The following is a 72,089-nucleotide window of genomic DNA, read 5'->3' on the forward strand; positions in this document are numbered from 1 at the left end:
AGGAATGCAAAATGCTAGAAGCTACCTTTCAGCTCTGGAAACAGAAGTAATTAAAGTGGTCAGTATCATTTATCAAATTATTAATCCCTCATCAAATACAATAATTTACTTACCTCTATATGAGTACTTAGCAGTGAGCATTTTTATCGATTCCGCACTGTGGTCCAGATCAAATGACCCAGTGTGAGAACATGGTGCAATTTAAAGAAGATCTTGCAAACCTCATCGCTGTGGCTTTTGAAAAAGTAAATGAACAACATTTGTCTACTTTTTTAAAAGAAAGTGCATTTGCAATTTTTGAATTGCTTGCTCTGATCTCTGTAGATTGACATATTTAATCATTATTTGTTATATTGGGATTTCCTTCTCAGAGGATTCATTAACCACAGTTTCCTGTGTTGCATTATTACTTAAGTACACATACTAGAAACGTTTTTAGTGGACTATTACATTATGTTAAATGTGTTTTTTGTGTTGGGAAGGAATCCCCATTTTACATAAGTCTGTTCAGTACACTAAGGTATTCGTCATTTGAGGATATACTCTAGCTCTTCAGCATATCCATGAGGGATGGACTGTAGTGATTGACTGATTGAATTATTTATTTATTGATTTTCATTTGTGGCATGCACTACGGTGACCAGCCCATAAGGGCTTATAAGATGCTATTATCCAGGAGTATATTCATTAGGACTTCCACTATTACTAGTACTCACTGGTAGCATGTTAACTTTTTAACTTTTTCTCACTGTTAAACCCTGAGTATTTGGTGAGCTGTCAGTGGAGTTGTGGAGGATTGGACTGCACTTGCTGTAAATGTTCTTGGCAGTCCTCAATCCAAAAAGAAAACTATGTGGACTAGCTACTGCCGTTTGAGTAATTTAACTCTTAATTAAATCATTTCATTATCTGGCTTAAACATTTACATGCTAGCCAGCTGGCCAGGTTTCAGTCGCAGAACATATTAACTATAATACTGTCAATGCACTGCCACTTTGCAGACTGCCACAGAATTGTGGAAGTAACAAGTGGCCATTTAATTTTGGCCAGCAGAAGCTTCTTCTGATGGACATCTTTTCCTGCACTTGCATTTGATCTGTGGTTTCCCTAGTGGTGTTCTGAGCATTGCTGCCTCTTTATCTGAGTGTTTGAAGAAAAATGATGCTCATTTTAATTTGCAGGATCGTCATCTATATCCTTTCTGACTGGTGTTACATAATAGCTACACCTGTTGTTTTATCGGACTTTATCTGTGGTATAACATCTGTCCAAGCTTCCCAAGGACGGACGTGGAAGAGATGGTCTCATATTGCCTTGTGCCAAACCAAACAGGAAGCGAGTCAGATTGATATCCCAATCCCCTGTCTTAAACTCATTCAATGCGACAGGGCCAAGGTGGTGGGAAACCAGACAGCGCTGTGACTACTTCAAAAGGAGCTGGTCTTTTATGCATGCAATCATAACATGCCTGTCCCCTGTCTGAGGCACATACATCTTTCTGGAAATTTCATACCACGTGCTATAACATCAGAATCCTTCATTGCTCTGTTCCAATGGCCAAGCACCAGAGAGGGAGATGAAACAATACATGGAGATGCAGTTGTGAAGTTGTAGTGGAACAATGCGAAGACAAGCTCATAAGAGGTCGACTGCATTTTGTGCAGTGGGGTGTGCTGATTGTGGGAGTCATGTCAGGTGCAAATAATAGTGCAGCTCTAGGTCTCTGGTCCCAGGCCTGGGCTACAGAGTGAGCATTTTCACCTGTTTCCCTATGAAAGCTAACCTGTTAGTTTACAATTTGACATTTAGGTGTGGCCAAAAAATAGGTGTGAGAAATTGGTTTGGTTTCACATTTGTGTTGAATGCTATCCATTTGCCACCCTTGAGACATGTCATATCATTTCTGCATCAAACTACTGACACAACAGGAGCAGGGGAGGTGGGAACGCATTCCACAGCCTCATCTTTTTTCTGATTGACTGATTCTCTAATGTAGCCTAACTCTCCCTACCCCGAGGAGTGTGGACTACAGTACTTCCTGCCTAGAATGCATTTGCAGCGAAATTCACTTGCCTAGCCACTGCTCTGGGAGAGGGCTACAATTTGAATGCCTCCAATTTGCTCTAATTCCACATCAGCCCCGGCATTCGCATTCTGAAAGTACACTCTCACGCTTAGAGGAGAGTCTCCTTTTCTGTTCCCTCTCCAAAATATCCGTTTTAATGTGTGTTTCAAGTAATTAACTACTTTTCTTTGATGTTGATGATGTTCTTGTGATGATGTGCTTTTTTGGATTTTGCTGATGTCTGATGACTGAATTCTGTTGAAGGTAACTTTAGTAATTTTCTTATGGCCCCTGAAACCATTGAAAAACAGCTAATGAAACCTATTGTTTGTGTACATTTTGTTTGATGGAAAATCTTTCATTTGGAAGTTATTCAAGTTTTATGTTAGTTTTTGTACTGTTGCACTTCATAATGTAAGCAGGCAATAATAAGAAAACGAATAATAAACTTCCCTGTGCAATGAATTCATTCCTTCCTGTTAGCAGTCTAATTTTACCATGAAATGGTCTGTAACTGTATGAAAAATCACAAAGGAAAATCTTCTTAAACATGCCCGATCGTGGCTTTTTCAGTTCATGAAAGATATATTTGTCAGGGAACACTGCACATGAGAGAACATGATTCTGCCATGTCACATAAATGCTTAATGTCAGTAAAACCAGAAGCAAGGATACAGGCATTTGCACTCTGGTAATAAATTGCAGTAATCCTCTTGTTATGGTTTGGCAGAGAGTTACAGCGCATCTTTGGTTCAAATGCAGTCGCACCATGCAAAGGTAAAGGTTGTTCTCCTCATTTGCATTTTTTTTTCTTTTTGCTCCTTTATACAGCCCTGGTTTTTGAAATCTTAAAATTTCTCACTGTGACAACCTCTGTAGGACTGCGGAAGCAGGATGAATTCAGTATTCTGAGACACTTGCACCCCCCCCCCCCCCCCAATTTCGCTAGGTGCATTAAGGGATCACAAAGGGAACCCTATGTACAATATGCCCCCCACCCCCAAGTTAGATAACCTTTTCGATTCATTAAAAGGAATGTGTTTATGGTATGATCAAGCTATTAATCTTTCTTAATTTGTTATAATCACTGCAGAACATATCACGAGAGATCATGATTATATCATGTATTTTGTTAGTAAAACCGGAATGACTGGTGATGTAGACTTTTTTTAACAATACTAATAACAAAAACTTACATCTTGGACGGTCGTTTAAGAATAACTACATAAAATGTATTTAAAAGTTCATATAGCCTAGAGACCGGCAAAATTATTTTACTGTATGTCACACACTTGCCATGGGTATGGCTGCGAGTTACGGGACACTATTGGTTCAAATGCTATAGCGCCATGCGACGGGGAAGGTGATTTCATTGGTTGACTGTGCTCTGCTTTGAATTAGCGACCTGAGTGGCGTTCAGCTTGCCAGTGTCTTTGCTCGTGTCGTCGTTAGAATGAATGGAAAAACGCGAACAAGGAAATGATGGGTATTTAATGTCATTCACATTTAAAAGAAGACGACAAAATGCCCGACATAAAGTTACCTACAACGACGTCGGCATGTAAGTACAGCGAGACCTGTACAGTACTGCTGAATAATTATTTGCATTGATGGTGACACACAAGGCACTGTAGCATCTCTGACTACCAGATGATGGCTTTCATATCGCAACTGAAGACGTCGGTCCATTGAAAATGTGTAGAACAGGTTTATCCGCCCGGCAGTTTATCTGCATGGAGCAATTTTGTGTCTGCGCTTGCAGTGTTAAAATAGACATTTCTGTCATGTAATAGACAGAAAGCCTTCCTTTTCGAATGAGCAAGGTAACAATGAATCCAGCTAATCCGGTAGAAGCTAAGCATGCTTTCATCATAATCATCTTGGTGTGTGTATCGGAAGTACAGGTTGATAGGAAGAACATGCAAATATAATAATCACAATTATGCGATGTCAAAAACATAATTATTATTATTACTGCTATTACCTTTGTAATTGTAGTTGGTGCCATGTAGCTTTGGTCATTACATTGCGTTTCGTTCTATCACATTCGATATGCTGCCAGTTTGCACTGCCTACATCCGCGATAGCGTGTGATGAGGGTGTGTCATAATCGGCTACATATAGGACACAATAGATGGCGGCAGAATTACACAATATACAAGTTAAATAAACAAAAACCGCGGCGTGAAATTATACATGTTTCTGGTTCCCACACCTTATCATCGGTAACTAGTGTTTCACAGTACAATATGTGCGCTTTGATGTCGAATGAGGACAGCCCCAGTTGATGTCGCAGCGTCTGAGTTATAAATACATAGAACAAAAGAATATTATGGTTTCTGTGCTGCATTTTCTTTGTTTTTGATCTGACGATGGTACAATGTAATGTAACGCGGTGAGATACACCCTACAACCCAACCGGCGTTACCGCGAGAGCTAAGTTACCATCAGTCACTTGCACCTGCACCCACGCGTCGTGTCGTCAGATTCTTCTTTTGCGTTTATATGCTGACTTTCTTTGTTGCATTGCATTAGAACAGTACAGGAAAACTATTCCGTTGAACGCGTTTGATGTCAGTAGCTTTTTTAACTTACCTACACCTTGCAGCATATATAACGTTTGGAAATAGAAACATTTCGTTTGATAAGGATGGCTATTATTGTTACACTATTCTTGCAAACACCTCAAGTTCGCTGTTTTGCAGTGAATCTAAGCGAGATGTGGAGTTAAAAGAAGGCATTGTTTGCCGCAATTCAAGCCAATAAGGTGTGGCTTCTGCAGGAAGCGGTCATTTGAATGAGCAAACAAGAATATCAAATGTTGGTATTTTGAATTTAGAACAATGAGAGGATTTAGTTTTCTGTCTTGTTGTGTCACAGATGGCATGTGGTTGGCCCCACAGCTGAGACTGAGTGATATGTATTATATTGCATGCTATTTGATCACCCTCCTGTCCCAGGTGGCACATTTTGGGGCTGGGTGTGGGTGCTAGAGGTTACTGTCTTACTGTTTAAGTGTGGGAATCTGTGGTGTATTACACTTTCCTCTCTGTCTACATTGGTAACAGAAACCCTCAGAGGCCACTTCCATGTCCAATAGGTTTTTTTGTGTGGTAATGCATGCATTATTTATGACAATTCATGTCACTTTGCGTAGTTCTATTTTAAACATCCCACTGAAGAAGACCTCTAGCCCTTGAGAGTATTTGACAATAAACTGCATAAAAAATTCATGCTGTTGATTGGGAGAGGCCCAGGGGAGAGTGGAGATTTTGGAAGCCACTACCAGATAGAGTCCTTTAATGTGTTAACTGAATGTAAGTGGGACATCCCCCTACCCCTCCCTCTCCATCATCTGTATAACCCTAACCACAAGTACAGAAAGACATCTTTTATGTTGAAAGTTCATGGGTAAGTTCTTCTCTTACCCTTTTGTATAACAATAATTATGTATAACCAGGAGGTTTAAATCACTGCCCTGGGGACAACCTCTCTCCAAGATGCATAAAACACCCCAAACAGCCAATGACTGTTGTGATGAATATGAGTGAGTAGAAAAGCAGAGGACATAGTTTTTGCCCCACCTCATCCTATGTCATTTTTAATATTTACTCAGGTGGATAGTCAAAAAGTTTTTAGGTCAGACCCCATCTAATATACTGGGTTTTGTCTACACAACTGGTTTGCTGACAGCTCACAGCTGTACTCTGTTTCTATTCCAGTTCTGTAGGGCTGGAGAAGCCTGTATTAATGCTAGGGGAATACTGGCCCAAGTGCTTCAATTGTTCCTGTGCAGAATTTCCATAAACACCTTCTTAAGCTTGGGAGACAGAGGGGAGACACTGTTCTGTACTGGAACAATGCTTTGTAGAAGGCAGCAGGGCAGTGGAGTTGAAGATATAAGCGAGTACGTTATGCACTTTTGGTGTGTGTGTGTGTGTGTGTGTGTGTGTGTGTGAGAGAGAGAGAGAGAGAGAGAGAGAGGGGAAAGAGAGAGCTGGAGGGGGGTACCAAGTGCTCTCAGCCCTTCAGATTTCATTGCAGTGACCTCCTTTATTCTGCACCTCTGTATGGGGTCAGTCCACCTGCCCTGGTTCTGGTTCGTGATTTAGCCATTCCTCTCTGGCTCCCTGTGGATGTTGCCTGACTCTCCTCCAGCTGGCACAGAACAAGCCCTTGTGCAGTGTCACACAGGCATTCACTAGACAATACCCTGATGGCTGGCAGTTTGTGTGTGTGTGTGTGTCTGTATGTGTGTGCAATCACATAACCACAGTAAATGCCCTGCATGCAGCATGACCTAGACCCACCCCCAACTGTCTGGGTTTCATGGTTTCAGTCTGACATGTGGAAGCGGTAACTGTAGTAACACAGAGGTGTCAGATAGGAAAGACGACATGTGATGACAAATGTTTTCACAAAAGGTTAGCACAAAACGCTGTTTTATCACCCACGAACTGTCATTGCTTGAGAGATAAGGAGCTATGCAATGTATTGCACAATGATGAAATGTAGTGAACTGATTAAAAACTTTGAGTGGTGTAAAAGCAGGGCATGAAAGACCCATGGCCATGTAAAAATTGCCTGTGCTTTGTGTATGTGTGAATGATGTAATATGTTTCAGGGGGTACATTGTTAAAATATACATTGTTACTATGTGTGTGTATGTGTGCGTGTGTGTATGAATTAATGTGTGAGGCCATGCTTTCACAGGCATCCGTGTTGTGGGAGGAAGTCAGTGACTCAGCATTCTTCTGTTAGAGAGGAAGTGCTGTCTCTGACTAAGAGTAGGCTCGTATAAAGGAGCTTCTGTTGACCTCCATTAACCACCATGCTCAGAGATGTACTATCTGCATGCTATTTCTGCTTGTTGCAGCCTCTTATCTGATGCAATCAAACTGCTAATCCTAGGTGTCTTTTTTGTGATTTTTTTCAAGTCACAGGCACTTTCACAGTTTTCCTCTCACTAGTTTGTATGATGTGTTGATTCAAATAAAGGTTTTCTTCGCTTTGTTTGGTGGTGTATGTGAAACTTTGAAAAAATTATAATTGAACCAGTATGTGAATCATTACAGTCAAAGCAAGACTGCCACAAGGGGCGGTCTTGTGCTGTCTGGAACTGAACTCAGTGTACTTGTGAATTTGGACCACCAAAAACTTTTGAAGTATAAGATAAAACTTGGCCAGTTGCATTCAGAAATGAGACTAAAAAGGACAGAAAGGCTGCTTGAGCTTGCAAGTAGTAACGTGAAACCAATCAAAGTCTAGTGAACAATTGGGTGGACGAAAGACACAAACTTGAATTCATTGCTTATTAATTCAAGTTTATTTGGATTTTCCTTGTTGGGAATAAACTGAACCTAATATTAAAAAGAAAGATTAATACTTGATTCCTACAGGGTTCAGTCTCAGTTGAGAGTGCACCCTATGGCAGTTAATTGCGGGTTAACTTGTGGGGAGATTTACTTTTTATTTTGTTTTACATCCAGGGTATCCCAGAGTGATCCAAAGGAATTATAATAATTGTGGCAACACCCCTTACAGAGCTTGAATTTCTACCTGCAATCGCATAGCCGGGTTTTATTTGCAGTTTATTATGCAGTTTTATATTTTCTGGTAATTGATTAACTCTTCACTCAAATGTATGATTTTAAGTTAAGTATTGATGAACTGATCCTTATATAGTAGTATCCTGTCATGCTCCTATAATCATTTGACCCAAAATCCTGGATGCAGTGTATAATAGTTTATGGATTCTTACTGTGAACCAGAACTAATCTGTAGCACAGTCTTTTTTATGTATCCCACTCCACAACCATGTACTGTACTCAGTGAGTGAGCATTGCGGGTATAACACACACACACACACACACACACGCATGCAGTCACGTGTAGACACACATGCATACACGTACATGCATGAAAACAGGCACACACACAGACATACACGGACATACAAACATACACATACACTAATTGCTGTCCCCTCAACTTGACCTTTCAATCCCAGCCAACCCTTTAGGAGAGTATCTGCCGTGATGTCTGACTCCTGGGGCCATTTCTTCCGGCTGACTTCACCTGCAATCCAGCAGCACCATAGGAGGCAGAGAAGCATGGGCTCCAGAAGTAGGGCAGTAGGTTTGTGTACACTGGGAGTAGAGTTTATTCAAGCTTACTTGGTTGTGTCCAGATACAACAGCATCCCCACCCATTCCAAGACCTGCGTTAACCCCTCAGGCTGTGTGCCGCATTACCGCACATGAGCATCACTGCACTGTACAGACCCAATCGAAAAACCAATACATGGAATGCCGTCGTGACAGCTGCCTTTTTCCATCCATGCTTTGATGACCCAAATTTGTCATGCACACAATCATAATTTCATTGGTTCTTCTTTTCTTGGTCTTCGCAAATGTTAACTAAGTCATGGTTCAGTGCGCTTTCATTCACAGTCAGCCAGCTTAATCCTGTCACAGACTGACAGTTTATTTTTTCATAAGATTTATTCAAACAAATGGCCAGTCCCTCCATGTTGTTCATGGAGCTGTGTAGTGGAGTACACACAGGGGTGCAACGACCCCCTCCCCCTTACTGGATGACACCCGCGGGCAGAGCAGATGAGCATAGCACAAAAGCAAAATGAAAAGGCCAGCATTTCGATCTTGTCTGCGGTGCAGTGTTTGGTTAAGGTCTTTATTGGGTCAGAACTACCCTATCCACTCCTATTAACGCACAATGAGGGAGCAAGAGCTTTCAGCAGACCGCACCGTATGGCACTTGGGCGTGTCAAGGGAGGGTGCTGCTTACAATAAAGTTCCAAGAGGCTTGTCAATCAGTAATACGTCATGGCACAGAGAGATAAATAAATAAATAAGATAAATAAGAACAGATTAGTGAATGTGGAAAGTGAAGCAGTGGTGTGGAAAATTCCGTATTATAATATCCTACAGGACTTAAACAAAATCTGTCCAGGAGGATTTGATTCAAGTGAGTGGTTGATCCTTGAAACCAGAGTTCCAAATAAGGGTCAAGAACGACGTTGATTTTAAAACGTTAGACAATTTAGTTACATTTAGTTAACCAGTAACACACTAATTAACTAACACATGTGTTAATTACTTTTGAGTGTCTCCATGATGGTGGTGGTGTTGTATCTTGTATTTGTTTTTATAATGTTACGCCTCCTTTTTAGTTTTTCATTGACTCTCATGAACAGTGTAGGGCATGGCATACCCAGTTTCTAAGTTAGATTTCTTTAATTTGTCTTAAAACTATTTGAAAAATTAAGAAGTATTTTTGCCTTTTTAGTAGTCCTTCAATGACTATTGGCAATCAGGCACTTAAGTGTACGTCTTGCTAGGTGCTTTGGTAATTAGCGGGAGATACTGTTTTCAAATTCTAACTGCTATTGCATTAATTATGCACCAAGGACTCCATTGTGTAGTATTTTACATGATGTAAGGGAGCCCAAATTGATATTCATATGTAGAGTTTTTAGCATTAGCATTAGTGTAGGAATGAGTCTGTCCCAGTGTTTTTCATCACTGTATTACCTCAGTATTTCTTATGAGATGAGTACACTGCAGTTATGATGCAAGCACAGAGAGAGGCCTACTGAAGTAAATGTTGTCATGTCATAAAAATTCATTTGACATTTATCTCAGATCTTGCGCATGGCCCTCGTGATCCTTATCTCAACTGCTGAAAACTGCAAGCTTTCAAAGTCTTTGGAACTGCAAAAAGATGTGTTGAGAAAGATTCTCTTCCCTTCTTAAGTAGAACATTGGCTTCAGTCCAACATGTGACATTCACTGGTAATGTGTATCGGTGGACAACATTAGTTTTCATTCTGACGCTGTGTTTTGGTGTATTAAAGTAAAGCACAAACCATCTTCACCTTAATATGCCCAAATACAGAACAGAACTCGCTCTGTTACAACTTCAGTGTAGGCTGTGCTTTTGGGGATTTGTGATTGCTCTGTAGGTGTGTGTACCACTGTACAATGTCTGACTACGCAATGGACTGACAAACTGGGTAAAAGACACCATTTTTGTTCCATTGGGGGCCTGGTGTGAAGTACCAGGAAGGGACACCTTACTTCTTCCCTTGGTCTGATACATCTTTGATATACAACTAGACTTCAAAGGCTTCACTGTACAACTAGACTTCAAAGTACCACACATATATTAACTAGAGCAACTGTGCCCCAGAAAAAGAGATTGGTATTCACTGTTATCTCCATTATGGCTGTGGCACACCTGCCTGACTCACCCATATGCAGAAAGGAGGAGCTTGGTTACAGTTTAAGGAGGTGGCGAAGTTGCAAAGGTCAGTCACAACAATTTGAATTCCTTAATCTTACTTCATATTTGGTTATTTGAACCGACAAACATACATGAAGGGACACAGCTAGTACTATTTTCGAAGGTTAGCTATCTACCTTTCATTGTTTTCACTGTTCCATTTAATGAACATCTTGGGGCATCTTGGTACCTGACAGGGACTCTGTGGAAGAGCCAGCTTGAATAATAGACACTTCCAGACTAAGAAGAAACATTGGAATTCAAAGACTCATGTAATGAAGCTGAAAGCAGGGACAATTAAAGTCTAAACAGAAACGAGCAACCACTCCTGATTTGGTATGTAGCCCATTGTTATAGAAAACTTGCATATACAAATATTTTGGACCCTGAGGGGCAGTCAGGGTTGTAATTCTTTTACATTGAATTTTCATAACCTTTTTTTATTAACAGCTGTGTTATTATCACATCGCTGGTATACAGGTTAAACTGTGTTATGTTACTGTGAGAAACACACCTGGATGTGTATGTGTGTGTTTGTTTGCATGCATGTGTGTGCATCCCTTTTTTTTTTAGAGGGATAGATATCTGTGCCAAAAGGAGGAAGTTCAGCTGTAGTTAAGCAGCACATAGACCTCAACCCCAGACAGCTCCTTATTGTCTAATGATGTTTTGGCGTTTGCCAGTGTATGAGGTAATAATGCCCTGCTGATAAGAAATGATAACAAAGATTACTCGGGACCCAGAAAACATTCCCATATTTGTCGTGAAGACATGTTGTGTGAGCCAGATATCAACAAACTGGTAGGATACTTAAGTAAAACCACTCCATTAATTATTCATTGATTTGTTATTACAAATATTTTACTTCAGTAGGATACCTGTATGTAGTTGAGGCTTCCAGAGTCAGGATAGGCAAGCCAGTTTCCCACCTATTGCTTACTAGCATTCCTCAACTAAGAATATGCGGCACCTTAGACGTTTACCCAGCCTGTTTTTTCATTGTTTTAAGTGAGCCATCTCTTTTAAGAAAGATCCAGCATTCTCCTTGATCGGCCACCAGCAAAACTGTTGCTCTAACAGACGTTTATGGATCTAAACATCTACTGTGTTAACACACCCCTTTAGTCACTGCTGACAAACATCACATAGTCCTCAACAGCAGTTTGAATGCCTTGCCCTAAGGCTCTGGCTCATAAAGTCTTTATGATTTCGTACTTTGCTGGGATTTCCTGGTTCTCCTCCTAATTACCAGCCTTATTGTTTGTGAAATCAGGTTATAGTGCTTTTGGAATAATTATGTGGTAGTTTAACGGCTGGCTTTTGTTGTCTCAGGCTCAGTCAGTACTTGATTGCATATACGTATTTCAGAATTGTTTATATATGTCTATCCATAATGATGTTAGACTGTTGTTTGGATAAGGGAGCTTACTTTGTCAATTCTCAAGGTAGTATTTAGGGTGTATGGCACATTTGTCCAGATATACATATCCATGTATATGTACATATATTGTTCTGAGACCCTGAGCCAGTTATCTGAGTATCCTAGTATCCTATCAGTAAATCTTTCCTGGTGCTTGATCAGTGGACCTTTGGTCAGGACTTGCCAGTACTGACTGTTTGATGCCAAGTACACATCCCAGGTGTTATTCTGACCGTAGCATACAGACCCACTGTACTTAACGTCCAGTTCAGAGTCCACTTTGTGTGTTTAATATTGGGGCAGCCTACCCCACATAGAAACCACAGAATACAATGCACATACCTCTGTGCCAAGGAGTACTTACCCTTAAGAAACACTTTGTTCAGGACTTCTTTACCTTGCCACGCATAGGCAGCAATACTTTTGCAAAACCTATCCAAAGTAGTAACTGAAAAGCCAAAATAGACAATAAGTCTTTACTACAAATTGCCAGTTGAATATTTTTATATTTTTTGAAAAACGCTAGGACTGTATCAGCACCAAATATGTATCTAAACTGGGTTACTTACAGTGTGTTGTGTAGCTTGTTGTCCCACCTATATAATCCAACAACCCTTCAAGGAGTGAAAATCTTCGGTCCTTAATTCCCAGAAAAGAATAGTTTCACCCTGTTTCACAGCTCTCATACTCATGACCCTGTTCATCAAAGGGAAATGGAAAAGCAAAAACATGTCATTCGTAATGATTGGCAGGAGAGCAGAACGCGAATTAGCAACGCCAGAGATGGAGCCTTTGCTAGCTATGGTAGAGACAGTATAGGACAGAATAAACAGAAAAACAGGGCATCTTTTGAGTCCTCAAAGACACAGGTGTCCTGTTCATTTTTTGTTGCTCTTCCAAAATGGCTCTGATGGCCTTGTAGGCACATCCAATGTTTGTCCAGAACTTGTATCTTATCTTTGACTACAGGAGACTACAGGAAGGGTGGTATAACAGTCAGGGCTAATTACCACTACCAAGTTTTCGATCCAGTTGCCAGGCAGCGAGGGTGGCTCTGTATACTTGGCTAGCCACTGGCACCACTATGGAGGCCTCTCCACGACCTTCAAGTTACAAAATAAGGGTGATCACAGAAAAATATTTCACAGTTGCATATAGCACGTAATGTAGTCTGAAAACTGATTTTGAAAATTTTGATTGTCATATCAATCTGAATATAGTATTTATTTATTCCATTTGAAAAGCAGCTGTGGGGTATGTGTTAATATTTGTGTTTGTTTGCATTTGCCCTTTGTTTCCAATTGTGTTTATAGGAGTAACGGTTATCTGATGTAATTTGAAAAGGAAGTAGATCTGAGTCAAAGATGAAAATGCAACACCAGTAACCAGAGGAGTATGCTAATAAAGGGAGCACTAAAAAACAGACAGAGACTATATTTTTTCTAATTTGAACTGAATCCCATTTTAGAATGTAGTATAACAAGCAAATCTGTATGCATGTGGCTGTCACCATGATAATGATAATTGTTAAATTAAATTATTATTATTATTATTGTTATTACTATTATTATTATGATTATTATAATAATAATAATTATTATTATTATTATTATTAGCAGGTTCATACCATTGGTCATGGGTTGGAATCACAGCTGTGACACTGCTGTTCAACTGCTTTAGCAATGCACTTCACCTCAGCTGCTCCAGAAAATCCCAGCTGTGTTAACTCGTCACAGGATATACATCTGCAAGCAGCTAGTGTCCCTACGGATCAGGATGTGAGCAAAGAAATAGAGTTGGCAACAAAGGGCTTTAAAAATTCAGATAACGCATACACATTTTCAAAGAGACACAGTAATTGTGTCTTCACTGAAATAATGTAGTTGGTTTAAGACAAAGGCTGCACAATAACATACAACAGCAGCAGTAACCATAATCAGAAGTGCGTGAATCCTCCCCATATGTCTGAGATTCCGCTTCTCTCTCTCTCTCGGCCTCAGGTGCCCTTGGATGATTCAACAAAGGCATTCAACACTGACATAATGAAAAACACATCTGAACAACAGAATGTACTTTTTATTTAAAAATAAAAGCAATTACAACACACCCTGTGGTCGCAATTGAGATTTTGAATGCTTTGCTTTGGCAACACTTTGGATCACATTAATGATGAAACTTTAAAATTGACCTTGTGAATTTAGTTGCAGAGTGACAGGAAAGAGGGATAGAGGACAAAAGGAGACCAGAGGGAGGGTGAAGTGGGACAGACGTACTGTCTCCAAGCTAAGTCCAGGGCCTGGAGGTCTGGCATGGGTCAGTTTACTCTGCAGCAGGGTCCAAATCCCCTGAGTGCCCAAGGAGCCGATGTCTAAGTCCTGCCAATGGGTCCTGTTTGTCCAGGTCTGCAGATTCACCAAATCTATCAAACAAGTCCAACCTGTGTATTCGTTTGTCCTGCGTATGACACACCAAATGAAGGCAAGCACTACAGAAACACACCTTCCCACCCTGTTTTTCAGTCCCTAAAGATTACATCCAGAAAACAGGCATACACACCACAGGCCATACACCTCCATTCTGAATAAGCTTCTTGGGCCCTTTGGTGTAATGCTGTGTTAAATACAGTTCAAAAACGTTATGTCCTTTGCTTTGGAGTGCTGAGGAATATGCTCTTTGCTTAGTCAGTCCTGCAGTTTGGCCCACACTGTGTTTCACTACAGTCATACTGGCATTGGTCACAAACACAAACCGCCTCAGGGTAGTCCAGGTTATGATTATACCAGGATGAAATATTCAGAAGAAAATTTTTAAACAATGCTGAAAAAGTACAGTTGATTAAAGCCTGATGAACAGGATTTAGGAGAGAAGAAGGGAAAAGAATGTCAGCAAGCTGAGGGGGTGGTGACCGGAAGGTTTGTGCCATGCACCCAAGTTTCTGAACCTCTTTGAAAGAGTGGAGAGCAATTGTGTTGTCTTCCTTCCGCATGCACAGAAGAACTGGTCCCAGCATATGTGTTTGTACGTGTCTGCTTTGCTCTATCAATTCATAATAACAACTACTGAGGACGTACAATTGTGTCTCTTCCCATTTCGTAGTCCCTTGTTCTCTGTCAGCCAAGCCTCACTTTCCCCATTACTGACCCACATTGAAGTGTTAATGATGCAGTTCAGCATCGCTGTCACTGGTGTGTCCATCAGCATCACAGTGCAGCGTTGAGAGAGTTGCTCTGTGACTCCCCATTCCTGATAGACATTTCTGGGCTGCATTTAATCCAACCGTAAAAGAACAAGTCTTAATTTGCTGCACAAATAACAATCATGTATTTATTTATTCGTTGGCTCATCTGCGTGTTTTGCTTGTGCATTGCACATACCAAGTGTTAATGAGGTCACAGATGTCTTTTAGTAGCTACAAATTGCAGGCTGTCCCATCCCCCATACCCCACACCCCCATCCTAACCTGATCCGACAGCCAAGATGAGGCAGAGATGATTAGATTAACCCCAGCGGAGTGCCCTCTCTGACGCAGGGCTGATTTAGCTTCTGGTGGGCCCGTGTCTTGGCACAGCAGGGGGTGGCATTAAATATTTAAGGAAATAAAGAGTTGCCCCCTCCTCCCCTCCTCCCAAAAGGAGCTCTAGGAAGGCTTGGGCCATCAGCTTTACACTTATGGCCTTGCTGACTGGAGAAATCTCTCTCTCTGCCTCTCTGGGATGTAGTTTATGAATTGGGGATTTATGAATGGGGGTTTTCACAGACCCTGATTAACTGTGTAGTTACCATGGCAGGTTCATTTAGGGTTGCTTTCACCTGTAAAATCAAGTTCTACACCCATTATGAATCACACTGTTTTCTGTTTTAAAAATGTGTTTTGTGTAGCATCACAGACATGGCTGTTGGGTTTCATATTCTAGGACTGTTAACCTCAAGCTGAGTAAGTTTTTGTCGATTGCTTACACACTGAAAGTGAATGCTTAGACAAAAGCATCAAACCTTAACTTTTGTAACCATGCCTTAAACAAAGGCACCAAAAGTACAAACACATTTCCTGCTTTGCACTTTGTTTGCAATTCTGCAACACACTTCTTGCTAAACACCACAAACTGTTTCTTGCATTAGACACTTTGTTCAAGAATGAAATCTCTTGCAATCATTGGGAAAACACTTCTATTCAAAATGCAAAACATACCTGAAATTGGCAACATCCACACACACACGAATACACTAATTGAACACCAATAAGTCTGAGCCTTAGTCCTACAAATAGACCTCAGGTAAGCTCATCTCTTTTGTGAGAACATTGCAAACATGGAGGCAGTGAGAGCAAGAGCAAGAGGAAGAAGAAGAGGTAAAGGAAGAGGAAGGAGAAGAGGAAGAGAGAGAAGAGTAGGAGTAGGAGGAGGACAAGGACAAGAACAAAGAAGGGGAGCAGGCAACAGACGGAGACATATTTCCGACGACATTAGGTCCACTTTGGTGGACCATGTCATAAATCATGGCCTAACGATGAGGGAGGCTGGGCAGAGAGTCCAGCCTAACCTGAGCAGTATCCATAATACGGACATTTAGACTGGAACACAGGTATGTCTTCAACTTTCTACACTAGACTTTACGTATGTAATTGTTGCACATCATTCTGCATCACAGTACAATGCAATGTCGTCTTACAATATTAGGTCTATGCTCCTCAGTGAACAAAAAAAAATAGGTATAGTGTTGTGAAGTACATGTAATACAGTTTTGATGTTACTGTGTACAGTATGACAGTACAGTATGTAAAAAAAAAAGAACCTAACCAAAGACATCATGTTCTTGCATTTTCTACAGAACTGCCAGACAACCTACTGAGGGTGGAAGGCAACATCTGTTCACTCATGAACAGGAACTGGCCATTGTCAATATAGTTTTGGCAAACAACACCATCTGCCTACATCAACTACAAGAGCAAATCATCGCAGATCACACAAAATTCCATAATATCAACCATAATGTCAGTATATCGACACTCTGCCGCATTTTGCGTCAGCACCAACTTACGATGAAGCAGCTGTACAGGGTTGCATTTGAGAGGAACAGCGTTAGAGTCGAAGACCTTCGCTATGACTATGTGCATCGAGCACCTTTGGGATGAACTGGAACGGAGATTACGAGCCAGGCCTTCTCGTCCAACATCAGTGCCTGACCTCACAAATGGTCTACAGAATGAATGGGCACAAATTCCCATAGAAACACTCCAAAATCTTGTGGAAAGCCTTCCAAGAATCAGGCACTGATGTTGGACGAGAAGGCCTGGCTTGCAATTGGCGTTCTAATTCATCCCAAAGGTGTTCAGTGGGGTTGAGGTCAGGGCTCTGTGCAGACCACTGGAGTTCCTCCACACCAAACTCGTCAAACCATGTCTTTATGGACGTTGCATTGTGCACAGGGCCACAGTCATGCTGGAACAGGGAAGGGCCTTCCCCAAACTGTTGCCACAAATTGGAAGCACACAATTGTCTAAAACGTCTTTGTATGCTGTAGCATTAATGTTACCCTTCACTGGAACTAAGGGGCCTAGCCCAAAGCCTGAAAAACAGCCCCAGACCATTATTCCTCCTCTACCAAACTTTACAGTAGGCACTGTGCATTGCAGTAGGTAGTGCTCTCCTGGCATCCGCCAAACCCAGCTTCGCCCATCAGACTGCCAGATAGTGAAGCGTGATTCATCACTCTAGAGAACGCGTTTCCACTGCTCTAGAGTCCAGTGGCGGCGTGCTTTGCACCACTCCGGCGCCGCCGCTTGGCATTGTGCATCGTGATGTTGGGCTTGTGTGCAGCTGCTCGGCCATGGAAACCCATTTCGTGAAGCTCCTGACACACAGTTGCTGATGTTATAGCCAGAGACAGTTTGGAACTCTAGTGTGTGATTCAACAGAGGATAGGCAGTTTTTATGTGCTACGCGCTTCAGCACTCGGTGGCCCCGCGTGGTCTACCGCTTCGTGGCTGAGCTGTTGTTGCTCCTAGATGCTTCCACTTGACAATAATAACACTTACAGTTGACCGGGGCAGATCTAGCCGGGCAGAAATTTCGTGAGCTGACTTGTGGCAAAGATGGTCTCCTATGACAGTGCCACGTTTACAGTTTTTTACAACCGTTTTCACACTTAGGTCAATACCATGCCCACTTTTTCAAAACTCTTAACACAGTGTGCTTAACAACCATGCATATGAGCACATGAGTTAATCTTTCATGTAAAATGCCCTACAACCGCCAAAACATTATACTTCACCCAAAAGTGACTCATGCTGCCATAACTATAGCAAATGCTCTTTCCCAGCAAAACTACTTTGTCACTCAAAATACAATGGACTAAAAAACAGAAACAAAATGCATATATTATGTGTTGCCGTATCCTCTGTTTTTGCATAGATTAGTGCAACATTGCAAAAAAAGTAAAAGTGTACAGTACATATTGTAATACCAAACAAATAAATCTGAAATGCTGCAATATGCCTCATGACAACTCTGTGCTACGATTTCTGAGGTATACTATGGTACAACAAAAATTCTGCAGATGCTTTTCATTTCTAGTACAGTAAGTGAAACAACACCACATGATACTACCACTAGAAGTCTGCTGTAGCCTTAATGTTGATCCTGAGTGTGGTAAATTTACTGTAGTTGCATTCTGGGGTCACTTTCTCTCACTGATAGCCCATGACTTACATATACAGCAGTAATAGTAGAAAAATCTCTTCAGCGAAAACTACATCTATATTTTGCCTATATACATGCACATTTCAATGCAAACATGACCACTTTTGTATAGATAGTAACAAGGCTGCAAACAAAAAACTGAATAGACTTTCTGCAAAAATCAGAATAATCTGTTTTATTTCAAGCATATAGTTTCATGTCTCTGTCAAAATGCAGCATATTTCCATCTACAGTGATCTAAATTTTGTTAGGTTTTGAACTGAAAGTTAACTGTTTTGAACAGAGTATCTAAATGTCTGCAAAATTTGCTGTAGTTGTAAAGAATTTTACTGGTGGTGAACATTGACTGCGAGAGTTATTCATGAATTTTGGAAGAAGTGGTGATTGAATCCATTTTGTATCAAAGCAATGCAAAAGTATGCACAGTTTAGTTCACATAGTTTACTGATATGGTGAATGTGTTGAGTGTTTTGAAAAAGTGGACATGGTATTGAGACGTGTGAAAATGTTTGTAAAAAACTGTAAAGTTACTGAGCTCTCCAGTATGACCCATTCTACTTTCTGGAGATTGCTACTTACTGGAGATTGCATGGCTATGTGCTTGATTTTATGCACCTGTTAACGATCCGTGTGGCTGAAACACCTGAACTCAATAATTAGGGGGGTTGTCCACATACTTTTGGCCATATAGTGTATGTTCTTCTGAAGCCTTTCTATTTTTGTGTTCACTGAAATGTGAGTACATGTACTGTACTGGAAAAATCTTTCTCAGAAGCCTGTGTGAGAAAATTAAAAAGGTATACAAAGTACTAAAGACAGCAGTGTTTTGTATAAAGTACATCAGTGTGTTGTTGCTGCTTTGAAAGAGTAATTCAAATGGTGCATGTTTGTATCATTTTGTTGCAAAAAATGCCATTTTGAAAAAGGATTGTTAGGTTTTGATTGCAGAGTTTCATTTTGACATAGAAGTGAGATGTTTATTTCCAAGTGTTGTGTCTTATTTAGCTTGTGTGTAGAGTTTTGACACAATGAGCCAAATTCCGCAGCAAGTGTGTAAGCAATGGCAAAAAACTGTTACACAGACATGCCACACAAGTGACTTGTTAAGCAGATGCAGTCATTCCCAAGGGGTGGAAAACATTATGTTCAGCCAAGGTCTAACCTCTGTTTTGGCTGTGATCCTCCTCTTGTAGGAGGCACACTTTCAGTTTTGTTCTGACACTGCACACCATACACAGACCACTCAGCTGATCATTGGTCACTGGCCCATCACAGCCTTGCCACTGTGGATTTCCACTTGTCTATACAAGGACTGGTCGAGAATAATATTATTACATTTTATGTAGGTGGGCATGTGTTTGTCGATATGTGGGTATGTCAGAGCCAGAGACTGAAACTAGTAGAATGTGTGTGTGTATGTGTGTTTGTGTGTCTGTGTGATAGGCTGCATCAAATGTTGTACCTTCCCGTTGAGAAGGTGTTGTCTGTTTCTCACTGGCCTGAATTTATACCTCTCACCGTGCAACCTAACTCGCCAAATGCATACCTCTATTCCTGTAACATGATTGGCACTTTGTGATTAATTTCTGTGCAAGCTATCTAAGCATGGAAATTAATTATATCGAACATTTGTTATATTTCTATCGAGGAAAATTATAGCGTGATAATTATTGTTATCGTGTTATCGCCCAGCCCTACATTACAACTATTAATTGCAAAAGGGGATGGAAAAGGAAAAGCATTTTAAAAATTTTAATTGACTATTACAAGCAGGGCTAACCATGCTGCGGGCAACCCAGAAAATAGGCTATGTAGTTATGTTGTTGTGGACTTTTTGTAATATTTGAAAATAATAGTATTAAAATAGTATTAGTAAAAAATAGTAAAAGTTCCCTCATTTGGGGCGCTCCTATGAATGGACGGCGCCCCTAGCATTTGCATATACTGCCTATGCCACGGGCCAGCTCTGCCCATGTGTAATGGTATCTGTTGTAATTTAATTCCATTTTCAATAACAGACCAATAAGGATTGTTTTGCCCACTCTCTCCGAGGTCAGTCCCCACTAGGTCCCTGGCCCAGATGGCTCAAAAGAGTCCTCAAAGAATGTACAGCACAGATAAGGAATGTGCTCCTGCCAACTGTTTGAGCTGAAACAAATTTTATTTTTCCAGGGAAGTCATCTACTACTGTGTAGGTGCCAAAGAGATCAGATGCTAAACTAAAAAATAATTGCATGCCTTTAACATCTATCATTTGCATATGGATAGAAAGGGCTATCCGAAACCTGTCATAAATGACAGTTATGATGGTCACATGGATCTGCTGCAATTTGTCAATAAAGCCAGCTCGGACATGAACGATGCTAAATGGCCCAACGTATTATTCATATCCCACAAAAGAGCTTGGCTGTTCATGAAAAATTATGAAAAACTTCCAAAAATCTTTTATTCCATCTCAACAAGGAAAGAAACCATTAAGAGTGTGAATCTTTGTGTTCTTGGTGATTTGGTGATGGTGATGATGGTGGTGTTACATCATACCATTCCTGTTATAATGGAAAGAATGAGTTGTTACTGCAGTAATTACAACAACAAGTAGCACATTCTCAAGTCTGGTTACCATCCACTCATTCTAAGTTTTGTTTTTACTCAGTGAGTGACTCAGAAGGACCATGTGCATATTCCAGGAACAAGATTCATTTTAGGCATCCACATGACCTGTCCAGAATTTCCTAATAACACTCCTACACACACGTACATGAACATGGACAGAAATGTTATCAAATATTGTGCCATTAGTTATCTATGTTTCATCACAAACAGGGTTCAAGGGGAAAGTCAAAGGGATTGTAGAAGTGCAGAGGTGTTACTGTGTTCCAGCATACATTAATGTGTGGTCCATTACATCCAGTAATCCTCCTGCATTGTGTAGTTCACACCAGTGTTAAAGGAGCACACTTATTCAACTCTTATGGCTTGGGCAATGTGTACAATCTGGTCTGATTGAACTGTTCCTTGTACTCCCACATATGCATTACAGATGCTACTACTCCATACCTCAGATTTTAATCATGGTTAATAGTCAACAATATATAGTAGAATACACCTTTCAAAGCTCAATAGAGAAAAAACATAACCCATAAACGGAAAGCGGAACTACAGGGTTATGCACCTATTGGTAGTTCCTAAAATCCCACATATCCCCCGGCTTGTCTACAGTATATTAGAGTTGGCACTTTCAATGAAGCTTTGTGAAACAACCATAGTGTTTACTTACAGATGTCTCACAGAACTGCTTTTACAGGCATCTAAAGGACAAGAACAGTGGTTGTGGGAGGTGGCAACCAAGTATTATAATAAACTAAACTATTCCAGTACAGCTAATGTCAATGCCATTGCTGGATAGATTTCCATGTTATATGTTTTTTTAGATTCAGTGTTACTTCATTTATAGCTAATTTTAGATATTCAATATGTATCAAATGATATTTTAGATACCATTTGATGCATATAGGCTATGTTTTGCGTGCAGTGAGATGCTCCCACTTTCAGACAACAACTTGAGCTGGCCTCGAAACCCAGATGTAGTTGAGTCTCTATCACTCTGTTGAGTAACTTGTGATGTAAATGTTTCATGCTTTCCTTGGTTTTTGTATCTACCACTGGAATCTGATCGTGCATGTTTACACTTGCTTGTATACATTTATGTCAAAGGTTTGTCAAGTTAGCACAGTAAAATCCATGTTTAGTTTTTACCAGAATTCCCTGTGGTCCCATTGGCTCACTTAGCCTAATGGGGGAAGTGGACAATAGACATCCAATTTGCTTTTTATATGTCCATATAAAGTCTGTTCTCATGTAAGCTTACAGTAAGTGCCTCTCATGAAATTTCTGAGGTTTCTTTATTTAAAAGGGAAAAAAAATCAAAGGTGTGGTGCATTTGTTATTCTTTACATGAACTCAGCTGATAAAACAAAGTGCAATTAAATTCAAACTTTCAAAGTATTTTTTGGAGACTTAAAGTAAACTTGACTATTTATAAGTGTCTAGCTCCCTCTCAGTGGACATGTAAGAGTGAGCACATCAAAGGAAATTGTTTGCTAAAGGGGAGGAAAGACTCAGACCTCCAAAATAAACTTTGCTTTCCAGTGTATTTCCAGTGCATTTATTGATTTGCGTTTCCTTATTTTTGATCACTCCAAAAACCTGTTTGTACAAAATATCCTGGGTAAAGATGTACAAACAAACATTCCTAGCCAAGTCTCTGTCTGTCCAGTGCTTCATCCACATGGCCCAATCCCAAATGTTGTACCATAACCTTTCTTATTCAGAGTCAAATGTCACAATGTCAAAATGTTACTCTGGCTCCAATGAAACTTGCTACAAAAGCTTGTGTACACAGTGAGGTATTGCCACTGGCATAGAATTAGTGCCTTGCTAGTGTTTAACTGTGATCAGAAAAAGAGCCCAACCCAAAACACCAACCAGCCTGCAATCCAGACACAGTACCTCCCTAACCCTCTTATCAGTAAAGAGGACCAATGGGGAAGTTATACCAAGAATTGGCTGTCAGCTAAATTTGAGTTCTCACTTAGTTCCCTACCAAGAATTTGGTATCTCCATGATCGTTTTTGAAGGCAGCCATGGGAAGTGGTTTTGTTACGCGCTGCTAAAAATTTACATGGCAAAGTCAAGTGGTGCCACAGGTATACATGCTTTTGGATGTCATTAACAAAGTATTATTATGAAGAAGAATTTGTTTTTGGTTAACAACTTGAAGATGACTATATGATCATTTCTCGCAGTCAGGTGGCCTGCAAACAAGTACAACTGATATTTTAGCACATTTACACTGAAGTATCTATCAATGCTGGTCCCATTGTTGCTGCAGTTGCTGTTGCTTATACTTGCATTTGGCATGGGTTCTGAAATTCTTCCTTTCTTGGTGTGACAGTCATCTCTCCAGATCAGTTACAACACAATCTTACAGTAATTGTTCATGAAATCATTGACCCTCACTCCACCCTTGCTTGTACAGAGCAAATTCTTACTGATGCAGCACCGATAAGGAATGCACCTTTTCCCCCAGTTAGAAAATGGATGGCCTTTGGCAGCGGCTCAGGTCAACTGAGAATGCATTACAATGGGCTATTTCATTCCACTTCTCAGGTGTTGCTGTAGGCTGGGTAATTGAACTTGAAAAGAATCTGAACAGTCAAACATACAGTATTACCTCAGGGCAAGGTGGACTTTTTTCATGTGAGCAGAGCAAGGAACGGTTTGGCCTCCATGTGCTTTAAGTCTCTGGAAATGTGTTTTAATGGATATCTGCAGTCCTAAAGATAATAGGACAGAGGTGGTTCAGGAAATTCATGGTTTTGCCAGTATAGTATTATTCTCTAAGCCTAAACCATTCTGTCCTCTGGCTGTTTTTTGGGGATGGGAACAAAGGCTTGGTCATGGCACATATTCCATCTCAGTTTTTCAGGCTGAAACAAACCAAAAAAAAAAACAACAACAACAACATAAACATGATTTGAAATCTTTATAACAAGGACTGCTCTCTGGGTACACAAAGACCGGGACACTCTGATTATCTAAATCAGCCTCAACTGTTCAATTGATATGCAGCAGAGCTAAATAATTGAGCAAAATTATTTCAGTGGTGTGTGCATTCTTAAAATATGTTTACTTTTGACCCTGTCTATATGTAATACTGAAAATGCTGGCTTTTTGGCTTATTATATGTGACTGACATATATTTGAAGTTTTCCCTGGGTTGCCCTGGTCCAGTTAGAGACTCTTGACTAGGGGATGGGACCAAACAAATAAAAATATACAGCTTTTATACAAACTATAAAAGGTCAGATACTGTTAAGATTCAATATGAGAAATTCTTTGGAATACCAGTCATAGTGCTGTGAATGAGAGATAAAACCTGTATTTCTCCTTCCCACAGTGAGTTCTGTCTTGATGAGGGCTCATGATTTCTTTAGCTACTTGTGTTATTGTTTGGCATTGCTGATGTTGTCCTGGGAAACATGTGGCTTGTTTTAATGGGAGGTACCAGCTCTTCCTGTGTTTGTATTGAATCCTTGCTGATGGGGAGGCGGAGTCACATGGCACCTGCAGCTTTTTTGATTGGTAGTGCTGTGGTGGAGGGGGGGGGTCCACCACTGATGTCATTCAGGCTTCATGCCCCTCCTCAACTGTGGGGCAGTACTACCATAGAGCCAAGGGGAGGGAGAGAGAAGAAAAGTGTGCCTGCTCCCCGTCTGCCCTACAGTATACTGAAACTCTGCATCCTGGTCCCGGACCATGGCTCAAATACACAGGTGTGTCTTATAGTCCTTTTGGGAGAGAAAAAAAACTGTTGGTGGAGCTCTGCTTTTAACATTGGGTTGGCTGTTAGTGTGAATGTGTGAACCTCAGGAGAGAGTAAACTGCAGTCAGATGGTTGGATTAGACTGAGGGTTAAGTGTTTTGTATTCTTCTCCGTCAGTGGGATTTCTTAGACAGGATAACTGGATTGGTGCTGAGAGGGTATTTTGCTGCTTCAGCGCAAGCCTTAAGAAGCTTGACTGGACAGAGTTAGAGTGGAGCTGGTTATGGTGCTGCATTTCTAGCCTTCCGTGGGTTGATTTTAGAATATAGGGGAGAGGACAAGCGTCACAAGCATTTAAGGACCTAGCTTTGAAAAGCATCACTTTTAATACATGAGGATCACTACTAATACACTGAAGTATATATTCCTTGTTTGGTAACAGTATTGGCAGATTGCTATCTGAAAACTGTCAAGGAGATCATCTGCAAAGACTCTGACAGCTGGTGTGTCTGAAATCTTAACTGTTGCAGTTGCAGTTTATCTGAATGTATCCACCTTAGGTGTTGTTTCATGTGCGAAGGCACAGAAACAGACTGAAGGCAAGGCTAATTAAACTGTAGCACACACCAAAGAAAAATAAGGAAGACTTAGATTCAGACATATCACATGTATTTTTCCTCTCTGTTGGAAAGAAATAGAATCCAAGTAAGAAAGTTGTTTCTTCCCTGATATTAAATGTTTTGATTAAATCTAATATTATTTTTTGTTAGACAAATGTTCTTCTAAAAATGAAAAAAGACATTCAGCTCTGCAGTATGATGTGGGTACTGTGTTTCTCAGGGAATGGCTACAGACTGACTCCCTGAACAGGGAAGAGGGGCACCAGATACACAGCCCAGCACAGCACTGGGTCACAGCATTAGCGTTCCAGTCTGAAGTACAGCGGGGAGGTCACAGTCGAGACCCACAGGGCACTTTAAGACACTCTTCTGTGCTTTCTTATTAATATTTCCATGGCATTTTAAAACAGTGCAATGCTAATGACCTATTCTTTGAGAATGCATACCTCTACTTTCTGACAAAAACTGCACTATATTTTGGGGCCTTCCTAGAGATATGGTTAGGTGGATGATCCGAAGGGAACTGGCCAATTCTGTCTGTCACCATGTTAGTGTTATGAAGGTGTATTTTGGAGAGGTTAGGGACTCTCTGGAGCATGAGCAGATCCCTGTGAAGCTGTGAGAACTCTTGTGCTGGAAACTGTTCATGCCCCGACAATAGTGCTTCCAGAGCTAATCTGACAGCCTGCGAAGGAGGTGTGAATCTATTACGAATGGGTAAGGAGAAGTGCAGAACATTAAATTCATTAATGAATTGCTGAATGTACAGTGCGGTTTCATGCATGGTATCATAATGACCTTTTCCAACCTCAAAGGTTACTTGTCAGGCAGGTGATTCTTGTTGATTTGTGCTGGCCCTTGCATGGTGTAACACACAGTAGAATTTTCAGTTTAACATATATCATTATTTGGCCTTGGCCTTCCAGAGCCAGCTGGGTAGCGCTAGCTGGTCCAGAGGATTGATGTGTCTGGTGCCTCGCTTGGACAAAACCATTTCATGGCAAGCTTGATTTAGTGCTTTGCTTCCTTTAACATGTCAATCATGTGCCGGTGCTTGTACCAGATTAACATCTATAAAGTAAGCGGCAGAGGATTCTTTATATATAAATATATATTTTTATATATTTAATTTTAACAAAAAATAAATTCTACAACAGCAGGTCAGTTGCTCGGCGATGTTGTATAATAGCGGGTCAAAACTGATCAATAATAATTACCACGAATGGTTTATAAATATGTTTGAACTGTTGTTTTCCTCTTTACCTTCCTCATTATGTAACTGAGGTGTTATGTCATTGGGGGGATTTGGGAAGGGACAGGAGGGTAGAAAAAAAGCAGCATTTAAAACAAAGCCAGTGATAATTTATCCCCTGCTGAGACCCTGATCCAAGGTGACTCAAGGTTTTTCATTTCTTATTTTCTGACAGATGAAGTTTGACAGATAAAATTGAGAGTACACTTTGCTTAAGGGTACTACAAGTAACCATGCAAACTGGGATTCCGTCCCACGTCCACCACATCCAGAGTCCAGTGGTATCTCCACTACTCCGCTGTGCTGTGCTGCGGGCAGACAGGGGTTACTGCTGCAGGTCATTGTTCTTGCACACACAAGAACACACTCATGCACGCACAGCTTTGTCTCTGAGCCCTGGGTGCAACAAGCGCCGGTTCATTCCACAGATGGCGAAAGGCATGGCGAATGGTGTACTGGAGGTGTGACTTGTCATATTTTCATCTCACAGGGAAACTGTTGTTACATGCGCAGCATGATGGCGTGCATAGTTCTGCTGGAAAATTGGCAAGTCACAGTAGGCCTGCAGAAAGAGCGGCAAGTGAGTTCCCAGGATATTAATGTGATGTTGTGCAGTCAGGCTTTCATGGACTACTACAGCATGTTCAGCTCTGCAGCGGCTAGATACTCCTGCCCAGAGCAGCACCCGCGAATGTCCCCATCAATCGGCCCGTTGTGCACAACAAATGGTGCGTCGTTCTGCACGTCTGCTTGGCACTTCCTGACATACATCAGGATAGTCAGAACAAAACCTCCATTCTTTCCTCCATTGTCAGTGATACCACTGGTATTGATGCCGGCACTATCTCAATGAACTTTGACAGCACTTTGTAAGCACTGCCCTCCTGTGTAATCTTTTGATTTTGGCCTGCAAAGGGTGAACGTGAAGCCACCTTTTCGCAGTCAGACTGGTGCTGCAAGTGTTGCTGCACCTGCAGCAGATTAAGAAGTGAGAAAATTATTGGGACAGTAGAGCCCGATGGTGCCTAGATCTTATGTAATGTGATCCAGTTGGTCTTCCGGACTGTGGCTTGTTATGGATGTATTCTAACTGGCTGTTATGACATAGCCAGGTTCAATCACTGGCGGCCATGTCAGAGAGACAGGGACAGTTTGCTGGCATAGTCCAGCTTCCAGCATACCACTGGCACAGAGATGTTATTCTTCGTAAGATGTTACTCTTCAGAGTAAACAGGTCAGATTACTTCATCACCAGTACCCAATCACCTCTCTGACTACTGCGGTGATGTAGTGCTTTGGCAGTGCAACAGTCACTCGACCATGTCTGTCATAAATGATCTGTTAATCGAAATGACAGAAACATTTTACCTATTTCAAAAATATGTGTACTGTATTATTCTGGAAACATATGAGCTTAAACATTTAAGCAGTAAATTCTTTTTGATACTAGTGTAGTGTATTTCTGTATTTTAATATATTGTAAATGTACTGCACATTCATAAGTCAAGGTCTATGCATTCAAACTCAATAATAAAAGACTTTTCTTGTAATTTATCTGATTTTTAATCTATATCTCATGAAAGAAGAAAGGAAACGTACTGTAAATGTGAGCCATTTTTCATTTGTGCGTTTCATCTTCATTCGTTTATTAAATAGGGACAAAAATATAGAACCTGAAAAATGTATGTGGTAGATTTTTTTTCCTGCTTAAAACTTTTTTAAAGCTCAAAGCATTCTGGCTGAGAGACCAGGTACCTTTGCTTTTAGTCAATACAATGAACCAGACAGGGCACCAGTTTTAATTAAACTGTAAGAGAAAGTCGTTTAGAATTAAGCCACTCAGCCGTTATAGAGACCAACAGTTTGCGCTTGGGCAATGGCCTGGCTCAAATGCAGGCTTTTCATTCCATCTTCCAGAATACTTCAGGAACTCCAAAGACAGTAAAAGTATGAAGATGCTGAAGCAGAAGAGATAGGCAAATACTCTTCTAAATTTAGCAAGGGTGTGACTTCAAAGATTAGGTTAAACATCAGCAAAATCGTATGTGCTCCTCCCTTCCTGATGGTCTTATGAAAAACATGCTTGCACCCTTGTTCAACTTGTGTTAACGTGCCTTTATTTCCACCTATTCCCACCTATGTTTTCATTGCCTGCAAGTAACGCAAGCTTGCCAGTTATTGTTATACAAGAGCTATTATTCAAAGTACAGCTCCAAAGGTCACTTGCCCAGAACTGAAAGTTCTGATCTTTTTTTTTTTGTTGAAAAACTGTGTAAAGAGTGTGTTGAAATGGTTCTTCCACACTAATGAAGGTAGTGAGCCGAATGAGTGCATAATCATGCTGCCTGTGCAGCTGGAGTGGAACTGCACAGCCATGCTCATTCGGTCTGCTAGAGTTTCCCAGTGATGTGGAGCTAATCTCATCTGAGCTTTGTGTGGTGATTCTGTGAGCAGCACCACTGTACAAGCTTATGATATTATCTATTTGGACTTTCAAAAGGCATTTGACAAAGTACCAAATGAGAGGCTCATAGTGAAAATGAAATCTGCAGGAATTACAGGAGCTATCACTGAGTGGGTTAGAAGTTGGTTGTCTAGTAGAAAGCAAACTGTAGCTGTTGGAGGAATTGTATCAGAGCAGGGTCCTGTACGAAGTGGAGACCCGCAGGGATCGGTGTTGGGGCCTTTGCTATTCCTTATATACATAAATGATCTTGATGCAGAGGTTAGTAGTAAAATAGTAAATTTTCATTTGCAGATGATACAAAACTAGGAGGTCTAGCCAACAGTATAGAACCAACTAAGGTTATACAGGAAGACCTAAACAGCATCCAAAAGTGGGCAGATAACTGGCAGATGACATTCAATTTAGCTAAATGTAAAGTCTTGCATGTGGGAAATAAGAACCTTAGACAAGACTGCTTCATGGGGGGAAAAACTAGAATGTGCTTAATTTGAAAAAGATTTGGGATTAATAGTTAACCCAAGCTTAACAGGATCTAGGCAGTGTGCAGTAGCAGTAAAAAAAAGGCCAACATGATGCTGGGATATATAGCCAAAACTGTTGATTATAAATCTAAGGAGGTTATATTGAAATTATACAATGCTTTAGTCAGACCTCACTTGAAATATTGTGTGCAGTTCTGTGCACCGCACTATAAGAAAGATATTAAGGTTCTTGAAAAAGTTCAAAGAAGGGCAACTAAATTAGTTCCTGGCATGAAATGTAAAAGCTACGAGGAAAGACTCAAGTTACTTAACCTATTTAAACTTAGCGAGAGGAGACTTAATAAAAAATAAAGGTGATTTAATAGAGGTTTTTAAATTTATAAAAGGACTCAATAAGGTTAACTACAATACATTTTTAGGGTGATTTCAGTCTGTAGAACAAGGGTACATAAATGGAAACTAGTTGAGAGTAAGTTCCTCAATGATAAAAGGAAGTATTATTTTACACAAAGAGTTATCAATACATGGAATAGGTTGCCAGGTCATTTAGTTGAGGCAGAGACCCTTGCTGTGTTCAAGACTTGATGCAGTTTTGGATACTCTTGAATTGAAATGGCAAGCTTAGTTGGGCCAAATGGCCTGTTCTCGACATAATATGTTCTTATGTTCACTGTAGCCCAGATATATAGTGGGGCATCAGTACTACAATATCAGACTATACAGCATAGAGCTAAGGAGAAATAAAAGGCATTTGTATGCCTTGCATTTATATGTATGCCATTTATTTTTGTGTTTTTTTTTTCTTTCTTTTGTTAAGCCTCTTTGTTGCTCTCTCGGCCATGGACAGTGCAAGTGTATCTTGTGGTCTTTTTGGATGTGTCATTTGGAATGTGACCCGAACAGTGTGGTAGTTTTTGATTTGCTCTTATTCTGCAGGATGAATTCTTGGAGGTGCTTTGGTGCGTCGCTCCCTCACACATGTCCAGTGTAGACGAGACTGCCTTATTCTGACCCAGCCCACTGTTCCACAGGCCTCGCTATCCCATGGTGCACAGGGGCAGAGAGGGTCAGTGAACAGCCAAGGAACAAGTGACTGTGTCCCCTATCCCCCATAAAAAAGCACTTACCCTCTCTCCACTCCCCCCCCTTGGAGCAAGTCTCCAGGCCATGCCCAATCTGCTCAATGCGGATGCCTCCTTCAGCTCCAAGCAGGAGCTCCTGGACCTTCAGGATGGGTCGAGTGTCGCTGCTCTGGACACGGCCAGCCCGGCGGAGTCTCAGGACGACACCCCAGCAGGCTCCAGCTCCGGGAGTCCAGGAGTGAATGGACCAGAAGGCAGGGGTAACGGGGCCACCCTAACCGGACAGGGTTACGGGGATGTGAGCGATACCCCGTACGGGATCAAGTTCATCCCGACGGAATCGGACCAACTGTGTGGCTGGGGCGCCCTGACACCGCGGGTGATCCAGGCCTTCAACACGCCACGCTGGGTGCTCTTCTTCCTCTGTGTGGCCTCCTTCCTCCAGGGCATGATCGTCAATGGCTTCATCAACACGGTGGTGACGTCCATCGAGCGGCGCTTCGACCTGCGCAGCTACCAGACGGGCCTGATCGCCAGCTCGTACGACATCGCCGCCTGCATCTGCCTGGCCTTTGTGAGCTACTTCGGGGGCACGGGCCACAAGCCCAGGTGGCTGGGCTGGGGCGTGCTGATCATGGCCCTGGGCTCGTTGGTGTTCGCCCTGCCGCACTTCACCACCCCGCCGTACCAGGTGAGTGTGCCGGAGCAGACGGGCCTGTGCTCAGCGAACCTCACCAGCCCCTGCCAGGACAGCAGCAGCAGCCTGTCCAGCTACCGCTTCGTCTTCATGCTCGGCCAGTTCCTGCACGGCATGGGGGCCACACCCCTCTACACCCTGGGCGTCACCTTCCTGGACGAGAACGTCAAGTCCAGCTACGCACCTGTCTACATAGGTGAGTGCTGTGTAGAGTCCTAGAGAGACAGAGGCTCTAGGGCATAGAGAATAAGGGTCCTGCATACAAACATATGAAAAAGGACATATTGTAATACACTGTGAAACATGTTTTTTAACCCAAGAATATATTGCTAATACATTTAAAATATATTAATGCAAAGCAGAAATACCAAAACAACAATAATCTACATATTTTATTTTGAATATATTGATGAAGCCAAACATATTTTGTCAATATATCATTTTTTTGAAGGTACAGAGGTTGAAAAACAAATGCATTCTCTCTGCCAAAAACTATGCCCTAAATTACAGCAGCATTGTTAGATGAACAAAGCCAACAGAGCTCTCCAAAGGAGTGCTTCACATTAAGGCCCATTCTAATCATCCCACATTTTTAAAGTTCCGTTTTACTGGGTGACTTGATTTACCAGGTTGTTGCCAAGGAGCTTGGCACCAAGGAGGTGTTTTGTTCACCTTTGTATTAATTGCACATGATTACAAACACCTGTTTGTATATTGGTTACCACATCTATGCAACATCTAATGAAGAAGTGTTATAATTACAGGGTTTTTTGGATCAAGAATGCATTAGGCCACAGACATGCTACTTCACAGGTTAGCAGGACCTTCATCAAGAACTTTGAAAGGTATTATTTAGAGTATGATTGCTGTAAGTACTGATTACCTATTATTTTAGGTATATCACCTCACATGTGACTTGCTCAGACTGTAACAACAGTCCTGTTCTCCCACATATCTTTACTCAGAGTGCATATGTTAAAATAGTTTTGGGTTGCAACAGCACATTAAAACAACTACTTACACAGGCTAGAGCCATAGGAGTTAGACTGAACCAAGGAGCCAGACATGCATATCGTTATTATTATTATTATTATTATTAGTAGTAGTAGTAGTAGTATGATGTTTGATGTGATTTCAAAACAGTCTTGTCCAATGTGACTTATAAAGCATACTACAGTATAACAAATTGCTGTATTTGTCACAATGTAGGGCAAGAACAGCATTCAAAGCCTGCCTGTGCTTGCTCATGCCCTACAGATGTTTGGTGTTATGGCTTTTTACCAACACAGGTTTCTGTTTCTATAGTTTTCAAAAAAGGAAAACTATAGGAAAAGATTAATTTATTAGGAGTATGTAGCTATCTGCAGATACAGCAAAATTTGAAGTGTTAAATTTACAAGATGGCACTCGAAGTAGCTACCATTTTCATAAGTTAATGTAACTTAAATGACAATAATTCCATATATCCAAAGAGTTTTCTCAGTTTATAGGACAACAAACCAAAGTCGTAACTATAAAAGTACAGGACAGTACTTAAGACTTGAAGATTAGTCAGAGTTTCTTGTTACATGTATGTATCATTGTTTGATGTCATAATTACTCCCCAGTTAGAATATTTAGTCTCATATAGATGGAGTGTACTTAGGACCTGGGTGAAAGTAATGCACAGCTCCCAGTGAGCAATGCAATGCTCATTGTGTTGAGCAGTTGAGCAAGTAATGATCACTGACCACAAAGCAACCAGGAAGTTGACTAGACCTAAAGAGGTGGAGCTGACGAACAGTTTCGAGAATCACACCATTTAACTGAAACTTTTCATTTCTATGTTGTAAAGTCAATAGTCGTGAATAATAATTTAATCATACATTCCATTTCTGTGACTAAATAATAAGTTGTTTGTGTTAATAAAACCTTATCAAAGTCACTGAACTTAACTTTCTAGTTAATGATAAATCACTATTGTTTTCCGCATTTACATGTTTCCAGGTTTGTTTGCTTATTTGGGATAGGTCATTAACAAGCTGCATGATTTATTGCTGGTTCAAAGGTATTAAAAGTAAATTGAAAATAGGTGTTGCAAAGATCCATTAGACTTTGTATTACATGGATTAGCTGAGGCACTGAGAGAATGTGTCATGAGTGGGAATCTACACAGGACTCACTCATGGCATGAGAGAAGTCAGACAATCTGATTTCTGCTGCTCAACCTTCTCTCATTTCATGTCATCTCATTTTATCTTACAGTATATGGTAGCATAACCAGGTTGCCAGTTTATTCTCATTTTTAACAATTGTGATAGCATGCCTTAAGGTGTTACATTGAGCTTTTATACTTTTCATTGGTTGTTTTCCCATTTTGACAGGGCTAGGGCCCAACCACTCTCACACGTGGCGTAATGGTTACATATTCACAGAAAAAAATGACTCATGAATGTTGAGAATGTTACCTTACCTTCACCTCAGTGCCCATGTTGACATTTTAGCTTGAAGTCAAGACAATATGTAGGACAAGAGAAAATAACTTTTTTTTTCAAACTCAGTGTATTTGATTCTGATTGGATCTCGGGCTTCATGTGATGAATCTGAGCCTGTAAAACGCCTTTAGAGTTCATTTCATGAATAAGGATGCCAGCTGTGTGGGAGCAGTGAGTTTCTGAGAGCTGTGTCATTCAAAGTGTGTTGTACTGTGTCTGAACTGTTAGACACTATAATTATGCTGAATTACTGCAAGGTCCCACGGATGAGCGATCAGCGTGTAAATTTTAAGATAGTCCAAATATGATGATTGCTGAAACTTAGCGGGAACTAAAAGAACATGATTATATGGATGATTAAGATTTAGCACTGATGTAATAGGATCAAACGCTCTGCTTCGGAAATAGAATCTCCTCGGCGCAGACAGTACAGGAAGCAGATACTAAGGCACCTAGCAGAACTAATTTGTGTTTTGGAGTTATTCAAATGTCTCAAGACGTGGCTAGAGAGTGGGCGAAGAGTGGCAGTTACCAAAACACAGAGCGTACGTGTGACGCCTGACAATTAATGCAGCCCGGGAGCCAGGGGGATGTGGGCTGGCAGAGGGCCTGGCATCGCCCAGCTTTCCAGTCCACCGTTTCAGACTGCTGCAAGAAGGAAAATAGCCAGTGCTGCAGCCTGACCCGAGTGCAGTGATGAGCCCCCATGATTTGTCCCGAGGTTCCCGCTCAAACCACGCGGCCCAGCAGCAGGTGGACAGGGGTCCGCAAAAACCCGCCCGAGCGAAACACAAGCGCAGCGAAACAAAGTGAAGGACTGATCTCACGCTGGCTGCCATGGAAACCCAGAGTAAAATTAGAATCTTTGCAGAGCTGGTGTTGTTCAGACTGAGCTGACTGGAGATGTACCTTCCCAGACTCAAAAGAAAAAACACGAATATTGAATTCCTCCCCTCCGCCCTGTACTTTCACGCTGCTCTGTTCTCTGTGTGGCAAAAATTGTTGTTCCTGATACCCCTTTTGCCAACAACTCCTGTCAGTGATTAGACGCAGCTGCAGCGATGCCTGCTTTTCATCTTTCGGTTCTTGCCTGTAAATGAATGATGCATCATCAATCCCAAATCTGTCTCAAAATTAGACCGCCTCTCTAGACCAGCTGGCTTCTTGCAGGATGATTCAATTTCATGTCTTTTAGTATTTGTCCTAGCAAAAGCCAGCACGGAAAAGACCAAAACAAGGAACTTGTTACCATAACACGGGTAATGATTTCTCTGCAGGCAGACATTCTGTCCTGCTTTGTGTCTTGGAGAGCATGCTATTTCACAGGTCAGGTCGACAAGAGCACCAGCGGGCCATTGCCTTTTAGAGATCTCAAGAAGATCTCTGAATCGGAAACTGGAGAAAATTCCTTAGGCGAGGCCAAACCTACTGTAATTGGATTTCTGCTCTTTCAGACGCTCAAGCCAGTGAAATGCAAAGACACAGTCCAGTCAAGGGTGTTGACTGTATCAGAGAGTAATTTTTTAGTCACAGCAAAGAAAGTCAGAGCATCACCCTTTTGCCTTTGTGCAACGTCTTGCATGCCGTAAGCGATGACACAAATTTTGCGAAGGCTTTCTCTTCATAGCTCTGGACCGGTTAAAAGCAACCCTGCTTCATGTGATGATGCATGGTGTCTGCAGTCTGTCTAAAACAAATGTTATGTCTAGTTTTCTAGGTATCACTTTTGAATTTTGTTCCTCTCAAGCTCCGGTACTTCCGCAATGCATCCAGCCAAGCGGGGCCCCCAGGGCCACCCCAGACATCAATAAACCGTGAAATGTCTTTGAATTGTGTTTTCCTTGCTCAGATATCAAAGGCAATCAAAAACAATCACAGCCCGCTGACCTTCCCTAGGAAACGGAGCGAACACACTTGATCTGGCTCAGAGGGCTATCGATCAAAAACTAAAATAACATAAATATGCACGCACGGGACAATCGTAACAATGGTTCATAAAGCTGACCCCGTGCCAGGGGAATTGGTGGTCCCGGCCAGCACACCAACTGTCGCCTCTGTTCCCAGGGATCTTCTACACCGCAGCCATCGTGGGGCCGGCTGCTGGATACCTGCTGGGCGGATTGTTCCTCAACATGTACACAGAGACCCACCTGACGTGAGTGTTCCGCTCTGCCTTTCCTTCTCTCGGCCCGGTCTCGGCGGGGGCCAGGAAGAGGGCTATGGTGCTGTTTTGGGGGGGGGGGTGCCCTCTGTTACCCTGGAGGTGAGGGTTGTCCCTGAAGCACAGGCTGGAGGGCTGTCTAACATGACCTGCTCCATACAGATGTATGTGTATCTACATAACACTGTTAACATGCCTTCATGTAATGCACTAAAGAAACACTCATTCACTGTGGTTTGTCAGGCTATATAGAGTGTGCAGTAAGAGAAGAAATGGAAATATTGGTATGGCTGGCAACAAAAACTGTAAAAGAATGATGTGTAACCAAATATAAATGGACTGCATTACAGCATGACTGTAAATAAACATTTAAAATGATACTACATTTGTAGCATTTTTAATTTAGGTTCCAGGTTATCCCACCTTCCTTATGCCATTGTTTATGAATTGGGAGGGAGGTTCATATCAGGACATACTTGCAAGAGATTCACGAAGGAAATAGCATCCTCTTGTGGCCATTGCCAGAAAGACAGAAAATTTCCTCTCATTCTAGGTCTATCCACCTAACTGTGTATTTCCCAGTATATGGCTCACATTCCCTGTACAGTGTGGTGTTGTGTGGCGGTAAACCGCTCTCTGTCTCTGTCTCTGATGGCATCCTTCAGGACGGAACTCACCCCAGAGAATCCGCTCTGGGTAGGGGCCTGGTGGATCGGCTTTTTGGCAGGAGGAGCGGCTGCGCTGGTCATTGCCCTCCCCATTCTGGGATACCCACGCCAGCTGCCAGGTACTGCCTCTCCCCCTCACACATAATGAGAGGGTTTATTTGGTTTGAACTGGTATTTCCTTCTGTATTGTATTAAGTCTCGTGGGAAAACAGCAGCACTGTGTACCTTCAGATCAAAGTTTGCTTCGGCTTACCAGCACTGGCTGTACCAAACCTCATTCTCTTCTGTGCTCTCCCTCTCTCCAACACCCCACCGAAATGCTAGGCTCCCAGCGCTACGTGGCCATGCGGGTGTCGGAGGCCCATCAGCTGAAGGACGGGAGCCAGGAGAGAGCAGCAGACCCCCAGTTTGGAAAGACAGTGAAAGACATGCCCAGGTGCTGCTGCCCTCTTATCAGTAATGTCTCCAGGGCTGTACGTAATTCTAGAAATGACTAATTTCTTTAGAGTCGTGCAGGAAATTGATCGAACATGAACCAGAATTTACTAAGTGTCATTGTCAAAGAACCACAGTAAAAGTGTTTTCTCATTATAAAAACTTTATTTTTTATTAAATTAACTGAAAACTGTCAAATGTTTATGATGATGATGATGGTGATTTTTATTATTATTATTTTTATTATTATGTTTGTTGTTATTTTCATCATCATCATTATTTGTTAGGGGTGCATTAACCTGATCTTTGTTCCTTCATGTTTGTCTGTTTTGCAATAGCAGTGTAGTATTTCACAAGACCTAACAGTAACATTAGTGTTTACAGAGTTAACACATCACAATGGATGTATTTTCTTTCCTTCACACTCGTGTCAGGGGCCACACGCGGAGCTTTGAAGGCCCCAAGGCTGCAGGATTGGCTGGCCCTGCTGTAATGACTAAATTCTACTCATGTGCCAAATTAAAGGTGGTCCTAAATGCAGAACTTCAAATGATATCGCCAGACTTCATTACAAGATGTTTACATGGCCAATATTCTCATTTCCAAATACTTGGTGGCAATACTGTCACGTTGCTGTAATGTCAGGTCAACACTGAGAGGAATATAAGGTAGCAGTGCAGTCTCTGTGACTTAAAATCAACCACTCTGACATTATTTTTCTGTGGTTTAGCTTACCACCATCACTGTGAGACAGAGAGAAAGACAGGGAGAGAGACTGGCTTGGCAGTACTGTACATACTGTGGTAATGACGGTTAAATCTGAAATGCAATTTGAATTTGAATTTGAGAGAGAAACAGACGGACAAACAGACAGGTGGCTCAAACACATGTCCTGTACTGGAAAAAAGAAACCCGAAGCACTCAAAAACATCCTGAACTCAGGAGGCCAGATGTCTCTTTGGCCAAAGGCATCTTTTGTCCGTGCCCTGGACTCTCTCTTTTCTGGATATTGCCTGTGTTTATCATGGCAGCATGTTCCAGCTGCTTAGGGGGTGGGGGCTTGGGAGGCGGGTGGTGGAGGGGAAGGGGGAGGTCCATTACAATGAAACTTAGGCAGGAAGCAGATTCTCCAAAGAAAAATTACTAAGAGGAAGAAACTCAGCCATTACATCACATCACCTTATTGAGATGCTTAGCATTTGACCTAACAACAATTAGGCTACTTCTACATTTTACCCATTCTGTAACCCATTACTTTTATCTATTTTTACTGGAGCATTTGAGGTCAGGCACCTAAGGTAAAACTACTGTATGCTTCAGTTTTAAGGTCCAGTCCCAACTCACCCCATTCCTCTCTAATCAGAATCACAAAGCTGTAGAGACAATGATCCTGTCTGTCACCAAGAGAATGACATACAAAATATATGCAAATTTAACTTAAGGCTGAAACACTCTTCCTTTCTTCCTCCCTCTTGGTCTCTTCCTGTTTTCTCTCTCTTCCTCTGTTGCTTTCTCTCTTTATCACATCCCTCTCTCTGTCATTGCTTCAATATTGATCTACTTGATATCACCCTCTCAATCACCCTTTCACCGTCTATCTCAACCCTCACCCTCTATCCCTCTTCCTATGTCTCTTTCTCACTGTCATCTCTCTCTGTCTCTTTTCCTTCACTCATTCTCTCCTCCCCTCCCTTCCTGCCATCCTTTCTCCCACCCTCTGGCTTTCCCACCTCTTTATTCTTTTCTCTCCTTCCCTCTATCTCTGTCTCTCTCTGATCTCTTTAGGTCCGTGCTGCTGCTCCTCAAGAATCCCACCTTTATCTGCCTCTGTTTTGCTGGCGCGACAGAGGCCACCCTCATAGCGGGAATGTCCACCTTCGGCCCAAAGTTCCTAGAGTCTCAGTTCAGCCTCAGTGCCTCCGAGGCTGCCACGTGGTTTGGTAAGGAGAATTTAGATTTCTGTCTAGATATCCTTATGAATGTTACTGTTGCATGCCATTACCCTTCCCGTTGGAACTGCAGTACACCACTAGCCTTGCTAATGTTACTGTGATACACCATTATCCTTGTTGATGTTACTGTAACACCCCACTAGTTTTGCTAATGTTGCTGTAATACATAACAATCCTTGCTATTATTACTGTCATACACACTTACCCTTGCCATGTTACAGTAGTATTTTAATACTGTTGTTAATGTTACGGTAATATCATACTACCTTTACTGCCGTTACTGTAATACACCATTCCCCTTGATACTGTTACTTTAGTACTCCATTAATGTTGATCCTGTTCAGTACATGTGCATCAAGTATTAACATATAGAAATATAAGAAGGGCGTAGCAGAAGGAGATTACAAGACCTTACTAAAACACCTTCCTGCCCTCTGTCCCTCAGGCTACATGGTGGTCCCCGCGGGCGGAGGGGGCACGTTCCTGGGTGGCTACATCGTGAAGAAGCTCAACCTGCGCTGCCGTGGCATCATCCGGTTCTGCATGCTGTGCGCCCTGGTCAGCCTGTTCGCCATCTTCATCTTCCTCATCCACTGCCCTAATGTGCCTATGGCTGGGGTGACTGCGCCGTACCACCAAAGTCCCCTCCAGTACCAGCACCAGTACCAAGACCTCCACAATGGGTAAGACAACAAAACCCTATGCAGTGCGAATCCTGGAGAACAGCAGAGCTTCCTCGAGAGACACAGTGCAAAAGGGGGTTAGGCAGTTCTAGCAGCTCTAAATTATCTCCCCAGGAAAAAAAAAAACATCTTAGGACTGTGAGACTATATGACTACTCCCATATCTGCTGCTTTGACAGCAACACTCAATAAGAAACTATCCTGTTTGGATAAGGTGAAGTTAGACAAAGGTGAAGTGTGATAAAGAAACACAGAAAGAAGACAGCAGTTAGTAGCAGTCAGTGATCAATGCGTTTGTTATATTCATCTTTAGAACACTATATAAATTGTTGATTTTAATAAAGCAGAGAGACACCGGAATGCAATACGCTGCAGGTCCAACCCAATGCCAAGGACAACTCAGATAAAGCAAAGAAAGAATGCAGCCGAGAAGAGTCTCTTATCTTGAGTTGGAGAACCAGCCAAGCACAATGCAGAGACACACGTGATGTCGTTTGGCCCTATTCACGTGATGTCATTTGGCCTCATGTCAAGATTCCCAGATTTTTTAGGTTTTGAGACACTGACACAGAGATCCAAATAAAATCGATGCCAGAGGCTGAGATGTTCTGCTATCACAGATACAAATACAGAGGAGTGGCGAGGACCAGGGGGTCGTATCCTTAGTGGAACACAGCTATTTGACCCTTGAGCAAAGTGTTACAGCTCCATCTGTTTAATATGAAACTGAATGCCTAAGATGTAAATGATTAGCTGTGCTGAATAAGGAGAACATTACAGGGAACAATTAACATTTAGCAGCATGTGTACTGTGAATGTTCCTTTTCCCCCAGAATGCCATAAATAATAACAAATCTGTAATGTGTTATGTTGAGGATCCACCAGGAGAAACCGAAATTTGCATTGTTGTATTGAAGCATTTGCAGTGTTGCAGTCATTCTATTGACTGTGATTTTATGGTGTCTGTCACTGGTCATAAATGCATCAGCCTGTCTCACACAGATCTTTTGTAAGAGCTCCTACTAATAATTCCATGAGAAACAGACTACTGTGGGTTGATCTGGTGCATCAGCTAGATATGTTTGTGGAAATGTATCCCCACACACATAGTCTGCTACATTTGTGTTTAATCATTTTTATAATTTTTGTCATAAGTTTACATATTTCCCCACCTCCTTATGTCCTCCTGCACAAATCAAGAGGTACATTCACATCAGGACAAAATTGCAAGTGAGTGACCTCTAGTGACCAATTTAAGAATAACATTTCACTGAATAACGTTTCATTACATTACAGGGATGTCCAGGTAGATGTGTATAATTCCCAGTACCACATTAGGGTGTACAGTTACTCTCACAATGATTCAGTCCAGTTTAAGGTATTCCAATAACAACCATTTGTACAGGATTCCAAGATCTTGATATGTGAAGTGTGTGCCGATGCCCTTGTTGATTGTCTAAAATGTACCTGTTTCCTCTCCTCTGTCCTAGGTCCCAGTTTGAGGGGAACCTGACAGTGGGCTGCAATGCTGACTGCCACTGCTTGCGGGAGCTTTATAACCCTGTGTGTGGGGCCGATGGAGTCATGTACTACTCACCCTGCCACGCCGGGTGCAGCACAGTCAACCAATCACTGAGCAGCACCGGGAGACAGGTACCTATCCGTGAATACACAAGCGTAACACAGATGCTTAGAGACAGCTGTGAGTGTAGAGGTACATTGGTTTGTGGTTTATATGGCGTAGTCTGCAGCACAGGCCATTGAGTCAGGTGTGTCGATCCATGACAGTGTGTGTCTTTTGTGCAACAGGCATGTTAGTCTGTAATGCAGGATTGTTAGTATGCCATAGTTACTAATGAAGGTGTGTTGGTCAGTGGCATAGACATGTTGTTCAGTGGTACAGGTGTGCAGGTTTGTGGTGAAAGTATATTACCCTGTGCTTGGCTCATGGTGCAGCAGTGGTACAGGTGTGTTAGCCAGTGTAGTGTGACACATACTTTGATGGTGTTTCACGTGTCCTCTCCTCTACCTGCGCAGGTATTTTCCGGCTGCAGCTGCGTGATGGGCAACCTGACGTGGGGGGAGGAGGGTCTCGCGCAGGCAGGGAAGTGCAGCTCCTCCTGCCATCACATGCCCGCCTTCCTCACCTTCCTCTTCATCGTCATCTCCTTCACCTTCCTGTGCAGCATCCCTGCCCTCACCGCCACACTCCGGTAGGTTAGAGGAAAGCCTACACTGACCCACTGACCCACATACATACTGGGGAGCCCTCTCTATACCATAACTCCACATGTGGGGAGGAGGTTACCATGAGAACAGTTGCCATGTGACATATGTACTTGTGGGAACATTTATGTGCTTTTCCAAAAACCTTTCTGTGCAAAGTATTTCTTTTTTATTTCATGCTGAGTAGTAGTTAAGCATAATTCATGAGAACAATGAAAGTTAAATGGCACAATTTCAGTAATCTCAGCACTCACAGAACAAAAATAAACTATTAGTGGCATTAACTCACTGACCAAAAGAGGTTGATGTATTACCCCTGAAACACTGACCCTGCATCAGGTTTGGACATAGTGATTTGGATTATATTTGGGGGTGGGTAAAATGATCTTGCAGTAATTAGCTGAAGCACCAAAGACAAAGCCCTGAGATACTAACAGGATTTTTTCCCCTTACAGGTGTGTCCCAGACAGCCAACGGTCCTTTGGTCTGGGCATTCAGTGGATTGTTGTGCGAACGCTGGGTATGTTGTGTTTACTTTGGTCAGCATCACACATTGTGTAGATGTAGGCAGTCCTATAGATGTAGATGTACTGTAACTTACAAAAACAATGACTTTCAATACCCATTTCGTAATACATATATCACAGTGATTAACAATGGACTGCTCAGGCATAATTCAAGAGTCCACTGCGATTGGCAAGAATGTTTATGTTTAATGTTATGTTTTTATATGACTACAAAATCTTTTGCTGTCAGTTTATGTTCACAGCTATATTAACAACTAAACTACTTGAGAAGTGATAACAAAGAAAAAATCAAAAGTAAAATGTTGATAATAATGAGTGCACAGGAACGATGATGGTTCGAAATGTATAGCTAATACACTGTAGTAAAATAACGAAAATGTCTATTTCTTTTCCAGCACAGAACTGTGCCGTCATGTGGAGCATTGTGTCCCGGTTCATTTTATACTCTGAGCTGCATCTCACTCCTTTGCTTCAGTGGTAATCATTTTGCCATGTTTTGTGTTGCCAGGTGGAATTCCAGGTCCGATAGCGTTTGGCTCTGTGATTGACATCTCGTGCCTGCTATGGCAGGAGCAGTGTGGCGACCAGGGCTCCTGCTACCTCTACCAGAACTCCGCCATGAGCCGCTACAGCCTCATCGCTGGGCTCATATACAAGGTACTATCAGCACCACCCACCTCTGCCTCAGCATACCATTGCAGAGAGCATGTTCACCTGTGCAAAAAAGACCTTATGCAAATCCACAACTCAGCCGATTATCTTCTGGTGTGCAAGCAACACACTTCATTTGACTGAGCAAACGCTCAGCTGTCAGGCTGGAGCCTCTTCTTTGTTCCTGCAGTTCAGTGTAATTACATCATTGCAGAATCACCTGAAAAGAAAATAAAAGACTTATGTTTGTTTAATCTGAGTCAAAAAGTACAGGTTTAATCTGTTGACTCTGGAGGATCAGATTACCTGTATGGTTTTGCAGCTGGTGCAGGTGGTCTCTCTACACATTCACACCTTCCAATAGCAACAAAGGGAGAGACAGCTTGTGACTCACTGTTTGATGATGTAATCCGTTGTGACTCATAGTGAACATGCTGATGCAGTCTACACTATGGCTGTGTCCCTAATTGCACACTAACATACTATCTGGTATACTTATCAAGTATGCTTGGCCATCCAGTACATTAACACCTGATATTTTATCTAGTGTAATATGGCTGAACATGCCCTGATGTCATACTACAATTGCTGAACAAAGAAATGTGCATTTTGGCTACACACTATCCAGGAAGTGTTTCATATTTCCTACCCCCGAATTCATTGAAAAATAAAAAGGGGCGGGGTTTATGGCAGAATTTAAGAAAGGAAAAAAATGGTGGACAGTTTGAACAGCTGTAGTATACAAGCAGCTAGATAGCAAACTACCATTTTAATTTAACAAATGCCACATTGGTATTACACATTGGTATTACCATTGGTGTTACACTAACATTGATTATTTGTCTTACTGTGGTGTAACTCAACATGCCGGTTGTAGTATTTATTATGAGAGTAAAATACTGTACCTAGCTGGCTAGCCTCTGCTGTTGCTAACATCAGAGTTTGTTAATTTAGAATTATGATTGAGAAGTATGTTCACAGTCATTTCATATTGTGTACTTGCATACTTCTTGACATGTAAGATTTAGTACAGGGTATGTACTACGTAGCATATTAGTACGCAGTATGCAAGTGTGCGATTTGGGACACAGCCTGTGTTGTTTCCCCGTCAGGTTCTGGGGACCGTGTTCTTTTTCCTGGCCTGCGTCCTCTACAAGCCCCCACCAGAGTCCCCTCAGAGCAGCTGTGAAAGCACGGACCACGGCGCGGGTGACACAGGGGACCTGCCCGTGAAGGACCTCCCGCAGGAGATCATCCCCAATGTACACGCCAGGTTCTGATGACAACCACTCACCTCGCTCCTCGTGCCACGCCCGCCCATCTCCATCCTCCACGCCCGTGACCCACAGCGCCCCGACCCCCCCCCCCAACCCCGCCTCGCCCCTGCCCTCTCCCCTCACTCTGTCGGACCTTCTCATCGATAGCGGTGCTTCGTCACACCTGCTGTGTAGGCATCACCTCCCCACCCGCTCCTCATGCCAGCCAGTGCCCTGCAGGTCTGCCCCTGGGCATGTGTAGTGACTGTGAGGGTTTGGGGGCTTGTGGCAGGGACACAGTAGATTAGGGCATGGATGTCTTCATGTTGACATTAAGACAGTAATATGTGAAAATCTATCAAATACGAAAGGAAAAAAAAATCTGAGAAGGAAAGGGAACACCGGCTTGCAGTCTATGCTTTTCGGAAATAATTCTTTTGAAATGTTTTTTGTTAAAAAAGGAAAAGAATACATGGAAACTAGTTTTCCAGTGGAAGTTCAAATCCAAAGACTGATATAAACAGCCGTACGTATGGAAAAGACAAACTACCAAACACCTATTAGAGTGCCAACTGAGGTATTTATACCTCTAAAATGCTCTTTCTTTCAATCATTGACTTATAGAGAAAAAGGAACAGACAAACCTATCTAGTATATTAACAAATTTGATTTAATTTAAATGTTTATCATAGATTCTAAAAAGACATACATCTATTTAAATCCTACTGTAGGCAAATAAATTCCAAAAGCAGGAATGATGATGCTTTACTATGACCTTAATGGCACTTACAAGTTGAAAGCTGCTTTTAAAACATATTCAATATTATTCCAGATTTTAACCACACATAAAGTATTCTATTTATGTATTCATTAACAAATACACCTGTTTTTTTTTTTGCTTTGTTACCCATGTATCAATCAAAACTAATGTGGACAATATTAGTGAAAATATTTTAGAAAATACTGTAAAAGCATGTCAATCAGACCACACAGCAGATCAATATGTTTTGCATTCACTCTCCTCACTAATGGAATCCATGCATCCCACTGACACACACTCTGTATGAAGTATATACGTTTATGTAAGAGTTCTCTTTGATTTAAGTAGTCAGGAGAATCATCCCACGGACTGCAAAATATTGGAGCACAGTTTCTGAGGGACTGTAGAGGCTGATATTTACTTTGAAAAAGTTAATGACAGAACAGATGAATAACCTATGCATTCTATTCTGTGGCCATAAGGCACTTAATATTAAAATGCAGGCTGCAGAGTTTAAGAGTAAGCGAATATCCTGGCAAATTAGAGAAAAGTTAAAGCCCAACCACTAACTGCACATGCTATACAATGAGCCAACAATAGGAGGCTCAAAGACTAAATCTGCCAAATAGCCCACAATTGAACAAGTTAAAATGCTTTTCTCCCTCATACTTATATTGTTCATCACTAAATAATCAAACACCTCCCAGCTTTACGTTTAAAGACAGCTGAATCTCTATGAAGGGTGCTTTTAGCTTGGCAGAAGATTAGCAATGAACAGCACGTGTATTGTGTACAAAAAAAACAGCTAGCGCACATGACCTCTTCAACATAGAATTCACAACCGAGTGAAGTACATGCTGAATCCTAAAACACAAGAGGCCAAAATTTGTGTTCCAGTTTTTTTTTATTCTCATGGTTTTAAATGTTCAGAACTTAGTCACATGAATGTTTTCAACGTTCTTTTCATGTGTTTAAAAATGCAATTATTTATTAAGATTTATTTATTGTATAATTCATGCCATGTTTTAAATTAAATTGTGATGTGTTTTATTCTCTTTTTTGTTGTTTGTTGTCCATCTTACCACAAAACCCACTTAACATGGATTTTCTACTGGAAGTCAACTGAAGAAATCAGATGTAAGATGTAAGACTTAACAAAAAAGCATGCTTATAATGAAAACATGTCAGAAATTTTTAGGGGCCATATGGCTGTGTAGGTTATCACAAGAGCCAGTTCCATCTGAGTTAGGAATTTGATTTATTAATGAGGTCCAGAAAGAAGATACAGTAGGAGGTACATTTTTAATTTTGTTTGAAATTACTTTTGTTGACTGATCCAAAATGAATGCAAATCAACTATAAGACCAGTTGATTTCTCATTTTGTATTCTGTCCTGTTCCATGTGTGTTGGGATGTTGTATTTTTGGTACTTTTTTAACTGATGTAAGATTTCAGAATCATAAAACAGTACATAAATGTTTTCAAGAGGCATGCATGAGCAGCAGAGTCATTTGTGTCATGAGTTTTCTTTGTGATGTATTATGTGGGTTTGAGACAAGCTGTCCATCATACAAGAGGTACCCTGACTACCCCCAGGTCAGCTAAGCGGTTTCCTTGCAATGGCATCCTCAAATACATGCTCACAAAACAACATACCTAAATGCTGGTGCATCCAACTCGTAAGTACATTGTGGTCCATGGAGTAACACATGCACATGCACACTTAAAGTATACACTCAGACTTCCACAAACACACACTCACAAACACAGTATGTGCATCTATATACCTCTTCGGACACCTTCTCTCAAAGTCAAGAAGCCTGTCACTCTGTAATTCATAGGCCTGGTGAAACCACTTCATCATTGTTTGGAACCATGAAAATAACTATGTCTCCCTCTCTCCCATATATACTGTCTGTTTGTACATAACATGTACAGGCACAGATTTAGACACCCACCCACAGATTAACTGTGTTTCTACAGGATGCTCATACACAGATACACCCACACACACACACACACTGGCGTCCAAATAAACTCGCAGGCAGTTGCACTTCATGCATTATTCAGCGGCCTTGGGTGTAAATGAATCTTGTCAGCAGGAGCCGACTCCCTCTATTGGCTTCTGCTCGTCTGTTTCCACCAACCCAATCTGTGCGCCATTATCTTTTTATTAAGACAAGAAGCCACTCCAGGAACGTGGAAATGGAGCACATTTAGTGTGTTTCCCAGTGCAAGCCTCTGTAACACCTCTAAAGGGCAGTGACGTCGATAACAGCAAGCAGGAAGGCGAAAAAGACTATAAAATGCTTCCCATCCTGTTCTCACGTCTAATTGCACCCAGGACTTGAAGTCGCATCTTTCCTTCCAGTCGTTTAGACCCAAGAGTGGCAAGGCCAGAACAGCCACAAAGAGAAGAATTCATGTTTAAAACTGGATTACTGTTTATTAAGCAATTCTCCATTGAGACTGCAAAACCATGGTGGTTTGGCAGTATAGTGTCTCCCTCTGCTGGGTGGTGGGTGTGTCCCAGTGTGAAGGGTTTCATGTTTTTGTGTGTGGCTGCTTGGCTTGTCTCAGCTCAATTCTGTCAAGGGATAAAGCTAAACACCCTGCCTGTTTGCAGTAACACAGACAGGACTTTGACTCCTCCCTACGCAGACAGATTTTGAAAGAAAACCAATATCACCTTCATTTCACACCCAGTGGTAACCATTTGCATGTATAACCTATCCCCAGATCAGGCACCCACACTTCAGACAGTATACACTTTCTGGTAATGGCTTCCTATATCGCATTGTGTTCTGCTTGTGGCATGTAGGGGCATACCAGGTATGTGTTTTACACGTTACATGTAATACTGCAGATATGCATCCTTTAAGAGCTACTCTATGTTCTGATCTTCTTCTCTCTGTCTTTGCTGCTCTGGCAACTCAGGAGTGAAGGACCCGTGGACGAAAGTGTGTTGAAAGTGTCTGGAGGCGGGACAGCAGAATGGTGGAGAATATTGGGGGGGACAGCAGCCAATGAAAATCTACCGTCTCACTTCTGAGGCCCCACCTCCAGCCCCGGTTCAGCACCACCCTCAAGAGGATGCTGCTTCAAACAAGGCCGGTGACTCTGCAAGAGTGAAGTGAAGGAGTAACCATGCACTACAGTAAAATGGACTGCTGGAAGAATGCACATTGCACATGCTGTTAAAAACCTGTCACTAAGGTCATTATAAAACACAAATTCATACTTTTATATATTTCTCTTTTTTCAATTGTAAAGCAACAGTCATGAAAGTGTAAAACTAGTCCGGAACCATTTCACCTACAATCCAGATCTCCCTCTTTCAATCTTAGGCGCTGCATTCTGTTTAGTACAAAAAGAATGATAAATATGTAGTTGCCTTACTGAGCTCAAGGTCTTCAAAGGCAAGGGCTCTGTGGTTGTATGGTTATGGTGTGTGTGTGTGTGTGTGTGTGTGTGTGTGTGTGTGTGTGTGTGTGTGTGTGTGTGTGTGTGTGTGTGTGTGTGTGGATAGATATCAGATAGACAAAGTATAGAGGAGAGTACAGAGGTTCCCTATGCAGTTAGATGTATGGAGTTGCTGATTTTCCTCCATTTGAGGATTGAAAGGGTTTAATGCACACACCTCACACAGACACTAGATGGGTGAAAATTCACAGTACAGTTTTAACTGCACAGTAATAGTTAACTGTACTACAGTTGGGTCAGTATTTTACTGAGGCCATATAGCTATCCTGTCCGTCTCCTGCATTAAATATTGCTGGCCATTTTTTGCCATACATTTCAGTAGTTTTCTGTTGGTCTCAGTACCTCAGCTTTCTCATTACCTTTCAATAGGATTACAGAATTGTTACATCCATATATTATGTTTAAACCATGGACCCATGTATGCTCTGCTGTTCAAAGGTCAGTGTATGGCCACATGGCAGTCACACTCTACCCTCAGCCACTGTGGATGGTGGAGTTGCTTGTAAATTCACATCAGGAACATGAAAAAGACCACACAGATACTCTAATAAACCTCTTCTGGCTTGCTTGCCGGATTAACCTGTCAGAAATTACCAAAAAGGATCTTTGACATTCATTTTGAATGATTTGGTGGGTAAATGTCTCTTTCAGTGGTGGGTTTGATTGTCCTGTACATGATTAGCCTAAATATTGTATGTGTCCCTTCTCCTTCAAAATACAGTGTGGGTCAGTATGATCTTTTTATACATTTTCTATTATTATTGTGTGTAGACATATTGCAAATGGCTTTTAGCCTGTTAAATTATTGTGTATTCAATGCAAGTCATGTTTCAACAAACTGAAAATGCACTGAAATGGCTGTTTTGTATCCTTGCTGTGAATTTGTGATATTATCTCTCAGAAATGTGCCTGAAATTATTTTTTAAATGAGACAGGTGGAGTTGTGGGGAGCTGCAGTATGTGTAAAACTGCAAAGCAACCAAAACCTCTCAAGGGTTAATGATCTCAAAAACTGCATCGAAACTTTCCACAGCTTGTCAATCAGCCTCCAATGGCAAACTAATTCTGTAAATGCTGTAATTCCACTAAGTATCAAGCATGCTGTGTGTGAGACACATATGGATGCTCTTGCAACTGAAGCACAAGTGTATCGTATAATAACAATGAAAAGTGACCTATTACCTGTGGTGTTCAGACGCGCTACAGTGAGACTGACTGACCACTCCTCTGTACAGTTCTGAGCTGGGATTTCCAAACTCTTCTGCTCTACTCCCAAATGGTCACAGGGGGGCCTTCAGAAGAAGCAGACTTACAGGAGTACAGCTGAAAACATCCCCCACTTTCATCATGTCTGTCAGGTGACAACAGAGGGTGCTGCACTTTCTCCTCCTGAAGAATCTGCACTCAGACACAAACACACACTCTGATGTAGGTTTGAAATGTATTACACGATATAAGCCATATGAGGACTGAGGTATTGTGTTTCGAGGGAGAGCCATTGCAAGGGAAGTTGTCAGGCTGCCTGAGTGGCAGGTTACACAGTCTTCTCTCACCCCCACCCTCCCCACCCTCAGCACTGTCTCTGCACTCAATGCTTCATTCTTCTTAAATGACCTGAAAATGGAATTCAAGGACATCCTTTTATAACTGTTGTCTGTTATTGTGATGTGTTTGTCTGTGTTTTTACAAAGATAAGCTGTTCTTGTTCTGTTATCTATTGGCTGATCAGCAACACCTGTGTCTGGGTAGGTCACAGGTGTGTCTGTGTAAAATTAAAAAATAATAATAGCACATAGTGCTTGCTGCTGAACAATGCAGTTTTTCAATAAAAAATAAAAAAGATGTTGGGGCAAAACCTTTTGGAAATAAAGGTACCTGAATGAAATGCATCTATATATTTCTGCCACTGATGTTAAAGAATAGTTTACATACATTTCATAAGAAACATTATGGCATTTGTGAAGGGGCGAATCTATGTAAATCACTTTGCAACACTGATTGTTTTTTAGGGATGATCCAGTCCCAGAATGGGGTTGCATCAAATGTACCACAAGAGGGTGCTAGATGTTCATGGTCCATTTCTTTGAAATAATCTGTAAACACAGACTGGTATCAGCACACATTGTACAGCAAGTGCTGAGAGCACTCCGGCTAATTCCTCAAAATAATTCCCTAGGACAGTTTGTATCTCTAAAACAATCATCATGAATGGTTGCACAGAACCAAGCTGCATAAATAGTCAATTACTTTTGACTATTTATGCCAAAAGTTGTGCATCTTGAACACATTGCTCACATTACTCATCATTTATCTACTCATAACTTTTGATAGCTAGGATCATGCAAATACTGGAAATGCACAGTTCAAACGATAAAATAACTTTCTTACTTTTCATAAAAATCATCACTGGATTGATTTTCTTCTTTTTTTCTTGCTGGATCAACATTACAACAGTGATCCATTGACATCTAGTAATTTTGCCTCATCATCACTGCATACCCCTTCCTGTGCCCACGTACACTCACAAATAAACACACATTATGCAAACACAAACACACATACACACACATAGATACATACACACATACACACAGAAACACCAATCATCTGCCACTTCAGGGTGGCCTGTCTTGTTGATATACACCTGTCAAGTCCTGGCACAGAACAGCAAGGGCCCGCTGGAGGCCAATGTCTGAAGGCTATGTGCGCTCGCACCGTGAGGCTCACAGCAGCCCCGAATGCCAGCTGGTGCTCTATCACTGTGACAGACTGACATGACAGCGCCTTAGCCAGTGGAGGGTAGCCACAGAGGTGACACACACTGGCAAATCTGTGGGCCTTGAAAAAAAGGAGCCATGAAACAGTCATGTACGTTCTGGGACTTACAGTGGGTGAGAAGAATTAAATGACCTCTGTGCTGTGCTTAAGTGAGCACATGTCCATGGATTTACTCACTGGTAACAGGCTGTCACGCACAGCCCATCTAGTTATGAGACTCAGAGTTTATGTAGGTGTGTGTCATGGATTACTATTACTCTGTGCAGCAGCCTGGGTTGATGCAAGGCATCTTTTAGACAGGGGAAAACATTGGAGAAACAATCATCAAAGTCCACCTAGATCATTCTACTCAATGGTGGTACTTCTCTCATAGCAAAATATCTTCTGAAACAGAATCGATCCAGTTACTGTATATTAGCCATATATTGATTATCTAATCTGCATAAATGTGCAATGCGCTCACGGAGTGCACTGCCTACGTATTGTTCCAGCACATAAAGACGAGTCAGACCTAAATCTAACTGTGAGTGTAAAGAGTCAGGAGGTTTGTCACTCAAAACTTGCAATGCTTTTTTTTAAAATCAGAGACAACACTGTTGCTGCTTATGGCAGAAGCATTTCGTAAATGTCTGGAGCTGAAGAAAAGGCAGATTGTCTAATTGTTCTCTCTAACATTTATTCTCCGTCTTTCTAACTCGCTCTCTTCCACCACTTTTCACAGTGATGTAATGGGAGGGAGTCACCCAGATATGTGTATTTTCTTTACCTTGACATTTTTGACTTCGCAATGAGCAATTATCTATTCACCTGACATTCAATGGTCTTATACAGCTACAGCATGGAAAGACTTTGACACACGAACATGCTTAATTAGCTGGAGAATTTTCCATGTCTGTTCACAGTGATGAATGATAAATTCCATTTTATGACAGTGATGTGTCAACAGTGCTACAAGATATTTGTATTTTTAATTTACATTGGTGTAAAGGTGCCTGAGTTTGCGGGTGTGTTTGCTTTAAGATGACTTCTCTGGCATCTCATAACCCTTGGTAATAAGTAAATAGAACGGCACAGACACGTCATGCTTGCCTTCTACCATTTTATCCAAAGTCCACACTGATTAACAAGGAATGAAATGAATTGATTAACCATTCTTACCTCATTTCCCTCCCCTCTCTTTTAATGAGAATCGGTGGCTGTGTTTTGCGTCCTTTGAAGACACCCTACATGTGTGGTTAATTTATGTGTGTGCGTGCACACATGCATGTTCCAACAGCAAAATGCATGCTTTATATATTAGCTTACAGTCAGTATTTATGTTCATATTAAATCATGTTAAAATGTGTTGCAGTAGAAAAATCTGACAAAGGTAGAAAAAACAATGCCTCAGGGCTGAATGGTATCTCTCTGGCTGAAATGTGTCACATGGGATCAGGGTGAGGAGCACTGAGCTCCTATGTGCAATAGGATGATACTCGTGTGTCTGGGCAGGATGAGTCAGTTTGTATTTTCACTGAGGCTTGAAGTCAGCGGAGGTGCTCAAACACTCAAACACAACAATCTCTTCTGGCCCTCTCTGCTGAGATAAATAATGTGTCAGCATCTTCACTGTTAAAATATTTTAATAACACTGGATTTTATTTCAGTCAAACATATTTCCCACAGTTTCATGTGCACCTCGAAATCAATATACAATGAATTCAGTAATATAATAACAATGTAATAGCACAGGCCGAGATATGACAGTGGTTATCAGCTTCGGTTGCACATACCACTGAATCAGCAAATCAATATCTCAAAAAATTGCAGTTGGGTGTGTAAACACACACACACACACACACACAAATCCTTATTAATGAACTCACCAAGCCTTGCAGGTCTCTCATTTACATGAATCAAGGCACCAGCAACAGTGTTTGTGAATTATGATTGCCAAAATTCCAATTTAATAAAAAGGTGGGTTCCAATTATGTACCATTTCCCTTATACTAATTGTCTATCATATGCATATTCAACATACTTCTCCTTACCATGGCTGGCCTACCTAATCCAGCTGATGTTTGTGAGGTGCTTGAAAAAGTAAGGAGATCTCAGAGGGCCATTTTTGCTTCACCCTTACAGTTAAAGACAATATACAGAACTAAAGAATTACCCTAAAAGAGAAATATCAACTGCAAGAACCAGGTTATATACAGTCCAGTAAACAAACAAAAACAAAACTATCAAACTTGCTCCTGAGGCTCTTGCAGGCTTAGTGAGAATGGAGTTCACAGAGACTCTGGTACAGGATGTGGTACAAAGCCACTGAGGGGGGGGGGGGGTTGGGGATATATTACCATAGTCACCATGGACCTGAATAAAGCAAGTTCAGAGTGACAGCAGGGGATATTGGGGGACTCTATATTCTATGCAATTAACTCAGACATGCAGGGAGGGATTAGCAGTCTTCTGATGACTCTTCCACACGGGCAGATTTCAATTAGTGAAGATCTGACAGCCGCCTTCAGATTGCGACATCTCTCTGTCTCTCTCCCTCGCCCGCTCTTTCCCTCTCCCTCTATCTCTAGTTCATGAATAAACAGTAGCTGCCTAAGGCTTTAACTCTGATATTTTGCCTGATATTTTATCATTTTCTTTCGTTTCACCATTTTTCTAAATCATTTTGTTTGCAATCATTTACTGTGCTGTCGATTTGTACTGTGTGAACATTTTCAAACTGAAAGAGGCAGAACAGATGAGGGGAAAAGCCCTTTAAAGGAAAGTTTTGGCAACATTTTGACAATATGACCCCTGCCATGGTGATCACGTAGAGAAATTACAATCACTGTTGCTCGTATCTTAAATCTTTCTTTTTGGGTCTCTTTCTCTCACTTGCTCACTCACTCACTCAACTCACTCTTCTTTAGTGAACAAGACAATCTGAACCCTTAGCAACAAATATGAGATAAACAACCTCTCTGAGAGCAAGAGAGAGGCTGGAAAAGAGGCAATTTCCAAAACTTTTAAAAGATGCTTGTAATGACTAAATTCGTTTTGAGATGAAAAAGCCATTAGAACAGACTTAGGATGGACATTATTAGCAACATCTTGGAATCTGTTGAGGAGCTTTCACCTGGCCGTACAGTTATTGATTTTTTTCAATAGGAATGGATGTGTGCCTCCTGCACAAACACCAGATGACTGTGGCCATGAAACCTATTGTGTTTTATGAAATGGCTCAAATCACCACACCAATCCTAAATTGTTGCCTAAAGTCTGATGACTTCTCCTAAGACAGGGAAAGTCAGTCTGGCACTTGATATTGACCTAGATACATGACACATCTTGTTCCCACATTAGAAGGTACAGGACATCCACACAAAGAGGGACAAGGGTAGAAAGGTCATTCTAAATGCAAATATTACACTTCTGTGGATTTCTATTCAATGAGGGAGAGTATTAGGAAAGTGTAATTGGATTTTGGGTGGCGTCTGAAAACCCCTGGAGTCAAGAGGAAAGAAAAAAAATTACCTGACATTCAATTAAGATGTTTACACGTGCATATTATTGCAAGAGAAGTTATTATTCCATTTATACTTGGCTAAACATCATGCAGGCAGCAGGCATGGAGGACAAGTAATGAAAAACAGAATAATAATAAATTGAATTTTCTCAAGCAAATTACTCGATCTGCATGTCATTAGTCCTCAGGAGTCATTACCTCAGTGTAGAAACAAACATTCCCTTTACTATGACAAATACCATAGCGCTCTTTTCACAGCAAGGCGTCACATTAAGCAAAGACTTTCCAAACCAATTTTATTGTAACGGGAAGTAAAAGGTCACAGATTTTGGGTTTTGAATGGAGATTTCATGTAATATTAAAATGTAAACACATTATTGACACTTACAACATAATAGGTTCCAGGACAAATCAGGGATGTATTCAATCTATATATTAATTGACTGCCAGTTACAAGCCTTAATGTCAACAATAAAATCTAATCAATGTACTTTTTTTCTCCTGTTCAGAACAAAACTGTTAATAGTTAATAACTATTAATATAATAAAATAGGACTGTTAAACATTACTGGATTATTGGCATATTGGATTATATTCTAGTAGGGGTGGGGCTTGTTCAAAGATTTTCACTTTATGTGATGGCTACCTTGCACAGGAGGAGCTTATTGTGTGGACCAACATAGTTTACATCCAACTACGCATTATTTCAGAGTGCATTAACACAAAAATAATTTAAATTGAGTTCAAGCATTGCTGTTAAATGATTCAATATTAATGTGAGCCTTTTTATTTTATTACATCAATAGTCTTTGTTGATAGATTGTTTAACATAATGTACCGTTATGGTTGACCTTTTTTGTGTCAAATGACATAGCTAGCAGCAGCGCTGTTAGATTAGCTAACAAATGTATATTAGTTACGCATGTTCACTGATTGCTGTCACACTATCACATTAAGATAGCTAAAAGCTTAGCTATCTTGGCTAAAATGTGGCACTGTTAATGTTGGTTAGCTGGGTTAGTTTACTCGAGTTTGCTGTAAAGAAATGTAATTGTAAGTTTGAGTCTCCAGCATACAAATCACGTTCAGCAAGTCAGCTGTGAGTTACTGGTGAGAGCTGTCTTGGCGAGCTACATAGCTAAAGCTAATGTGAATGGAGCATTGTAAAACTTGAAAAAAATCCATGTTAGGTTAATTATGAAGACTTTCATACAAAAAGGCAAGACTGAAACTTCATAGGCTTGCATGCCTTGCAAAACATAAATACTCTTTACCTCTCAGACACATTGTTTTATGTCATTAGTTTATGTTAATGTTCATAAAGATTGCAAGCTCATTTGATGTTGATACGGTTATAGAGAAGATAAGGAAATTCCAACACAATCTTTGTGATAGTATAATACACAATTCCGGGGGGAATGCGCAGTAGTGTCGTGAGTTGTGTCAGAGAGAAAAGTGTATTTACATGTTAACTAGCAAACTGCTCAAGTCGTGTGCTTTCCTCACTGGTTTAACTTCCTGGTCTAGCTTTCTGTTGCTAAATATATTCCTTTTAATTGAGTACGGAGAGAAAATGAAGTAGCTATTCTGCATTTGGTAGCTATTCTGTATTTGCTGTAGCTAAATTTATTCATTCTGGAGGCCAGTTTATCAGTTAGCTCGGTACAATATAGTATATTAGAGCAACATACTAATCTTGCCTCAAAATCTAAACTCTCTCTTGTCATGAAGGCAAAATAATAGTGACTGACTTCCCTCAAGAATAATTCCAATTGAATTGACCGGAATTGAACTGTGTATACTTGATAAGCTTCTCAATTAAAATACTAATTCAAATGTCCACTCTGATTTTGCTGCATTCATGAATTCCTAACAGTTGACCCAATCATTCCATGTATTAGATTTATTCAAGCACTATCACACCTTATTCAACTTGTCAACTAATGAGCAAGACCTTCAACAGTTTAATTAGGCATTCTGGTGATGACCAAATACATCAAATACACAGATGGGAGTTTCTGACCCTTACAATAGAATCTGACAAAAGTAATATTTGCTTTTTTCTTGGCTTAGCAAGTAAAGAAGTGCACCCGTGTTTGTTCAATGAAATGTTAAGGATTGTAATGATGTAATGAAAGAAACAAATAAAACAAGACTAAAATGTGACTTAAAAAGATGTGATTAGAAGTTTCCAGAGTTTTTGTCAACTAAAACTCAGATGGTAGAAATGAGTAAAATGTGGTTCAGACTTATACGTATTTTAATTAAAAGACTAAGACTAAAGCTAAATCTAAACATGCTGCCCAAATGAACACTGTGTGGATAAGAGCATTGGCCAATAAAGTAATGTAAGAGTCACCTTATAAATCTTACATATTTACTTCCAGTTTTCTTCTTCTTTCATGACATGCAGAGCTGATGATGCGAAACAAATCAAATTTCTTGCAATGCTTAATTTGTTTGAGTTCATTCCTTCTGACCATCTGTTAGATTGTCGTTACGCTACAAATGTTCTGATTGATTATGTATATTATTACTGTATGTTAATTTATTTGCAGCCTGCACCAGTGACATTTACCAAAAAAAAAAAATCCACACTAAAGGCACAGCACTACAGATTATCAGTCTGATCTGGTCTGGGTTTACTCTCTAGTACAGTGTTGCCCATAGGGCTATCCAGGCCCATTTTTCATAGAGACACTAAAAAATACAGATGAAAGTAGATGTGGTGGATGGAGGGTATGAGACAAAGGAGGCATAAGGAGAAGATGTGGAGGGAATGTAAATGTACAGACCAGGCAAATAAAGGTAAGTGACGAAAGCAAAGGCTGAAAAAGCTAGAGAGGAAGAACGTCATTAGTCAAGAGAAATGAAGGAGTCAAAAAGGAAGGGGGTTTGTTCTCCAAGGTCTACATGTTCAGTTTACACCTCGTTGATAACACCACGCAACCAGGCATTACAAACGTTCTCATAAATAAACAGCAGCAGCTGAAGTGATGATGTTGAACTCCTGTCTGCCACTGCACAGCCATCAGTGTTTAAGTCTCCAGCACTGCCACTGCATCTTTTCCTCAATACCTCAGCCAGGCTGACAAATGGGAGGGCAAATATGACCTTTATCACGTAAATGGGTCAAAAATAACAACAGGAAAAAAAAATTGTAAAAAGGTAATTGTCTGTCAGACATCACCCAATCCTGACATTTCCATTCAATACGCAGGGAAAGACAACACAAATGCAGGGGCAAACAGGAGCAACTAGCCTAGCGCTTACCCTGCAAAATGTCATTGATTGACATTAAGAGGGGTGCTGATGAACAAACCTGGAAAAAAGAGAGAGACAAAAAGAATGAGAGGCCACATAAACACATACCAAGGGAGAGAAGGAGTGCAAAGTCGACAATAGTTGACAAAAACTGAAAAAATAGTTAAAAAAGAGAGAGAGAGAAGGAATGGAAGGCAACCCGGCTGTTTGGAATTCAAAGCCAGTCTCCTCACGTCTGTTTGGTGAACGGCCCCACGTAGGTGGGGAGCAGTTCCAGGGGCTGCAGTGTTTTGCTGCTCCAAGCTGCCTTTTCAGATTCACAGTCAGCATCCGGGTAAGGGGCAAGACTTCCCTGATTTCACGCTTCAGTGCCTCATCCCACCCCCGTTCCACTATCAGCCCACTGGCAGGCGGCTCGCGAAACTTTCTGGAGTAAGAAAACACTTTGATATGGTGTGAATTTAACAGACAAATTCAATTTTGTATATTGCCTCCCAGACTCCTTTTCTTCAGGGAGGCTCATCCGCAGTTGTTCCCGGGCTGATTTGGCTCCACTCTCCCCCTTTTAGCACAGGGTGCACGCCGCTGCTAGCTGATTGATCGTACTGTGGCTTTGGCACGCAGCGGGGAAATCAAGTTGTACACTGCCTGCTGCTCCATTTTGTCAAAATAATGTTTTTATTCTGTTTTTTTCTTTTCCGTCCAATTCCTGCAGGTATGAAACCTTGTTCTTGTTGCTACCACACTGTACTGTGGGTAAAGCAACAAGGGCAAAAATGATGCTGTCAGATGGAGAGGGACACCTTCGCTCAGACGGAGGAAGACATTTATAGGTATACACTTTTTAAAACTTTTTTCAATGGACATATTTAAGTACTACTCTACTACTATGTCTGATTCTGCAGTATAGTTTTTTCTCCACAGTGTCAACAGTTGACATGAGATGCACACCCATCTAGGTCTGCACAGCGTCTGCAACACCTGGTATGATGCCCTTTTCTCTGTATCTTTTAATACAAGACCCACAGGCTGTCAGTTCCTATTAGCACAGCTGTTTGCATAGGGTTATAAGTCCCGTTATTTTTGTCTTCTGAGCTTTCAGATGTGTAACATACTCATTTAAAAGTGCAAATTACTAACACACACACAAATACAGAGAGACAGGCACAGAAATGTAGGAATGTTACTAAGTCAATGATGCACAGCTGTTTGTGTTCACTCAAGACCCCAAACATGTGGAATCAGATCCTGAAAACTATATTAGTGCTGTGCTTAATGTGAGAAGCTCATTGAGGCATGCAGATAGGCTATTAAAACCCCAGTGTCACACAGAAGAGGAGGATCCCTGCTGTTCCTCATTATCTTACTTATCAAACTTATGGAAATGAACAAATGTGCACAGAAATATATTCACTCTCTCACAGTCATGTGCTCACAAGCACATACTGCACACCACAAACACACGCATACTCATGGACATGCACACAGATGCTAAGGGTTGATAAATGCATGAAATGCTTAATATTTTCAAACCCTGCTGACCTTTGTAAAAATAAATAAATAAATCGATAAATAATTCTTTCCTGTATGATAGAACCAACAAGCACCTTTATAATACAATATTAATTATAATAATTATTATTAGAGAAATATAATAATAACAACAATAATAGTTGTTGTTATTGTGTTTGTAACATTTTTATTATTAACATTGTTGTTGTTTTCATTGTTGTTGTCCTTGTCGTTGTTATTGTGAAGATGACACAATCTGAACATTAGAGACAGGACCAACTAGATGAAAGAGAGTAGAGAAGAGTAGTCTGCATGCAGTAGGGAATAGCCTATGGCAGCATAAGTAGGGGAAAGTGCCAACACAGTTGTGAGGACAGACCTGTGGCTGTCACAAGATCAGTGCTGGATTAGCTAAACATGGAGTTACCGTGCCTGGATATAGCCACAGCACTGACAGCTCAATATAACAGTCTCCCAGTCATAAAAGAGGAGCTTGATTAAAAAAGGCTCAACCTCCTACAATACATTTCACTACTCCTGGAATAACAAGATAGTCTTCAAATTGTGAATGAAGTGTTTGTGGGGGATTATACAGAGAAATGAGATTCCTGATATACATAGGGGCAAGCCCAATTAGAGCCTTAAGAGTGTGGAGAAGTATCTTACAGTCAATTTACAATTTAATAACTAGTGAGGTGAAGCTAAAACTGGTGTTTTGTGCTTGCATTGTTTCATTCTGGTTAGAATATGAGCAGCTGCATTTTGGACCAATTGGAGACCCTTCAGCGAAATGTTTGTGGATATGGTGCATTCAAGGAAAATAATTCGCTTTTATTAGTTCTTGAATTACATTTTTCTATACCCATGCATTTTTTTCATTTCAATGTACTTTGAATTTTCAAGGTAATTTAAGTGTAGGCCTATTTGTACTTCAATGTACTTGAAGTGTACAATGTACTTAAGTTAACGCAACTGTTAGCTCTGTTAATTGTAATTACAGTGCATAACGTTGGCATGTTTCCAACATGAATGTTTCAAATGCTAAGTGTTAGTCTTGCAAAACAAACTTAACTATTTTATCATTTGATATCAAATGCTCTCCATTGCAAATAATCCCATGTGAAAAAGCTCAGAAACTCTACACAGAAGACTGTGTGGAAGCAGTAGTAGTTCAGTAGTTTGTAACAGAATGAAACAGATGGAGCTGCTGGATGTGGACATGATAAAACTCAATGCTGCAAAAAGAAGTGGGTTTCAATCCATTCACACATCGACACAATAGTTATGATGTGGTCCACAGTTAATACAACAATGCCATATCAGAGAATAGAGTGACACACAGTCTCTCTCCAGCAATTCAGCCCATGCATTGAATTATCTAGATCTGTTGCACAAATGCTTGTTCTTTGAAATGCTAGAATGCCATGGTCTGGGGCAATGTAAACTTTGATCATGGACTGATAATACAAGAATGGTTTCCAGCGCATTCAGAGTTCATCCAGATTTATTCTTGCCACCGTGTTCACTACTTCTCACCCTGTCGAAGAATCATTTCTGGCCTGAGGGCGGAAGGTCCATGGCAGCCACTACTAAAACCAAGACATCTTGTCAAGGCCATAGACGAAATGTTCAATGACATCCCAGTGCAACAGTGACAGGGGTAGATAAGCCACTAGAATGGATTTTTTTTCCCCATGGTGCCTTGCTAATGAAGAAATTGGATGCAAGGTGGATGAAAATCAGTGGCCTTTTGCAGGGGCAGGACTTGATTAAACATAATTGGAAATGTGCACTACATGGGGAACATGGAAATGCATGTTATACTATGTTTTGTGTCTTATGATTAATTTGTATTATCAGTCTTTTACCCCCTGTAATGGAGTTCAGATTATTTATTTGCTTTGTTAAAACTGATCTGTTTATCTTGAGGTATAGGTCTCTGTTCGATAACAGTATGTACTGTATTAAGGATTCTTTTATATTATATTTCCTTCATGATCAAAATGAGAATTTCAAACTATTTGATGTCTTGGCAGTATTATTTGCTTTTGCACAGTGTATACTGTTTATCACATCTGACATATATGCTTCTTGCACAAGCTGCATGCTAGAGTTTTGGCTTTTGTCTTAAAAGCTTTGAATGTTTTGCACTTTTTGTAGAATTTGTGATTAAGCAATTAATACAATGATTAACTGTAAATCAGTAATCCAGTTACAATGACAAAACAAATTCAAGTTAAATGTAATTCATTTCATTGAACCAGCAGGCCTACATATCCAATAGATATACCACCCTAAGGATACATTCCCACGTCACTGAATTATCAAGTCAGATGTCATGTACTGTATATCATAATAGCAAATGATTATTATTATTTCTGAGGAGCAGCTGACAGAGTTCATAAGAGTTCATAATAAGAGCCTTGTTAGGCTATGCAATGTTTGTGTAGCTATAGTAAGCAAACCACTCAGCCTGCCTCCATAGCTCTTCCCTGCTCCTTCCCATTTGAACAAATACACATACACACCATCACACACACATGCACACAGAAATTCATTCAAATGCCATCCATCATTGTCCCTTTCAATCTCATGGGTACATGGCCATCCTATGGGTTTGTGCTACAGCAAATGTTTGTATGTTTTGAAGGAGAGTGAAGGGAAGGGTGAAACTGATCCAATAAAACAGATAACGAATTCAATTCGTTCATGTCAGGTGGAATGAAAGCATGACCCCCTGCAGCAGACTCACACACTACAGTATTCTCAGGGTAGGACTGAATTTACTGCCACTTCAAGGAACTCATCTGCAGCACATGTCAGAAAAAGATGACTTACTGCTTGTGGTCCTGTGATCCTTCAATATTGTTCTTTGCTTTTTTTTTTTTTTTTTTTAAAAAAAGCATATTTAGTGTGTGTGTGTGTGTGTGTGTGTGTGCGTGTGCATGTGTGTGTGCATATGCATGTCTGTAAGATCAGAAACATGGAGTAAATATGTCAGAATTGTGTTTCCAATGCATCATCAGGTCTGTGTTTTAATGCAATCAAGCAATTTCATTGACTGTCAGCTCGTAAGAATATTTCTTTTCATTTGCCTTTTTTTTATGATGCATTCTGTGTACCAATACCCTTTCTTCCATTTCCTACATTCTTTCAGTACTATAAGATTTGGTTGACAATGGAAAGCAGCATGAAATTGAGGAACTGTTATTTAAACTACTTATACTTGGCGAAAGTGGTCATCTCACAACTGGTGCTAAAATGATCGTACAGATCAGTACTGGTGGGATTTTTCCTCTAGTTTCTCTCTACCTTTGTCTTTCCACATGTGTTTCATTTACCCGGAGACATAAAAAATAACTTCCCCTGAGTCTATCAGCACAAAAAGAAGTACATTGACTCCCCCTGTGTGTGTAACGAAGCAGCATTTGGGGGACACATGTCTGAATGAGCCATCTGAGGTGATAAATCTACTCAGTCATGGAGCAGTGGTTTCTAACAAGCTGACCTCATGCTTGGCTACACAGCATAATGTCATTGAAATGGATTCAGTCAGATGTTTCCCTGGCCTGGCCTGTGAGCTGTGGCTAGTGGAAAGAGAATAAAATAAGCATTTATTTAGCACATCATGGTTTGTGCCTACCTCTACTATGTTAGTGAATGAGTCTGAAATGAAAACACAAGCTCTCCCACAGAGATGCATGTTCCATAATGCAGATTTCAGCTTACATTGATCTGTAAAAAGGGGCATTCAATGTGACCTGATTATGACTTTGTCTGACAAGCCACAAATTTAAAATGCAGTTTGAAAAAAAAAGCGACACTGTGAGGACCTGAACTGTTGACATGGAAACCCAAGATGGATCACATTAGTCAGGAGCATGTGGCCTCAGTACTCGTATAGACAATGTGGAATTCTATATCAGAGCAGATTTTTATAATAATTTTATATGTAATATTAATAATATAATAATAATTTTTAAATATAAATTTAAAATTCCTGTTCAGCATGCTCATCCTCTCCCGTTGCCATCAACAGGATGTAAGAACACTGCTGTAGTAATTCCATACCACGCCATTTTGCAGTCACAAAATACACCATACAGTACATATATAACAAATGACACTCTGAGGAGTTTGTATATCTGGTGTTGGGGGATTTTTCATCTTATTATTTTTTGCAGAAAAATTATGAATGGAGTGTAAGATTCAAAGAGAGGCAAAACAGCGGCTACAAACGTCATAGATGACCTTCAAAGCTGCATTTTTATAAAAAAGCATGAATAAAGTATCGATTAACACACTGGGACACACACACCTCACAGAAGATGCCGGAACACGACGAATTTAATTGAACCATTCAGGGAAACATCCATTCCAGTCAATTCAGATAAATTATATGATCTATTGTGATGTTACTGCTATTCTTCATTTGATGGAGCATTTTGTGTAAATTGGTGTAGCTGTCCTTAATGTAATGTAGTATTGAAAATTTGCATGTTCAATCCATTTTTTTCCATCTCTCTGATTTCTCTTAGTGGAATGAAAACTATTGTTTCAGTGTGAGTTACATGCCTGGCTGCATTGTCAGAAAAAGCAGAGTACAGCATCCCCAAATGGCCATCGTATTAGTGTTGCTGAAACCACAGATTATGTCCTTTTCTAGGTGGTGCTGCAGACTATCCAAAAAAGAAGAACAGGCTGAAACCTTAAACGCTGTAAAATTCTATCAACTTTTGATGGATCCTGGGACACCACATAACCCCAATGACATCATTTTAAATTCATATAGACCAGATGTGTTACACGTGCCTTATTATTTTCAGCCAAGTTAATTGGAATATGCACATTAGTGTAGATCTAGTGTAGAAAATGAGTAATCTCCACACTAGACATTAATTATGTGTTATTTATTTGGCATCCAGTACACAGACTGAGGCACTCTGATACCTGCGCATTGTGAGGCAAATCATTATATAATTTTGGAAACCTGTCACTAAATAGACTAGCAGGATTATACAGAATAAAGATTTAGCTCGGGTAATTTCCAGAAATATGGTCCAAAGAATATATGGAACTGATTCAGCAGTTATTTGCGATAAAATCTGATCTTTTGGAGAGCATAAATCTACTGTTAATCCTAACTGAAAAAAGAATTTCCATTGCTATCACAGTCTTCTCTAAAAACACTTAATCCTAGAACAAGCTATAACTAGAACTGAGCATGACTTACTGTCATGTGATGTATTTATGCAGATCATGCTCACTTCTGTTTGGACCCTATTGGTTCTTTGGTAGATCATCAGGCTGGATTTGTTGCTCTCAAATAGGTCTTGTAACATGGAGCCATTCCTGAGGAAGAAAATTTATGAGTTGTCTTAGCTAATTGCGATCTCTGCTAATCGTTTCGGTTGATTGCATAATTACCTATTTTGCATAACAGATTTAGTGGATTGGTCATACATTTTCTGCTCATGATGGCCACATTTGACTTGCAATAAGCCACTCAATAACAAATCATGAAGTTGTTACTTGATCTTGTCACCTGTTTCTTTTTCATGAGATTCATAAAGTGCCTTTTTTTCTTTTTGGATGTGCCACATTTCTATCCCATGAACATACAGTAAATAACCCTCAGCATGTTTAACAGCCTGAAACAGTCAATCATTTTCTGCCTTAATCATTTTCTTCACCTCCATTTTTTGCAGCCATCCTCACCCGCACGGCTTGAATTTCAGTTGCAAATCTTTATGTCGATACTTCACTTAACAGCAGCACTATTCCCAGAGGGGAAAATTGACCAGGGGGACAATGATTCATGTTTTTGAGTCGATGGAAAGAGATTTTTTCACTTATAAGCTGTTCAGTGTAGGTACTTTTCATTCCGCTCTTGTACCCAGTTGGCTGATGGGTATTATTGGTACCTTTGTCCTTCGATCCTGCCGGTTACCACAACTCCATTTCTGAAGCACCTTCCCCTAATATGTTCCACGGATCCTTTTTATACTGCCCAATGTAGCAACCATGTCCTTTATTTATGTTTAGAGACAATGATTAGAACAAAATGTGGATCAGTTAGAAGACCTACAGTATAGGTTCAGGTTGTGTGATTTAATGGAGTAAAGTCTTCTATAACCACATGCAGATGCCTATTGAGCTATTGAGTAATGCTATAGAGCTATGGGAAATGCATCTCCCAGATCATTCATATCTCTTGTATCTGATATCCTCAAATGCTGAATTATGTTTTAGAAGATCCCACTAAAACAATTTTTGTTTAGGTGGAGACCTATTCTAAATTTGCCTTGACATTGATAAAAAAGAATAGGTTATTTAGGTGAAAATATATACACATTATATAAAGATAAAACAAAATAAATGTAAACTAAGCCAATAAATGGAAAGTGCAAATTTTGTCTAGACTTCCCAATGCTTTATATACAAAGTCAGGCAACAGTGAGAGACAGCACCTTAAACAAAAGGAAGAAAAAATTACACATGCTTCTATACTTTTTTAGAGAAGATCCTAAGTAGATATATATTTCATGTATGTCCCTCAGTGGGGAGCACAATCCAAGAATAAGTACATGCATGCTTGGAGTAACATTTAAACTAATTAAAATACCCAAAGACAACTTGTGGTATTACTTGAAAGTATAACAGCAGGCAACAGTCAGCCATCACTTCTGGTTACTAAAAATAAGTCATTTGTAATAAACCACTTTTCAAACCTCTTCAAAAAGATCTGAAAGACCCTTCTGCACAACAGTGCTGGTCCATCAATGTGATGCTGATTGTGATAAGATAGCAGCCCTTTCACTGAATGTGAATATTAAAAGCCTATTTCAATGAAAGGAAGAACTGTATGTCATGGTGTTCTATGTAACCACACGCACCAAGAAAAAGCACACCATTTAAGATGTAGAGGGGCAATATATCTCAATTTAGTTACCATAATCAGCAGCTTGGTTACTTACAGATCATAGGTAGTAAGTAGATGTAAGTAGATGTTCAGTGCTTCAGTGGCTTAGCTCAGTCAGGGAAAACTTAAAAGTCAACAAAGGCATAATGTAAAAAATCAAAATGCAGGCATTGTAAGCATCAGTGACCTGGCTCTGAACTGTTTTTGGAAGAATGACATGTCTTGCCCTTGCTCATTACATACATTTGTATGTATGAAAAGAGAATTTTCATTGACCATTCCATTGTGAGCCACTGAATGTCTATGGATGTGCAGCATATATAACAGACTCCCTAAATGCTGGGCTCATATTTTTCCCTTGTATTTTTAGGTGCTTTCACCAATTACCTGCATAGAAATGGAACCTTCTGAATGCACTTTCACATATGCCATCAGGTTTTGAATGGCCTTCCATATTGGGACGAATGGGAAAGCAGGATGAATCGTGTTATAGCCCTGGCCATTCTGGGCAGGAAGTATTGTTGTTTCACACTCCTCATTTGCAATCCTCCAACAAATCAGTTGGGGGAAAAAAAGTCATGGCAGCAAACACACTCCCATGGTTCCACTTTCCCAGAGTTGGATGCGTTAGAAATTCTACACTTGCATTGACAATAATAGCACCATCCATCTTTAAAGATGATGTAAGAGACCAGCTGGGTCATGTTGTAGTCTGGTTTTTAGCTGGAGTTATTGCTTCAAGTCATGAGCCAAATCATTTGTAGTCTGGTCCCAAACACTGTTCCATAGCCAGTGGTTTACATGATAAATGTTAAAACAGTGTCTGAACTGCCACTTTCTTTGTTTGGTCTGTAATATCATTGTCTAGAATGTGGATATTAATAAAGGCTTAGCCAGGGGGGCTCTACATCTACAACCTGAATTGTCAAGGGGTCTGCTACAAAAGATTGGTTGAATACAAGTGAAGTCATAAAATTTCCCATGCAACAGTGAAAGATTTCAGCCCTTACATGTCACTGACTTGGGTAGGTGAAGCACTAGTCTTCATGTTCTGATGTGAATCTGCTTGAGCTCATTACAGCACTTTTATGTGATGATGTAATGTATTTCTATAGCATCTTTCAAGGATTTCACAGCAATTTATGGTGTGGAGGTGGGCGAGTCAGTTCAACCACTGACTGGGTGATGCATGGCAGTTATTTTGTTCCAAAACACTCACCACATATCAGCTGAGGTGGTAAGGGAAGGAATAGCCAACTCTAGGGAAACTGGGGGATGATGAAAGATGAGAGGACAGTGCAGGGTATACTGACCAGAGATAATGGGAAAAACACTGCAGCTTCCCTGATCCATAGATCCTGGTTGTATGGACTCAAGTGTAAGAGGTCTATTTGTTCAGAATCCTTGCCTAGCGGTGTTTGTATCAGCTGTGGATGAAGGCTTAAGACAGTGACTGGGGTGCTGTGAGTGGCTTTGAGCCTTTCTGTCTGTCTATATATATTTGCATGTGTCTGGCAAGGGAGAGGGAGAGAAAGACTGAGCATCTCTTCTGTTCATATCACTGTGGACTTGAGTCAAAAACTCAGCTGTTATGTGCCTCCTGTGAGAAAGACAAACAGCATCAAGATCTGTGGTGGGGGTAATAGTGTGTCTGACAAAATATGAAATAAGTATAAAACTAAACAAAGCCCTCTTTACATGCGTCTATGGGTTGAATGGTATAGTTACTGTGTGCTGCAAATGGAAATAAACAAATTTGTACATTATTCTGTTGCATTCCAGCCAACTTCCTGATGTGAAAAAGCAGTTACATAAAGTCATTTGTATTTTTCTATGTTTCCTTTGGGGGTGACTGTGTGACAAGTCAGGTTGACAAAATTTCTCAGGCCTCTCACAGTCTTTCATGTCCTCGGCCACTGGCCAGAAGATACAAGCCCAAACAGGCAGTTGAGGCATTGCTTCCTCATCACTAAAAGAGAACAGAAAAGAATAAGAGGAGGAAGAAGAGGAAAACATCAAAGAGAAGATGAAAGAAATAAAACTGTACTTCAACAAACTATCCTAATTGCACTGTCAGGTAGTGTGGTCAGTGAGACTCTACCTTGAGTCCTAGTTCCTTAAAGATGGCACAGATGCAACAACACATAGGTGCAGTGGTGGTTTAGTACAGTGCTCCGCTGACTACACGCACCAGTATGTACACTCAACATATAACAAATAAGGCAGAAAAAACATAAATGTTACATAGATCAAAAAAGCAACAATGGGCTTTTTGCCCATCTCTCTGTGCTAGCACACTCCCCCTACTGCAGCTGGTGGGGTCTAAGCCCTGACCAATAGGATAAACAATAATGCATACAGTCATTATTTCCTGAATGCAATACATGTACAATGCAGATATATGATCAATTTACAAGAGTGACTACTTCTCAAGCCATATACTATATTCACAAATTCAAGGTGCACTTTATAGGCACATTACTAGCCTTTTTGGAACACACAATCAATAGTTTAACCACTGCATGGTACTCCTCCCAATTAAAAGGGGAAAGGAGAAGATAAAAAGAAAAAAAACAGGACTTACCTTGCAATGAGCCATATGGATCCAGCAGTGAGGTTATCAGCTATTCCCAGTTCAAAGATGAGTGTAAAGCCCTCATCCATAGAGTGTTTGTTAAATTATAGTGTCTTTATTGATATGTGTGTGATGCAAGGCCATGTTGCTGTCTGCGGGCAGCACTTGGGCTCGCCCTAGTTGGCATGGTCTGGAACATCTGGAACAGCCTTCAACCTCACACCAAAAAGCAGGTGAAGTCCTTGTGTTACAAGGAGGGGGAGGGCGTCTTGGCCAAATCCCCTCAGTGGCAATGTAAATAGTATCTCCAGCCTCTTTAAGCCCCTCTCCTCATGCAGTAAGGACCCCAGAATACATACAGCAAACAACAAAGCAGGACTTAAATACAAATATGCCACTATAAAACAGTAAAAGCCAGCACTGGTAGGCCTAAAAGTCTCAGGACAAGGTTTGAGAGGAATAATTCAATTAAACAATGTTCCCTAACTAACAGTACAAACAGTGCACTCAGACCTGCCCCCAAAACCCAAACAAGCTTCCTAAATTCAAGTTTTATACAGCAAGTGGAAATCCCGATACACAGCACTCCTAACCATGGGGAACAGAATTTACAACTGGAGTCCCAAACAGCCCCCCTCTCCCAAGACAATATTAAAAGCCAGTGAAATACATGGAAAGTAAATTCCTTTGTTTTCTCCTTTGCATGCATATGTACATCAATGTACTCAGTCCTCACTACTCACCTACCAAAAACCATGCATAATACCCTTCAAACAAAAGCAACAACTAATTACACATATCCTGCCCACCTTGCAGGAACTTAAAATAAATGATACTGTAGGAATATTCTGACACATGAAATGGGAATTAGAATATTGAATAAAATATTTTTAAAATTTTTTAAATTTTCAAAAATTTACTACAGATATGGAAAAAATATGCAGAGTGCGCAAAAGGGAAACAATGTGGAACTGTGCTTTATTTTTTGTATGTAAACACTTTACAATAGAAATTAACCCTGACACATGAAATGGGAATTAGAATATTGAATAAAATATTTTTAAAATTTTTTAAATTTTCAAAAATTTACTACAGATATGGAAAAAATATGCAGAGTGCGCAAAAGGGAAACAATGTGGAACTGTGCTTTATTTTTTGTATGTAAACACTTTACAATAGAAATTAACCCCATAGAACAGTCTGGTTCATCCAGGATGCTCTTTTCACTGTGTATCCGCTGCATCGTCCCTGTAGAACTGGGGTCCATTATCAACATATTCTGACTACCGGCTTTGCCAAACTTACAGTCACTCTTTCTGGATTCAGTCATCCTACACACCTTGTAATAATTGTACACATGTTGGAGGGTCCTTGTCCCCAAAGTGTCTGAGTAACGTGGTGGATAATATGGGATCGCAAAGATTGGAGTGATACAGGATGGGAAACTGTCTCCATCTGTAGATGAGACTGTGATGAACTGTCTTATTTGCCTCTAAAAAGTAAACATTGAGTAAACAAAAATAAAAGTAAGTCATTCTCTGTTCTCATGCAGCTACACCTATTTACACCAATACACTCATCCCAAATATGTTGTACCACAACTGCCAATTAAGATCTTCAATAGCCGCACAGATCTGGTCAAATTTGAGAAAATGATGCAACAGTGTTTTTCTTGTCAATGTCACTACTGGACTGGGCTTGATCAGAGCTTCTTACTTCCGAGTCATCATCAGAGTTAATACTTCGAAATTCTCGTTTCAACATTGCTCGGTACTGCTGACATTTCACCTCATCTTCCACCCAGTCAAGCTTGAATATTGGCAGCAGCATAGCTGCCAATATGTGTTCCTTCTTCTCAAGCATGCCTTCCAGTCTTGTTTCCAGTGACTGCATGATGTTCTGTATAAGGGGATGGCATGTAATCAGACCTTGTGTAGCAGTGGGCTTTGTGCACTCATCCAACAGGCCTTTCAAATCACTTTGCATTTGCACAATTGTTGGAGCCAAGTACCCAAGGAAGTTGTTGCTCTCCCCATGGAGGATGTTCAATGCAGATGCTAAGGTGCTCATCACATCCACAAACTTGTGTATGAAGTCAATGTCCTCTGGAGAGAATCGACAAAAGCCAAACTCATCACAGACAGTGTGCAGGATAAGTTTATCATGTGCAGGAATGGCAGCGTCAGCAGCCTCATTGGTATCTGCCTTGGGAGTTAAGGTTGCTATGCGAGACGGTTGTTGCATATGTGACCTGGAGGACGTATAGTAAAGGTCTTGGCTCTAAGGTACTCGACTACACCACCTGGGGACTTTCACCCCAAGAAATGCTTTCAATGTAGACCCCTAAAATCTTGTACTGAGACAAGAGGGTTCACAGTTTGGATGCACAATTTGTATTAACAAATAAATCCAATAAAATATAAGTCTGCTGTTTATTTTTACAAACTTGACAAAAACATGTTAGACCGTAATGGGGGACAAGCAATGTCGCAAGAGGAAGGGGTAATGGCTGCCACCAGAGACAATAAATTGGAGGAAAATGGCAAGGGATGAGTAGGCTGACCACTGGGGAGGTTACCTTTGCTGGGAGGGGAGAGAGACCGATACACCATGCATGGCCTTGATCCTGATGCCTGCTTACACACACATGCACATATACACACGTACTGCAAAGAGTGACCACAATAAAGAGTGAAGTGCACTCTACCGCTACAAACACCGCATGCAGTGCGCGAAGGAGGGGACCCAGATCCAGCGACCTGCCCCGCAGAACAGCTGCAACACTCCCTGTTAACTCTATGGAGGGGGAAAAGAGGGAAGAATAATTAGAGTACCTGTACCTGCCTTC

The 72,089-nt window shown here is 40.8% G+C and overlaps 1 protein-coding gene across 4 annotated transcripts; it reads left to right on the forward strand.

Moving 5' to 3' along the window:
• The first annotated feature begins 3,490 nt into the window (after window positions 1-3,490).
• slco4a1 (solute carrier organic anion transporter family, member 4A1) lies at window positions 3,491-48,504 on the forward strand. 4 transcript variants are annotated; one of them, XM_036534287.1, is made up of 14 exons: window positions 3,491-3,626; window positions 30,570-31,608; window positions 35,951-36,041; window positions 36,713-36,834; window positions 37,040-37,151; window positions 38,936-39,090; window positions 39,548-39,785; window positions 41,276-41,438; window positions 41,823-41,998; window positions 42,467-42,531; window positions 43,047-43,195; window positions 44,302-44,462; window positions 46,324-46,342; window positions 48,143-48,504. In XM_036534287.1, the coding sequence occupies exons 2-14, from the start codon at window positions 30,801-30,803 to the stop codon at window positions 48,146-48,148; spliced, it is 2,265 nt and encodes a 754-aa protein (XP_036390180.1). In that variant the 5' UTR covers window positions 3,491-3,626; window positions 30,570-30,800; the 3' UTR covers window positions 48,149-48,504. The 4 variants fall into 4 exon arrangements, with proteins under 4 accessions (XP_036390180.1, XP_036390179.1, XP_036390182.1 ...); XM_036534286.1 differs by lacking the exon at window positions 3,491-3,626 and adding an exon at window positions 24,719-24,822; XM_036534289.1 differs by lacking the exon at window positions 3,491-3,626 and adding an exon at window positions 24,719-24,822 and having other exon boundaries at window positions 44,302-44,451.
• Window positions 48,505-72,089: the final 23,585 nt, after the last annotated feature.

Source organism: Megalops cyprinoides, chromosome 7 (assembly GCF_013368585.1).
Source record: "Megalops cyprinoides isolate fMegCyp1 chromosome 7, fMegCyp1.pri, whole genome shotgun sequence".
In the NCBI taxonomy this organism is placed as follows: Eukaryota; Metazoa; Chordata; class Actinopteri; order Elopiformes; family Megalopidae; genus Megalops; species Megalops cyprinoides.

Excerpts from the sequence above, each read along its gene's own strand:
- slco4a1 (XM_036534287.1), top strand. The coding sequence starts at position 30,801 with ATGCCCAATCTGCTCAATGCGGATGCCTCCTTCAGCTCCAAGCAGGAG. Across the intron at positions 31,609-35,950 it reads CTACGCACCTGTCTACATAG|GGATCTTCTACACCGCAGCC; the intron begins GTGAGTGCTGTG and ends CTCTGTTCCCAG. Across the intron at positions 39,091-39,547 it reads CGAGGCTGCCACGTGGTTTG|GCTACATGGTGGTCCCCGCG; the intron begins GTAAGGAGAATT and ends TCTGTCCCTCAG.